This window comes from Tamandua tetradactyla, chromosome 7, assembly GCF_023851605.1.
Source record: "Tamandua tetradactyla isolate mTamTet1 chromosome 7, mTamTet1.pri, whole genome shotgun sequence".
Taxonomy (NCBI): Eukaryota; Metazoa; Chordata; class Mammalia; order Pilosa; family Myrmecophagidae; genus Tamandua; species Tamandua tetradactyla.
Window position 1 is genome coordinate 72196438 of NC_135333.1, and position 72089 is coordinate 72268526.

General features: G+C 36.9%; 2 protein-coding genes across 5 annotated transcripts; one reads left to right on the top strand and one right to left on the bottom strand.

Moving 5' to 3' along the window:
* Positions 1-718: 718 nt before the first annotated feature.
* LOC143689779 (C-type lectin domain family 2 member F-like) lies at positions 719-12986 on the bottom strand. 3 transcript variants are annotated; one of them, XM_077167916.1, is made up of 5 exons: positions 12613-12986; positions 11933-12025; positions 3590-3777; positions 2704-2810; positions 719-886 (listed from the first exon to the last, which is right to left on the bottom strand). In XM_077167916.1, the coding sequence occupies exons 1-5, from the start codon at positions 12677-12679 to the stop codon at positions 772-774; spliced, it is 570 nt and encodes a 189-aa protein (XP_077024031.1). In that variant the 5' UTR covers positions 12680-12986; the 3' UTR covers positions 719-771. The 3 variants fall into 3 exon arrangements, with proteins under 3 accessions (XP_077024031.1, XP_077024032.1, XP_077024033.1); XM_077167917.1 differs by lacking the exon at positions 11933-12025; XM_077167918.1 differs by lacking the exon at positions 2704-2810.
* A 14352-nt stretch (positions 12987-27338) lies between these two features.
* CLEC12A (C-type lectin domain family 12 member A) lies at positions 27339-44761 on the top strand. Of its 2 annotated transcripts, XM_077169995.1 has the most exons (6): positions 27345-27648; positions 33591-33689; positions 33958-34146; positions 35899-36050; positions 37722-37828; positions 43152-44575. In XM_077169995.1, exons 1-6 carry the CDS (start codon positions 27558-27560, stop codon positions 43324-43326), a joined length of 813 nt encoding a protein of 270 aa, XP_077026110.1. In that variant the 5' UTR covers positions 27345-27557; the 3' UTR covers positions 43327-44575. The 2 variants fall into 2 exon arrangements, with proteins under 2 accessions (XP_077026111.1, XP_077026110.1); XM_077169996.1 differs by lacking the exon at positions 33591-33689 and having other exon boundaries at positions 27339-27648; positions 43152-44761.
* The last annotated feature ends 27328 nt before the right edge of the window (positions 44762-72089 follow it).

The following is a 72089-nucleotide window of genomic DNA, read 5'->3' on the forward strand; positions in this document are numbered from 1 at the left end:
CCATGGCTAAAAGCAGAAAGTCTGGGGCCGTGCGATGGTGGCTCAGTGGTAGAATTCTCACTTGCCATGCCGGAGACCTGGGTTTGATTCCTGGTGCCTGCCCACAGCAGGGAAAAAAAAAAAAAAAAAAGTCTGCATTGCTGGTTTCAACAGTAACCACAAAGCCATTTAGCATACGTAATTCTTCAGTTCAGTAACTTTACAAAAGATCTAGGAAGTCATGGAAAGTTACACACAGCTCAGAACAAGCTTTATTTTCAGGGAGTTCGATCTCTGATGGAGATCAGAGATGGCAATGCCAGGTAGGAGACTCAAATCTACCTCTATATATTCTCCTTCCTTTCAAATTCTAAATGATTACATACTACTCAAGGTTCAGTGAAACACATATAATACTCACCTACTGCTACATCTCTTTTATCTCTTGTAGAAAGTTTGACTGAATTTCATATACATAGAGCTACCTTTACTGATCCATTCCATTGAGGAACTGATGAGGCATGAGGTCTCACCAAGGCCACTAGTTTGCTCATAGGCTTAGATACACCAATTTATATGGTCTAGCACCACCGTGTAAAACCTCAGTTCAGTTTCTAGGATCCTTAGATAATTATTTAAATGAAGATAAAAATCACTTAAAATTTCATCAGTCAATTGAAAACATATATTTGATGAGAAGAAAATGTATCTAGATGAATTTGCAATGTATAAAAAAGGATAGGTTTTCTTTAATTATTTTTATTTTTTTTTTTGCATGGGGCAACTCTTTATTTAAGAACAAATGCCTTTACTGCCACAAATATATTTTCTTGCATCATCACAATTGGCACTACTGATGCCTTTCTTATATATAAAAGCACAATCTCCTCCTTCTTCAATATAGAACCTAGAACAAAACACAGAGATTAATTCTTTGTTGACTGGACCTCATGAAAAATAGCTGAGCACAGTCGCAATTTCATCGTGTAAATTTTGGTCACCATGTTTCCAAATGTACAATGTGGGAGGAGTCGGGGAAGGGAAATAAAGCTGCTCCTATACTTTAATCGGTCTCCAAACTTTATCTCAGGACCATGTTGGGGAGAAAGGGTCAGTAGGGGATGCCTGTGCCTTAACACCAAAGAGGTCCTGGAACTTTACTGACAATGTGGTGAGCACTGAAGATCATTTTTATAGGGTTTGAATATTTCTTTCTATACCTCAGCATAAAACTAGCACATAAACTCCTTTAGGCATTTAGAGATTTTTATGTAGGGGGAGTATAACTGAAATTTCATTGAATATTTGTCACACATTATAGAATGAGTCTATCTTGATGCTGAAATGGGTGTTCACTAGGCCACTCTTTGCAATCATCACCAGAGTGAACTGAGCATTCTTTACTGCTGACCATGATAGACCATGATACAGGTAAGTAATCACAAACACTATATCTGGAAAGGATTTCCTATATTCCTATTTTAGGTCCTTTATAAATATCATGAATTTAAAATTCAAAATGAGGAAAAGAGAATTATGAGTCATGACAAAACCTTGTTCTGTGATTATTAAAATGCTTTCAACACTTCAGGGAATTTTGCAACAGTGATGTGCACTTTTCTAACTTCTAGGTTACCTTGAATGTTTTAATCCTGCCCTTTTCCAAAATAAATGTGTGTTTCCATGGTTTTTCATTCCTTACTGCAACTCAGGGCTTATCAAGTATAACCCAACTTATAACTCTATTCATTGTCCTTTATATTTTTCCATTTTTAAAAGAAACAGAACTATCTATAATCTATAATATCATGTTAAGCTGGTTAAGTACATAATGTTTTACAAAAATTACTGTCAAAGTATCAGGGTTTGTATTCAAAAAGCTTAGTCCGTCATACTTTTTCTTTTATTTCTCAAAATTCAGGCCCTGTTATTGCTCTCAAATCATCGTGTCAGTATTGTCACTCCAAACTGATTGTAAATGTAATGTTGGTATGAGAACTTTCTCTAAATTGAGAAACTCCTGCTAGTCACTTTACAGCATCATATACTTCGTACAATACCTGGCACAGAATGTCACAAAACAGTAGCGTATCTACCGCATAATTGGTGCTCAATAAATGGTAGCTAGTGGCACTTCTATAGGGAACTCAGTGTTCCTCCTAATTCTATATTTCCCCCCACAATTTGGAGAAAATCTCAAATGTTTCAAGAACTAAAATGGAGTCTTAGGGCACATTTAGTTCTTCAAGCTAAGGAACATAGTGAAGTCACAGAATTTTAAACAAACGTTAACCGGGACAAACACTTTCATTTTCTCAATCTCTTCCACTTCGAGTCACCAATGTGGTAAGTGTAAGTTCAAGGATACTTTCTAAGACTTTCCTGAAACAATGAAAGAACAAAATAACAACAATAAACAACAACAACAAAAAGTTGTTGCCCCAAGTTAAAGAGGCAAGGATCAAACTCCTTACTCTTACATCTCGTGTAGGATAAAAGAACACTTGTAGCTTACAACCGGTACAGTCTAATTCAAATATTGGTATTTGATGTCAAAGTCTCACTAAAGAGCATGATTTTGTCTGACAGTTCCCTTTGGCATCTATTTCTTGAGGGTTTTTTGAGGGGTGATGTGGAGGAAACTATACAAGTAGCTGATTATGGACTCAGAATCCTGATGATCCTTAACACATTTAATGGTAAATAAATATCATTAAGGCTCACCAATTGATGAATAAAGCTCCATCTGCCCATGTCCAGATTTTTTTTTCATTATGTTTGCTCAGTCCAAACCAATATGAAAAAGGCTCAATATACTCCATCAAAGGCTCCTTTTACAAAATAAAGATTGCATGATATATCTCTCTGTTTCTCTTCTTACTATCATCTTTTACTAAGCCCATCAGTCTCTTGCCAGTTACTGCAACAGCTTTGTAACATGACTCCATGCTTTTATACTTGCTTCTCACTAGCCATTATCACCAAAGCAAAAAAAGAAAAAAGATTCTTTTAAAACTGACAGCATATCATGTCAGCTTTGCTCATAATTCTTTAATATATCCCCATTTTAATAGGAGCAAAAACCAGTGTCTTCACAATAGCCTCTAAGACCTTAATAACCCATATTTCTTACTAACTCCCGCATTCTACACACATTGTCTGATAGCCTCTTGTTATTCCTTGACTATTCCAGGCATGCAGCAACCTCTACTCCTATGGTGTTCTACCTGTTTCCTCTTCTTGGAAAGCTCAATCCTCAATACCCCTTTGACTAACTCCCTCACAAGCTTCACAACATCGTTCAAATGTCATTATCTCAGTGAAGTTTATTTGACTAATTTACTTGAAACCTACTTAATTTTATCATCCATGATCCTCTTTATTTGCACCTTTTCAAAACAGAACTTACTATCTTCTTATATACTATATAATTTATCTATTTATTAAGATTCTCCATTGCCTGTCTTTTCCACCAGGATGTAAGCTTCACTAGGGCAGGGGTATTTGGCAGTTTTGTTGACTAATGTTTCACACCCCAGAAGTATAACTGCTATATAGTAGGCTACTCAATAAATTAAATGGGATTTATATTACAAAGGAGAAACCTAACCAAATCAGTCTTGACGTTGACTATGGCCAGAGTTCCATGTTGGTTCATGCAGTCTGCCTGGCCATTGGCCCAAGTCGCTTCATGTTCAGAAAGAAAGAAGCAATTTTCATTGATTCTCTTCCAGCCTTGTGGACATATAGTTGCATCCTCTGAGCATTTCTGGTCGTTTTGGACCTTTGGTTTTTCAGCTAAAATTAACATAATGATGGAGAAAAATGGGGAAAAATGACAAAAATTTAAGAGAAAGGAAGAGTTTGAATATCAGGGTAAAAGATTCTTATATATTTCTGACTGAGAAAATGTCTTTTACTTCCATAGTCACTTCAAATGTTTTAACTTTAAACATCAACTCAAAAAAATTGAGGATTAGGAACAAAGGGTGAAAAAAATCAAAGAAAAATAAAGATCTATACATAATTTTAAAGAGCAATAACAAACTAATAAATAAACTTGCAGAAAAGCAATCAATCTCCTCTGGCCATATTCCCTCCCATTATTTTATACTGCTGGTATTTTCTTTATGCATCTATATCCTTTTCTATAAATTTACTATGCCATCTGGGACAAGTTTCACTGTGAAGAAGTAAACTTGCCCATATCCCCTTAACCTTAGAGAGCAGTCTCCCTACTACTGACAGTTGAAACCATATTGTCTTTCAAAGACAGAATTTCTACAGAAATTGAAGTTATTAATTTTGCCCTTTGTCTTTAAACACAAAACGATGGAAAGAAAAATGTTGAAATTTTACTAATTTTTCACTACTTATACTCCACAACTTCAAGTAGATAGATAGATGAAATTACTTGTTAAGGTATAACTCTGAGAAAAACAAATTTACCAAAAGGACACCACTAACTCACACATAAAATAAATGACTAGTTCACAGGTTTGAGGTAGGATAATGGGTCAGAATAAATGACTGGTGTGAAAACCAAGTGGAAAAATCAGACCACAAACTTATTTGAAAGTGTCAAGTTCAAAATTATTTAAAGGTGCCAAGTTCAAAAAAGAAACTAGAACAAATATTGAAGAGTTCAGAAGCTGGATCACAGAAAATTTAAATTTTAAAATTCAAGTACTAATTCACTCATTTAAGGTCTACCGATTGAACACCTACCATACCACATGCCAGGTATTATTATAAGCTCTAGAATACACTAATGTACACAGTGTACAAAAACCCTTGCTCTCATGGGACTTACATCCTAGTAAATCATATAATTTGTCATAAAATAGAACTTAGCAACCAGGATCAGCATTGTTGCTGAAGACAGTTCAGCAGAGAATTAAAGTAGATGGAGAGAGTTCAATGAGAAGTTGATATTTCATTAAAGGCATGAAGGTATGAGCTAGTGAGGCACATGTAAATATATGGGGAGAACTTCCCATGCAAATTGAAAAAAACAGTGCAAAGGCTCTTAGGTAAATTGTTTGGCTTGTTCACAAAACAGTGAAAGTGCTTGTGTGGCTGGAGAAGACCAAGTGTGGCAGGGAGTAATAAAAAGATTAGAGAGGTAATGGGGTGACTAGATAGATAGGACCTTTCAAGCCATTGGAAAGATTTTGGCTTTCATCTAAGTAAATGAAAAATCTCTTGGAGCAGATTGTATTTAAGTTTTTAAAAAGTTGTTAAAAATAGACCCTGGGACAGGGGGAAAGTGTGGAAAGATAATGGAGTAGGAAGCTCCAGAACTCAATCTCTCCACCAGAACAACTATTAAATCAATAGGAATTGTTGGAATCAGCTATTTTGAAATTCTGGAGACCAGTAGAACACTGCACAGCATACAGGGAAGAAAGGGAGGAAGAGGCTGGTAAATTATGTCAAAGACTAGGCAAGTGTGTTCTGTGTGGCAGTTACCAGTGCTTATTCTCTACTCTTGTGGCAAGCAGAAGCGGGGTCCAGGCCCTGAATTAGCCTGCTGGTGTCAGGAAGAGACACGAATATCCACTTCTCCAAAACCTGGAGTGACCATGGGCTGACCATGGATCATGGCTTCTGATTGGTGACTTTGGATTGCTGAGGGCCTAGTTCTCAGGGTGACCACTGTTTTATACCATGCCATACAAAAGCGACAGGGGAGACTTAAAGACAGTATGCTTCCTTACAGCTGCAGTAGACAGTGGAAGTGCTGAATCTACTAGGCAGGTCAAGGAAGCAGAGCTCTGGCGAGCCATAGGAAAAGCTCCTGGCGCCCTTCCTGACCTCTCCAACATCACCCTTCCTGGGCAGTGTCGAGATCTGGTGCTTTCTCTGTGGGTCAGTGGCCTTGTTCTGGCTGGGAAAGACTGACTTGGCAAACTCCTTTCTGGCATGTCCCCTGTCCCAGAATTTGCCCTCCTGGCAAAAGCAGCTTGAGATAGCCAAAGCAGTATGAGAAATAGCTGAGGCAGATGGCCTGGGGCAAAGGTTTACCTGCTTTTAGTCCAGCACTGGAACAATGGAAGAGGGAGAAGTCTCTGGGAAATAGAGGGTGCATTCAAACTTCTGTAAACAGAGGAACTCCTACACTACCAGCTAGCAAAAGCCCAAGACAATACACAGGCCCAGAAAGACAGGGAAAACCCTGAACACTGCACTCACCTTGAGCAGACCTTCCTGATAAGAGAGCTGACATTCAAATAACTATTGGTCGTATCACCAACTAATTAAAAGTTCAAGAAGCAGACATCTCAGGGAATAAATCTGAGTTAGTATTTAATAAAATGTACAGTGTGTAACAAAAGATTACAAGATAAAGGAACAAGAAACAATGGCCCATCCAAAGGAAGAAGATAAAAACCCAGAAAACATCAATGAGGAAGACCAGGTTGTAGACATATTGGGTAACGACTTAAAAAAAAAAAAAGAACTTAAAAATGCTCAAGGAGATGAATACAGAGGAAGAACTATAGGATATCAGGAAAACAATGAATAATATGAGAATCTCAATAAAGACAAAGAAATTTTTAAAAAGAATCAAACAGAACTTCTAGAGTTAAAGACCATCATTACTGAAATGAAAAATTCCCAAAAGAGTTTCAAAAGCAGATTCGAGCTGGCAGAAGAATCAGTGAACTTGAAAACAAGACATTTAAAACCAGTTAAGTTGAGGAGCAAAAAACCAAAAAAAAAAAAAAAAAAAAATGGTAAAAAGTTAAAATAGTTTAAGGGACCTCTGAAACACCATCAAGTATCAATATATGCATTATAGGAGCCCCAGAAGAAGAAAAAAGGGCAGAAGGAATTTTCAAAGAAATAATAATAGAAAATTTCTCAAATGTAGCAAAAATATGTACATCCAAGAAACCCACCAAACACCAAAAAGGATGAAAGTGAAGAAAATACACCCTGTCATATACTGAGCATAATGTCAAATGCAAAAGACAAAGGGAGAATTCTGAAAACTGCAAGAAAAAAGCACATGTTATATGAAAGGGAGTCTCGATTAGATTAAGTGCTGATTTCGCATCAGAAACAATGGAAGTAAAAAGTCAGTGGGTTGAAATACTTCAAGTCCTGAAAAAACACAATTGCCAACCAAGAATCTTATATCCAGTAAGACTTTCTGTCAGAAATGAGGGAGAGATTAAGACATTCCCAGATAAATAAAATCTGAGGAAGTTTATCACCACTAGACCTACCTTACAAGCAATGTTAAAGGAAAATCTTCAGACTGAAAGGTAGGAACACTAAAAAGTGGTTCAAAGGAGCATAAAGAAATAAGGACTTTTATCATAGGCAATGATTCATAAATACCACTACTATTGTTTTGCATTTGTTGGTATGTAACCCCACATCTTACTTCTCATAGGTGTTAAAATACAGATACATAAAAAGTTTTGACAAATCTAAGGTTTTGGACATTTGATGTACAAACATATAACTTGTGACAAGTACAAAAAAAGTTGGGGGACAAGGAGTATAGGAGTAGTGTATGTGTGACTGAAGTCAAGTTGGTATCAAATCCAATATCATTATTATATGTTTAGGATGTTGAATTTTAATACCATGGTAACCAAAAAGAACACATATGAAAAATGTATCCATATGTAAATGAGAAGGGACTCAATATGATACAAAACAAAAATGAAATAGATATATGAAAGTAGGTATTGATGGAAGTGAGAAGCAATAAATGTGTAAGACTTAACAAAGGTTAAATAGCAAAATAATAATAAAAAAAAGTCCTGCATTATCAGCAGTGACTTTAAATGTAAATGGATTAAGTTCTTCATTCAAAAGTAAAAAACTGGCAGAATGAATAAAAAATTATGACCCAACCACATGCTGTCTGCAAGAGACCAACCTTAAATTCAAAGACTCAAACAGGGTGAAAGTGAAAGGGTGGAAAATATATACCCTGCAAGAGGAAGACAGAAGAGAGTTGGGTGGCTATACTAATATCAGATAACATAGACAAGTAAAAAAAGTTGTGAGGGACAAATATGATCATTATACTGACTGCTAAAGGGGTCAATTTAACAAGAAGATAAAACAACTATGAATGCATATTCACCTAACAGCAAAGCCCCCAAATATATGAAACAAATACTTCTCTAAAAAAGAAAGTAGACTCTAGAACTGCACTGTCTGACACTGTAGCCACTAGCCATATATGGCTATTTAACACTTGAATGTGATTAGTCCAAATTGATTTGCCCTGTACATGTAAGTACACACTAAATTTCAAATGCTAAAATCTCATTAATCATTCATTTATCGTTTATGTGTTGAAATGGCAATACATTGGTTATACTGGGCTAAATAAAAATATAATCACAAATATTTTCATCTGTTTCTTTTCACTTTATTAATGCACCTTCTAAAAATAATGCATATGCAAAATGTTAAGGATTAGGAAAGTAAGATGAAGACTGAGATTGGCTTTGACAATGTAGAAGTTAATGGTGAACTTAAAAGATCAGTTCGGTGGAGAATGGTAACTGATAACCTAATCAAAGTAGGTTTCATAAAAATTGGAAAAGAGAAATTAGAAACAACTAACATAGAAAATGTTGGCTTATATCATATTTCCATTGGACAGTGCTACTTTAGGAAGTCAAGGATGGAGGAGAGAACATTTAGAAGAGAGAGGATGATGATTGAGAGCAGGATGGCAGCAGTAGAGATGGTGAAAAATTGTCAGATTCTGAGTACATTTTGAAAGACCAGGCAGAATTTTATGGTTATATTCAGGGTATGAGAGAAAAAACAAGAGTAAAAAATGACCATAAGATCTTTGGTCTAAAAACTGGAAGAATAAAGTTGTTGTGAATTAAGGATAGGAGGATCACAAAGAGAACACTTATGAAAAAAGAGACATTAAGATTTCATCTTGGCTTCACAATGGGAGACAATGTTTGGAAATGATATATCAGATAAAGGTCTAGTATCCAGAATTTATAAAGAGATTGTTCATCTCAACAACAGAAAGACAGCCAACCCAATTACAAAATGGGAAAAAGACTTGAACAGACACCTCTCAGAAGAGGAAATACGGATGGCCAAGAGGCACATGAAGAGATGCTCAATGTCCCTGGCCATTAGAGAAATGCAAATCAAAACCACAGTGAGATATCATCTCACACCCACCAGAATGGCCATTATCAACAAAACAGAAAATGACAAGTGCTGGAGAGGATGCGGAGAAAGAGGCACACTTATTCACTGTTGGTGGGAATGTCAAAGGGTGCAGCCACTGTGGAGGGCAGTTTGGCGGTTCCTCAAAAAGCTGAATGTGGAGTTGCCATACGACCCAGCAATACCATTGCTAGGTATCTACTCAAAGGACTTAAGGGCAAAGACACAAACAGACATTTGCACACCAATGTTTATAGCAGCATTATTTACAGTTGCAAAGAGATGGAAACAGTCAAAATCTCCATCAACAGAAGAGTGGCTAAACAAACTGTGGTATATACATACGATGGAATATTATGCAGCTTTAAGACAAGATAAACTTATGAACCATGTAATAACATGGATGGACCTAGAGAATATTATGCTGAGTGAATCCAGCCAAAAACTAAAGGACAAATACTGTATGGTCCCACTGATGTGAACGGACATTCGAGAATAAACTTGAAATATGTCATTGGTAACAGAGTTCAGCAGGAGTTAGAAACAGGGTAAGACAATGGGTAATTGAAGCTGAAGGGATACAGACTGTGCAACAGGACTAGATACAAAAACTCAAAAATGGACAGCACAATAATACCTAATTGTAAAGTAATCATGTTAAAACACTGAATGAAGCTGCATCTGAGCTATAGGTTTTTGTTTTGTTTTGTTTTGTTTTGTTTTGATTTTACTATTATTACTTTTATTTTTTTCTCTATATTAACATTCTATATCTTTTTCGGTTATGTTGCTAGTTCTTCTAAACCAATGCAAATGTACTAAGAAATGATGATCATGCATCTATGTGATGATGTTAAGAATTAATGATTGCATGTGTAGAATGGTATGATCTCTAAATGTTGGGTTAATTTCTTTTTTTCCGTTAATTAAAAAAAAAAAAAAAGAGAAGGGATAATTGGAGATGAAGGGATACAGACTGTACAACGGGACTGGATATAAAAACTCAGAAATGGACAGCACAATACTACCCAATTGTAATGCAATTATGTTAAAACACTGAATGAAGCTGCATGTGAGGTATAGGTTTTTGTTTTTGTTTTTTTTGTTTTTTTTTCTTTCTATTATTGTTTTAATTCTTATTCTGTTGTCTTTTTATTTCTTTTTCTAAATCGATGCAAATGTACTAAGAAATGATGAATATGCAACTATGTGATGTTATTAAGAATTACTGATTGTACATGTAGATTGGAATGATTTCTAATTGTTTTGTTAATTCTTTTTTTAATTAATAAAAAAAAAAAAAGATTTCATCTTGGGCAGTTTTAAGTTTGGGTAGTCAAATAGGCAGTTGGATTTAAAATTTTGGAATTAAGGTAGGGACCCAGACTAAAGATATATATTTGAAGGGATCAGTATTTATGTTACCTTTAAAGATCTAAGTGTGTTTGAGATCATTAAGGAAACAAAGGTAAATAAAAAAGGACCAGGTCAAGGACTGGGAATATGCAAATTAAGAGGTGAAGGGGAAAAGAAATAACAAGCAAAGGATACATAAAAAAGGAACAAGTCAGGCATCAAAATCATTAAAGTATGGCATCTTGGAAGCCAAATGAAGAAATTATTTTCAGAAAGAATGAAGGTCAAATGCTAAGATGAGGTAAGTAAGATGAAGACTGAGAATGGATTTAACAAAGTGGAAGTTAATGGTGAACTTAAAAGGTCAGTTCAGTGGAGAATGGCAAGTGATAATCTGGTCCAAGTAGTAAAAAAATGGGACAAATTTTCAAATTTTCAAGGAAGACGCTGTACAGGAGAATAAAATAAGTTAGTTACCAAAGGAGGAGTGGCATGCAATGATTTTAAAAAAAAAAAATAGGAGCATACCACCATATTTTATTGCTGGTGGGAATGTTTTGATTAAGTGTAAAAACTGATGGTATAGGAAAGAGAAGGGAGGATTACTAAAGTAATATTATGGATCAGGTCAGAAGCGATAGGCTCTAACGTAGAACATGATGAATACTTAAGGTGTCAGATGGCAGAGATGAAGGCAAGTAGGTGCAGTGATGGAAGCTTGGGGAAGCTCTCATAAAATTTCTGAAGTAAAGTTGGAAGCAAGGATATAGATTTCAGGGAGAGGATGAGGGAAGAGGCGCTGAAGGTTTGAAGATGAAGAATGTATAAAATACTTCCCTATTGGAGTGAGAGAGCTAATGAACTAAGTAAATGTAACGCATTTGCCAACCTCTCTCCTCCAACCCTTCTAACTCCAGCATTACTCAACCTGGTGTGATTCTCTGACACCCATGTCCTTCCTCTCACTTGAGGTGCCTTCTGATAAATGCTTTCTTGCCCTTAATATTCAGCACAAATACTTCCTTTACAAAGTCTACTATCAGAGGCAGACAAACTCACCTTCTCTTCTACTTCAATTGAACATACTTCTAATTATCAATTATTTTATTGTGTTACAACTGTTTGCTTGTATGCTTGTTTCTTCAGTTAAAGATAATTTCCTCTCAAGACAGAAGTCCCTTTTCTTTTTTCATTTTTTATCAGCACCTAGCATTTTGCCTGAAACTCAATAGATATTTTTGAAAACATGATCATTCTAGGAGGCAAAGCATATGGTGGAGTCTGAACAGAAGTTAGGTGCTTTGGCTGGGAGAATACTTTCTGATTCTGACTGTTCAATGTTAGGGAAGAAAAGGCTAGTCACTGATATTTATCTGGATCAATAATAATGCAATTAATTTTTTTGAGGAAATGGTTCACTTACATTTTCTAGGAAATCCTAGAATTCCCCAAAGAAGCACAATGATGCCTCCACATATCAGACTTAGGTTGACCATCAGTTTCTTTGTTTTTAAACCTGAAGAAAACCCATATTAATGTTTATCTTCTAGAGAAAACAAAAAACAAACAAAAAACCTGAATCATTTTCATCTATTTTATCGATCTTCTGTTAGGTTCTGCTATTCATGCCCAAATAATAAATATATTAGGAAAATAAGAAAGGATAAGTAAAGTCTGACTTTCAACTAGGAGCAACCTCAAAAACAGTTTGGCTCCACTTTTAAGTGCCATTTTTAGGAATTGTATTATTTATTCATCTTTAGCCATCTTCCCTACTTCCCTAACAGTAAACCAATATTTTCCTCCTGGAGATGCTGCCTTTTTCAGGGGTGGGGGATGAAAGGAAGTAAAGAACTATCTTCTTCATTTTGGAACTTCTTATGGAAATCCGGTGTAGTGTAGTGGATTCACAATTTCGTTGAAATTCGTATTTTATTAATGAAGAATGCTTTCACTTAAGAGTCACATTATGGAAGATCCATCACTACCACCATCTCACCACAAAAAAAAAGCTGAAGGCGCAAGCTGAGATGAGGAAGAAAAGCTAGGATGATCACAGAAGGCCAGTTTCTGCCCTGGCAAAGCCTCTGTCATCTCCCTTACCTGTCCTTTCTGCCTGCTGCTCCACAGTCTGCATCCCATCCCTTGTCTCAATCCCTTCTCCCTCCATTTCTGACCCTCACGGAGAAGGCTCTTTCCGGGTCACAGAGGCTGGGATAATCCTGAAGGATTATTTATTATATTTTGTGTTAAACGCTTAACTGGAGGACCATTTTTCTTGGAGGGCAGCACGGCAGCAAGACTGAACTGAAAACAGCAAGATCTGAGTCTCAGCAGCAATCTAGCATACTCTGCTCAGTCCGCAGACTGGATTTAGGGCCCCAGGGCATTTCCTTTGCTTGGCGCTCTGGCCTTTGGTGTAGCCAGGAAGGCAACGGCAGCCAGGCCAGCACCATTCGGTACCCAACCCAGCGGGATGGCTCTGCGGCCTGGGATTGGCTGGAGCACAGTAGCGACTGAAAATCCAGTCTCTGATTGGCTCCTCATCCCCCACCTGTTAAGGAGTGAAAGCAGCCAGTGGCGCGTTTCACACCCTCCACTTTTGGCTCCTTCCTATACTCTCCCTGGAGTTTCAAATCAGGGACAGATTTACCACACATGGGATGTCTGTCCGGTAAACTGCCTGCTTCTCCAGAATCGCAAGGTGGCTTTAGCCACACACCACCCCCTTTTTAAAAAAAGTTATTTTGGTTCTTTCTTTTTAATCTCTGAGTTTTAAATTTAAAGAAATTTAGGAGAAACAAGCCTTTTTTTTTTCTCATAGTAGGAATGAAAGTTGGTTTCACATACAGGCAGCCCTCACTTTGCACAGTTAATGCAAAACAGTAAAAATGACCAAGCAAACTGAAATGTACCAAGCTATTTAATAATCAGTGGAGGAAATTATGATTGTTCCTTGACTTTTCCACATTTTTTCCAAAAACGTTAAAAACTCTTACTCTCACTAATAAATGTGTAAGGAAATTAAAAAAAAAAGTAAACCTAGTATTCGTTTAGTACATGGCAATTTAAAATGTTAAACATTGAAAATTCAGGTATTTTATTTCTTAATTTAAAAATTATGAGTTGTTTGAACAGTGCTTGTCTTCCTCTGGTCTATTTTACAATGTGGCACCTGCATCTTTTCTATGCCTTATTAAATTTTCATATTTCCGCCTAAGTTTGGCGAGGCTTCCCATAATCAGCAATCGCTTCTGCAACTCCCTGTGGTAGACTGAATCATGGACCCCACAAAGATATGTTCCAAACTTACCCTCCATTTGTGAACTCATTTGTGAATAAGATCTTCAAATATCCTATTTAGATAAAGCCTAAATGAATCTAGTTGGGCCTTAATCTATATGACTGGAGTCCTTATAAATTGAGGAAATTTGGACACAGTCATCAGTCAGTCAGTAGGAACCAGGAAAAGAGAAAGAATTCACCGCGAGAAAGAAGATTGTTTATTCTGGGATGCCTCCGACTTCCCCAGTGTTAGTACTCAAATTCCCCCATTCCAGAGGGTGCAAGCTTAGTTCAGTGGGAGAATTCTTGCCTGCCATGCAGAAGACCCAGGTTTGATTCTCGGTCCATGCACTTTCCAAAAAATAAACAAACAAGCAAAACAAACAAACAAATAAATAAAAATTCAGAAAATAGTGCTGCAATAACAGGGTACTCACTTGGAAAAATAATGAAATGTGACCTGCCGTGCAGCATTAAAAAAAAAATAAAATTCCCACATTCCAGGAAATCCCTCAGACCCAGCCAAACAGAGGTGGTTGATCATCTTAAGTAAAAGTCAGAGTTAAAGCCAGATGCAAAAATAAAAGTAAATAATATTTCTTCCAAAGATATGCTGCTGCTGTAAGTTATCATTACAGTTCTCTGTTTTACATGCCTACTGCTTTCTTAGTCACAGATAATTTTGTTTTTACAATCACAGACTATCAGAAGCTTTTCAGTTAGAAATTGTATCAGTAAGAATGAACACCACACTCCTGTTTGGAGGATGTAAATTTGACTCAGAGAAGCAATCTTAATTTATAACCTTTGAGCAGAACTACAGATAAAGTATTTCTAGATACAACTCTACATCTATCCTAACTTTGTTGTTTCCAAGGAAACAGGACACTTGGTACACTTTGCAGTCCAGACCTGATGTTGAACCTTTTCTTTTCTTTGAGATTATGCTTTATTTAAAACTCAAACTTCCCACAAATTCAAGAATAATTTCATCATTCCCTGTTTTCTGAAATGCCCCTGGTTTCTCTGCTGTATTATCTCTTCCATCACCTTGGGTCAAGAAACCTGATTTTATTGTACTGTAGGTTTATTCCTGGTGGTCTTAGTTTGATTGATCTAGGATAATAGTCTTCTTTTAAAAAAAGAAATCCCAAACTCTGGCTTGATAACATAGCAGCTAAATCATACACATCATCAAGACAAGTTTTGCTTCTGTTGTTGGGTTGGTTTGTTTATGCTTTTTTGCTCTGCAACCTTCTGTATGTTAGTTTAGCTCCCCTTCGTGTCTCAGAATGTTTGCTGCAGTTCCTAGCATCACATGCAGATGCAACTATTTTCTTCTATGAGTCTATGTTAATCAGTGCAACGCAATTCCTAGACTCTCACCAGCAGAATTCCCCTATGTTTACTTTATCTTGCTCGAGTTATAAATTCATTCCTAGATAATAAGTTGTAAAGAGAGTAGAAATACTATAAATAGCTTAGACTAACTCCAATCCAATCCTCTGAGATCATCTCTAACAGATGGGAGTGTATAACACTACCTATCCCCTGTCTCACCCATGCTGGTTTGAAAGGATTTATGTACTCTAAAAAAGCTATGTTTTAACCCTAATCAATCTTGTGTGAACAACCGTTTCTTTTAATCCCTATTAGATACTGTATGTTGGAAACCTGATTAGGTTATCTCCACGGAGATGTGACTCACCCAATTGTGGGTATTAACCTTGGATTAGAGGGAGATATAACTCTACCCATACCAGGTGGGTCTTGATTAGTTTACTGGAATTCTTTAAAAGAGGAAACATTTTGGAGAAATCTTCAGAATGAAGGGAGAGCAACAGAGCAGAGTCAGGAGAACCACAGAGCCCACTAGCCAGAGACCTTTGGAGATGAAGAAGGAAAATTCCCCCAGGAGAACTTCTGAAGCAAGAGGCCTGGAGAGGAAGCTGGAAGACATCACCATGTTCACCATGTGCCTTTCTAGTTGAGAGAGAAATCCTGAACTTCATTGGCTTTCCTTGAGTGAAGATAACCTCTTGTTGGTGCCTTAATTTGGACATTTTTATAAACCTGCTTTAATTGAGACATTTTCTCAACCTTCGTCCTGTAAACTAGCAACTTATTAAATTCCCCTTTTTAAAAGCCATTCTGTTTCTGGCATATTTCATTCTGGCAGCTAGCAAACTAGAATATCCCCCTTCCCTGCTAAAATTTGGACTTACTTGAAATGAAGAAGAGAGTGGATTTGGATATGTAACTAATAGTGCCTACTATAGAGCTTAACACCAAAAACAAGAAAACAAAAGTTGGGGAGAGGGCTAGAACTGGTTACAAGACACAAAAATGGAGATGGCAGCAATTCTCCTCACTCACTATAAACACAATATCATAAAGTGAAAACCAATCTGCTCTGTTTCAGCTGAGGTCTCAAAGTTCCAGAATAATTCAAGGGTATTAAGTAATTCTTATATCCTCAAGCCCCGCACTATGGTACTTATGCAGGAAAAACTAGTAAAGTGTCAATTCAATTTGATCAACATTAAACAATGATTCTCCTTGAGAGTACAAACAAACTGAGGTAAAAAAGAGGTTTGCGAAAGAGTTGTTGTTATGTTGTACTTCACCTCAGTGATCCCAAGTGAGGTAGGGAAGGTGTTTCCCACTCATCTCTAATCAAGTAAGAGGAACATCCAAGAGACCACTCAGGACATAAATGTGTTTTGTGCACTTTGAATGGGGTAGTGACCTTTATCTGACCCTGACTAGGAAAGTCTAAAGATTTGACACTATCGATGGAGAAGCTTGAAGCTGGCAGAGAAAACCAAAAGGAATGCAGAAGAATGAATCTACTCCCACCAATAACAGAGCAAAAGTGCCAGTTTTCAGGAACAGATGTGTATCCCATCTAGAGATTCTGAATTAGGTGGTGATAGAAAGCAATCTGTCCAGTAGGGCAGTTTGACAATGAAACCCCAATAGTAAAAGCCAATAGAACCTGAAATGCTGAAGAGGAGATAGCACAAGAGAAATATCTGACAAGAAAGACCTGCTGTCAGGTAAGGTGATTTCTGAAAATCCACAAAAGCATTCTCTGAGAGAAAGAGACATCAAGAGGACACATCTGTGCTCCTTTTCCTCCAGTTTCCTCTCTCCAAAAGCAGTCAGAAATAGTAGCTAATGAACAGAAGATGTAATGAAGCTAGGGAAAAATGAGGAGCCAACAACACACCTCCTCCATAGGCTTCTAGGTCTGAAATGGTACAGGCTGGAAGAAGGTAGATGTTTTAACGTTTAAATTTGAATCTAAGATTTGGAGTTATGGTATTATGCTAGTCTGGATATCATTGTTTCAGGAATGAGACTGTTCTTGTTACTAAAACCACAAAAGCTATGAGATGACCCAAAACTATCCAAAGTTGGGGAAACATAAGTCTCTGAGCGAGAATGTGCCAATTTGAAAATACCATGTACCCCAGAAAAGCCATGTTTTAATCCTGATTCAATATTGTATGTAGAAGCTTTTGATTAGATTATCTTCACAGAGGTGTGATGTGCCCAATTATGAGTATGACCTTTTCATTAGATGGAGATGTGATGGGTTTTGAGTAGTCAAAAACTAAGTAATGGCTGCATGATTCATTCTTGTCAGGTCAGCAATGATGTTGGATCTTTGTGAAGAAGGCATGGGCAAATTTCTCAATCCAGCATTATCTCAAGCACTTCTTCTTGTTCCAACTTTCAGTGGTTAGATTTAAATATTGATGTGCAAATTTCTACATGCAGAGTCTTCATGACTCTTTTCTTAGAATGCCACACTTTTGTCTTTTCAGGAAGGAGTCACTGACCCGCTGGGCTACAGGGTATTCTTGATGCCATTCTGTTATCTTATTCCTGTAAGAAGAACTGAAAAGATATGGTTAATGTCCTTCTAGAACTAAACACAAAGAGTACATTACCAAACATCTCTGGTAACCAATTGTCCATTTATCATTTGCAGGCACTGCTGCACTGAGCTTGTAGCTTGCTTGTCCTGCACCAGAACTCCAGTTGCCTTAAGAAACAAGGGATAATAGAGATATTCTCTGCTGGACCCAAGTATCCTGGCTTATAAGGACAAATGTTTCAGTTTTATACTATTTTATTCCACTTGTTCTGGTAACCTGGGTTTAGATGTTTAAGCTATAAAGTTTCTTTCTCTGGAGACTTTCTCAGAGCCTGCTATAGCCATGCTCTTGCTTCATTCAGTGACTTTTTGTAACTTGTGAAGGCCAGGGCCTAATGCAGCAGGCATTCCATAGAAGAAAACACAACGGATTTCCTAATGCCTTTCAGCAATCTGTAAAATATTAATTAGGCACCTAAATAAGTGATAAATGTCATAAAAAACTTGGAATTGGGTAATGTGTAACTTTACTGTATGTGTTTGAAGGACAGGGAGGATAACACTTTAGGGTGGATATTTAGGACAAATTTCCCCTTTAATGAAATAATTGTTGCAGCCTATATAAATTTGTCTTCATTTTTCTCACCATTTTTCCAGTCAGTTCTCTGCAATTGGGTTTATGTATAGGATTGTTAGATTTAGCAAATTAAAATACAGGATGCCCAGTTAAATTTGAGTTTCAGATCAAAAGAAAGAAATTACTGCCCCTTCTAAGGTGAAGACAGGGAAAGAAAGGGGTAGTTGAGAAAGGCAACTGTGCAGGTTTGAAAGGATGTATATCCCCTAGAAAAGCCATGTTTTCATCTAAATCCCATTTCAAAAAGGCAGAATAATCCCTATGCAATACTGTATGTTTGAAACTGTAATTAGAGCATTTGCCTGGAGATGTGATTTAAGCAAGAGTGGTTGTTAAACTGGATTGAGTGACAACATAGGGTCCACCAGCCAGCAACCTTTGGAGATAAAGAAGTAAAATGCCTCCCGGGGAGCTTCATGAAACAGGAAGCCAGGAGAAGAAGCTAGCAGATGATGCCGTGTTCACCATGTGCCTTTCCAGATGAGAGAAAACTCTATGTTCACTATGTGCCCTTCCACTTGAGAGAGAAACCCTGAACTTCATCAGCCTTATTAAACCAAGGTATCTTTCCCTGCATACCTTAGATTGGGCATTTCTATAGACTTGTTTTAATTGGGACACTTTCTCAGCCTTAGAACTATAAACTAGCAACTTATAAATTCCCCTTTTTAAAAGCCATTCTGTTTCTGGTATATTGCATTCCAGCAGCTAGCAAACTAGAACAGCAACATAAGTGTAGGGAGGCAGGGCCTGAGGATGCTAGAACACGCAATTTATTTGGTGTGAAAGAATCACTGAAGGAAAGTGAAGAATTGAGACAGGGCGCATTATCAATGAACTTACCACTGTAAGTAACCAAAGCATAATTTAGTAGGGGACTCCCAAAAGCCAGTGTAAACACTACCCAGGATATTTTCGTATCCATCCCATAAAAGTAGATATTTTTCTGTTTCCTTTCCCCAACTGTGATGGGTCTTTGCCTGTGGCCTGAGGGGACAGAGTTTACAGTCTCTCAAGGAATGGCTTAAGGCCTTTGGTCCAAGAGAAATTTCCAGGTGGGGCTCTGTGCTCTTTGTATAATGGCTGCTGTTCATCAATCCTAGGTCTGCAACATATGAGAGACTTTTCAAAGTCTCCTAACATGTTCTCAACCTTTCAGCATCAGATGAGGTCTGTGAAGTGCATGCAAGTTACCTTTTTTTCTATAGCTATCAGAGGTTTTTCACTCTCCTGCAAACACATACTCTGCCATTAGCAAATCATTTAAAAAATAGCTGAATTCTTGTTATCAGCTTGTATTGGTTAGATATTTGTCCATATAAGTGAGATCTCATACCCTGGCTGTCCTTTCAGATGGCTGTCTTTCCTTAGAGTTCAGCTCAGGTGATTGTGCTGTGATCTCAAATCTCTGAGAGACTTACTTATAATAAATGTGGGAGTGACATGCTTTTCAGATTTCTATAGCCTAGGTTGAACTGAGTCTTCCCTCGTGGCTGTCTGCCTCAGTAATTTAGCCTTGAAGCACTTAGAGGTTGAAATGTTTGCCCATAGATTAAGATAAATGTTAGCCACCATTACAAGTCAAGATTTGGGTCAAGGCTAGAATGAAAAGTTAGGGTTAAGTCATCTGATACTGATTTACTTCAAGCTTGACTCCTATAAGTCTCCAAAGTCACTGGCTGCTTAAGGCAGTCAATTTTGATAGAGCACTTCAATAAGGACTCAGGAGACAGATCTGCCACATGCTACAGCAGCAGACATAAGGGGTGGGGCTGATGGTTTCTGATATGAAGATGCTGAAGTGACAGAATAGGTGAGAGGCAAGATATTTCCATGTTATATGTCTTCACCAAAATGCTTGAAATCCAATCTTAATTATGCCAGTGGAGGCACTGCTGTACCTAAACACCTAAAACACCCATGTGCAAGCATCAGGAGCTCTTCTCTGGAGTCCAGAGTGTGACAGGTAAGGGGGGAGCTCAGCAATAGTATTACTTCTGTTTATGCAACATTTTGCCCCAATAAATGTTATTTCAGAAAAACACTATATGTGTGTTGTGTGATCATCTGCTCCTATGTGCTGAGTAGGTTTCAAACAAAGGGAAATAGGGAGATTTCCAGTTCTGGCATAGACTCAAGTTAAATCTCCTACGAAAAGACAATTATAAAATTTGGGCAAAATGCATTAAAAAATTGACAGTTCAGTACTTGAGGGATCCTAATTAGCTGAGGTTTATTGCTTATATTTTATGTTTTGTTCCAAAAATATATCTTTCTCTTTGTAGAAAGATTACATCATTCAGAAACTCTATTCTTTTTCATACATGACCTTTTTTAGTTTGTTAATGCTGCTGGAAATGCAATGTACCAGAAATGGATTGGTTTTCGTAAAGGGAATTTATTAGGTTAAGAGTTTAGTTCTAAGTATATAAAAATGTCCAAATTAAAGCATTCAGAGAAAGATACTTTGACTCGAGAAATGGCTGATGATGTTTTGGGTTTCTCTGTCAGCTGGGAAGACACAAAATGACATCTGTTAGTTTTCTCTCCCAGTTTCTCATTTCAAATGGTTTCCCTGGAGGCATTTTCTTTCTGCATCTCCAAACATCTCTGCCTCTGTTGGCTGTGAAGTTTTTCCAAAATCATTCCTTCTTAGGGAGTCCCAGTAAGCAGATTAAGACCCACTTTGAATGGGCAGAGATACATCTCCATGGAAAACATCTAATCAAAAGATCCCACCCTAAACCCCACAAGATTGGACCAGGACCAAAAGAGCATAGCTTTTCTGGGTACATGACAACCTCAAATCAGCACAACAATGTATGGTATTTAATTAAAAAGTATGATGCATCTTAACACAAAGGGGTCAACTAAAGGAAAAAACACCAGTAGACAAATAAAATAATAAAATCTGATTTACAGAGACTTCAGATATTGAGTATATCAGATAGAGCATTTGAAATAAAAATGATGACTGTCTTCAAAATAAATAGAGAAGAGGATGACAAATTTCAACAGCATGGAAGCAATTCAAGAGTCAAATGGAACTTCTAGAACTGAAATAAATAATAAGTGAAGATAAAGTAATTTAATTAAGGACTAAAGTGATAGGAGAAAAGCCAGGAGAGACAAATGTGATGAGAGCAAAGAGAAAGTCTCCCACTGGCATCATATGCTCCTAACATGTCAAGTAAGTTGAGATGAAAAAAAAATAATAGCCAAAGAAGAGACAGTCTTTGCTGAGTTTGGTTAAATATATTTTGTTAGGTGAAGGAGAATTCAAATTGGATCAGATTGATAAGACCTTACCTAGATGGTGGCATGTGTGTGTGTGTGTGTGTGTGTGTGAGAGAGAGAGAGAGAGAGAGAGAGAGAGAGAGAGAGATGCCCCCTAATTCACTAGTTTCTATGGCATTCTTTACCACATCCTATCTGACAAAGCAGCTTATTTTAAAGTAAAGGAAGTGGGCAATGTATTTAACACAAACTCTATCTCACAAAAGCTGTTAGTTTTTTAGAGCTGTAGAATCGCTTGAATGACCTACATAAGATATTTTTTACATGTAATCTTGGAGACAGTATTTGAGAAAATTAGAATGCTACCTTGCAACTGACTGTATATGACTTAAAATAGGTGCCAAATAAAGTGTCAACTCCCCTATATCCAGAAAGCAGTTGTCTAGGAACTGACAGATGAAACTAGGAATAACTGCTCAGTATATTACCTGTGAAAACCCACATAATGAAATTCTGTTTCTTATTTACCAAACTAAGTCTTGGTGTTTCTTGAGGTCCCAGTGTTATATAATAATGCTTCTACCAGAGAACAGAGTTCTGTAAACTGGAAATTGAGACAGGCCCCTAGAAACTATGTGTGCCTCAGGCCTCTAAAACAACAGGTAGTACTTTTCAAAGTGACTAATTCAAATCCACGTGGGATTCGCATTGGGATTTCACAAACAGCAAGCAGGATTGAATCTGAAACCCATAAAATAACGAAAGTACTCCTTGTGCTCCCTGCATAAGAGTATAGGTCAGTTTAAAGCTGCGGTTGCTCCAAGTAAACAGGGTTACTGAGGACTCAGATCCTATGACAATGAAAGAATGAAAGGGGCAGTCAGATTATGGTAAGGAACATGCTAGAAGAGGGTAAGGGGACATGAAAATAAGTAGCAGGGAAAGAAAGCTATGACTCCATTTCAGGCCTCAAGAACAACTTGCATGGGGAGATTATAATAGAAATGTTTGTTGGTAATTCAAACTTCTTTCCTCCTACTGAACCCTGCTACCTTTGAATTGTAGTGGCACTACCTAATATTTTGTTTCATGTAGAAATAGAACTGAGTTTATATTAACCCATACTAATATGCAGCTGATAGGATGTCGTGTACCTCTTGTGCTTGTTTTTCATGTGGACCAGAACAAGAGTGAATGCTGAAGGCAAAGAGATGAGCTATATTGTGTATTCTGTTTGACCTGCCAGATCCACTCCCCACCCTTCTACCTCCTACTCAGTGCCCTAGAATACTGACTTCTGTGTAAAATATTCTGGGCACACTTGTTCTAAAGCTCTAGGAAATGGGCTAATGGGGAGAATGGACAGAGATCACAGGTGAAGAATCCTTTCCTATAGGGCTAGGATATGGCAGTGCTTTTTTCTGCCTGAGGCTGCATCTCTGGGATGGCCTCCTTCTACAGCTACAGTTTTCTCCAGTTGACTGTTCCCAGCCTTGCGTCTTCAGGGCTAGAGGCGGTAATCCACAGTAGCTAACTCCAGGATGTAGCACCATCCCTTGTTGATTACCTGTGATCCCATCCACATCTTACAAATTGTCCCTTTATTTCATTATTTTCTTCTCTTCAAACTCCCCTTTTAATGTGTCCACCTGTTTCTCTTTTTGGGGCATTGAATGATGCACTCTTTTTTACCTGAGTGTGTCATCATCACTGTCGTCTCTGGACCATTTGGCTGTGTGACTGAAGGTATATGCGTATCACTCTTGTCACTGTGTATTTCTCTTCACCTGTCTCTGCTTTTCCTTATTTCCACAAAAATATAAGTAATTCCAGTATTGGGTGATTTAGCTATCCTTTATGTTGATATTGGAAGACATTTGTTAGTCATATTTGATTATTATGCTTCAATATTGGACTGAAATCAAACTGATATTGATTATGGAGAATAAGCCATTAAATCATCCCAGATCTAAGCTTACTTGTGTGGAAATGAATGTTTAGCTGTATTTCAAAGGTTCTACCCTGTTCTAAACCAAAGGCTTCTTATGGATATTTGGTTACTTTTATCAAATAAGACAACACTGTAAAAAGCACTCTTTAATTTCTTCATTCTTTACCCTTGACAATTTACTGTGTATACCTTATTACACACTGATAAAATAATATTCAGTAAAGAATGAAAAGACCAATATAACACAGAGCAAAAATATGCCCATATTACCCTTCCTAAAGCAAAGGGATATTTAATCCTTCCCTTATTTATTCTTTCAGCATATATTTAGTCAGGTACTATATTAGATGTTGGGGCACTAAGATGGATTATTTATATTTCTATTTAACTTTTAAATGTATTCTTAAATGGGTTGCTATTTTTCTTAAAAAGATAGGGATTGACCAGGTGTGTTGATTTGAAACTCTTTTATGCCCCAGAAAAGCCAGGTCTGAATCCTAATCCCCAATCTTGTGGGGCCAGACCTACTGCTTAGGGTGGGAAACTTTGACTGGATTGTTTCCATGGAGATGTGATACCCCAGCTGTGGGTGTGACTTTTTGGTTAGATTACTTCCATGGAGATATGACACACTCAGTTGTGGGTGTAAACTTTAGATTAGATGGAGATGTGACTCCACCCACTCAAAGTGGGTCTTGATAAGTTTTCTAGAGTCCTTTCAAAGGGAAACATTTTGGAGAAATCTCAGGTGCTGATGCTCAGAGAACAGTTACTTCAGAGCTGATGGAGACATGGGTGTTTGGAGATGCTTGGAGGGCTGACAGGAAGCCAGGAGATATTGCCATATGCCTTCCCACAGAGATGCTAAGCAAGACCGAAACTGGAGAGAACCAAGGGAAGCCAACAGATGAAAGTCAGCCTGGAAAAGACAAGTGAGGACCCCCCCCCCCCCACACACACACACAGGAAAAGAGGCTGAAAACAATGGTGCCAAGGAGTAAGGGATCAGCAGAAGCCAGACACATGCCTTCCTAGCTGACACAATTGTTCTGGACGGCAGCAGTCTTTCAGGAGTGAAGGTAACCTTTTATTGGTGCCTTAACTGGACATTTTCACAACCTTAGGACTTGCAACTTAATAAATTCCCCTTTTTGAAAGGTTTTTGAATGGAAAACCAATTTCTATTTCTGGTATTGTAAAGAAGGATTTTATAAAGCTTAACAGTAGCTAATTTTTCTTGCTTAATTTAGCTATTTACATATATTTTAGCTTCTGAATGATAGAAATATCCAGCAAAAGCATTTGTGTCATTTTATATTCACTGCTATGCATTTGGTGTGAGTTAAGAATTGTCAAGAAAAGAGTTATGGGCCCCATCAGGCTAAGAAAAACAACCCGGAACTTCCCAGGGGCGGTTATCTGCTGCCTTGGTTATGCAAGGTTATCTGCTGCCTTGGTTATGCAAGGTTGTAACTGCCAGAGGAAGTTTATCTAAGAATGCAACTGAGAAGGTTGAGTAAGGGAGTTTTGCACAACGAGACAGCTGCTTCTTGCATGAAGCAGCTCCCATGACTCATACGCGAAAAATGTTATCTGCTTCTTGCAAAATGTTTGTTATCTGCTTCTTGCAAAATGTTTGTTATCTGATTCTTGCAAAATGTTTGTTATCTGCTTCTTGCATGAAGCAGCACCTGTGACCCATGCTCGACCCTCACCCCCCTCCTCCTACTCCTTAAAAGCTTCCCCAAACCCAGGCTTGGGGCTCTCTGTTCCTGCGCATTCAGTGAGCCCCACGCATGTGTGGTAAATAAACTCCTTTGTGTGTTGCATGAGAGAACATCTCTTGGAGTCCTCCTTTGCATGGCAAAACTCTCGAATTCTTACAGTATGTTTCATTCCAGCAGCTTTAGCAAACCAAAACACCAGGTAAAGGGAAGGAGGAAGGAAGGAAGGGAGCAACCTACATGCACAACAGGACTGTAAGATATAAAATGAAAAATAAAAACCTCCAACCCTTATCTTTCTTTGTTCTTTCACTAAAAATGAAATATTATTTTGAAAAATAATTCCTTCCCAAAAAAGAAAACTGATTTAAAACCCTGCTATTGATCACTGACAATTTTCTTATTAATATTGTCTTTTTTCTGTTGATTTTCATAAAATCTGCATAAATTTCTAAAATTAGCCCTTTATTCTTTATTACAATATATATTTTTCATTTTGCTGTGGGTATTTCGACTATATTTTTCCATATAAACATATTTACCAATTTTTATATTGTCAAGTGTATCCATTTTTTAGCGACTTATTCTATCTTAATTAGAAAGCTTTCCCACTCAAAGATAATAAATAAATTCATCCATGTGTTTTCCTCTACAATATTAATATTTTCATACTTTATATACACAATTTGATTATGAGAGGCAGTAGAGCCTGGTGGTCATGTATTGAACAAGGCAGCCGGCATGCTGAGCCCAAGTCTCAACTTTATCATTTATCATTGCCCCTCAATTCCCCATCTGTAAAAAGAGGATTTTATTTATTTTATAGTAGCTTAGAGTTGAGAAGATAAAATCAGCATTGTTAAAATGCTTAGCACAAAATCAATATGTGTATTCAGTTACTTTCATTTAAATTTTTCTGGCCAGGTCTTCATGATTATATATTCAGATAATTTTAATACCCTTTTGTCAAGTACCAGAAAAAGAAAATCTATTAGTGTTTTAATTATGTTGGAATTGAATTTTTAGGTAAATTTGGGGTAGTTTTACAATGTTGACGCTACTTATCCAAAAGCACATTTTTTTTTATTTTCAAAAACTTTTCTTCAAAAAAAAGGAAAAACAAAAATTCAAAGAAAAATTTAGAGTTTTCTTTATTTTTGATTGTGCATATTTCTAGTTAATTTGCATCTGTGTTTTTTAAGCTACTTTCTTTTTCTTTGGTAGTACTTATAAAGGAAACTGTTCTTTTAATTTTAATTTTAATATGTGACATTATATTTCTAATTTACAATAAAGCAGTTAAATTTTATTGAATTCTCTTTATAAACCTTTATAATTCTCTTTTTCCTTTACAGTAAAAAAAAAGAATACCACTTATTTCTTTTAAATATTATTTGCAGTGGGATATCAGTAACAATTTTGTAGTAAGATTTATGAATGAAAATTAATTAGGAAATGACTTACTTAAAAAGTATTTCCTCACGTACCTTGCAAACCCTCGCCTTCCAAATTTGGTCAAGAAATGGGTTAATCACTTTGGCCTAAGGATGCTGTCTATATGATGGCCTATATCTGAATGACCCTGGAAGCTCATTTCTTTCTCCATTTTGGTAGTTTATCTGAGAAATGGCTCAAATGGACAGAGTCAGTCATCAGAAAGAAAACTTTTCCGGCATGCCAGTCCTTGGTTTCATGGTAGGTAGGCTTTGGCTTCAGTATGCATGTCCCCTGGCATAGCACCTGGGATCAAAGATCCGTTACTTTATTTCTTAGAAAAACAAGGTATTCTTTGTTCCTCTAACCTATACTTAAGTAATAGGGTGAAGGGTGGGGCTTGCCTTCTCCATTTCCAGCCTCCTGACTGAAGCAGACCTTTCTCTGTTGGAAGCTTGGCCAAAATACATATGGAACATCTATGCCAGGCTGCTGCTGAGGAGTAATGAGTGCTGAGGACTGTGTTCCCCTGCCACTTCTCTGCTTGAAGGATTTTCTCCAATAAATCCTATTTTACATGTGTACCTTGTGACACTGGTGATCTGCATCCATGACCCCCTTGCACAGTGCTGATACTATTGTTATACAAACACAATTTTAAAAAGTACTTTCTGTGGTTTGTAGATACTTTGAAATGAGGAAGAGGAAGACACAGTAGAAAGAAACATGTTGCCTTTTGCAACAGTTCTGTTCTTGTCTGTGATTGCAGATGACCTGATTGGTATAGCAATTTAAAAACAAGCTTCAGTGTGTGGACAAAGTAACTGTGTATTAGCTCACCCTCATCTTTAGTTTATTACCTTTTTTTGTCAAGCTCTCTTTGCCTATCCATCAATGTCTGAAGACGTTACTTATGCTGATCTAAAATTCCAGGACTCCAGTCAGACAAAAAACATTCAGACGTTTGACAATTTGGAGGAAAAAGGTAAGACTGAAACCGGAGAGAACTATCTAGGAATGTCAGAATTGTGTGTGATTTTCTTTTTCATAGGCGAATAGCCAAGGCATGTCTGTTTATGGGAGAGAGAGAAACAGAGTAAGGAAAAGAAAGTGAAGGAGAAAGAGATCAGGGGACTCTTACAGGATTTTTTATTAACTACCAAATTAACTACCGACATATTACTCTCAAAATTATCCTACTTCTTTTGGAGATATTTTCCAAACTTAGTAAAAAATAAAAGGTTAAGTTAAATAAAAAGATACATCAAGGGATAAAGGGGAGAAAAAAGGCAAAGAAATATTTAAAGAGATAACATTCAAAACCACGCTGTATCATGATGATGAATATGCAACTACGTGATGATATTGTGAATTGCTGATTATATATGTAGAACGGAATGATCAAAATCAAAATGGGAATGTTTGAGTTTATTTGGTGTTTTTTGGGTATTTTTTAAAAAATAAAATAAAGTAATTATTTTAAAAAACCCACACTGTACCCAGAAGCTTTGCATTTTTCAACCCAATTTTTTTTTAGTTAGAGAAGTTGTGGGTTTACAAAATAGTCATGCATAAAATACAAGATCCTATGTATCACTCTATTATCGACACCTTACATTGGTGTGGTATATTTTTTACATTTGCTGATGCGACATAGGTTTACTTAGGGTTCACTGGTTGTACAGTTTCATGATTTTTTTTTAAATATTTTATCCTAGTACTATATACAGAACCTAAAATTTCCCTTAACCACAATAAAATATATAATTCAGTGTTGTTAATTATGTTCACAATGTGATATTATCATCCCCACCATCCATTTCCAAAACTTTTTCTGCATCCCAAATAGAAACTCTATATATTTTAAGCCTTAACTCCCTATTTCCTACCCCCACCCTGATTCCTTGTAACCAATAGTTTAGATTCTGATTCTTTGAGTTTGCTTATTCTAATTATATCATATCAGAGAGAATATACAATATTTGTTCTTTTTATCTGTGTATTTCACTCAATCTGATGTCTTCAAGGGTTCATTCTTTTTAATGGCTGAATAATAATCCATTGTGTATATATAAAACATTTTATGTATCCATTCATTAGTTGATGGGCACTTGAGTTGCTTCCATCTTTTGACAATTATAAATAATACCACTATGAACATCAGCGTGCAAATATGTTAGAGTCCCTGCCTTCACTTTTTTTGTGTGTATACCTAGAAGTGGGATTGCAGGTCATATGGTAAGTCTATACTTAACTTTCTGTGGAAATGCCAAACTGTCTTCCACAGCAGCTACCACCATGAGTGAATGAGTGCTCCTGTTTCTCTACATCCTCTTCAACACAAATTAGTTCAAATTTAAATTGTAATTTAAATAACCATTCCAATCAATGTGAAATCAATTCAAATTTAGATTGTAATATAAATAAATGGATTATGTTGATTTATGGTCTATATTTAAATAAAACCTTAATATCCTTCCTGCTCATAATACCATATCTCTCTTATGACATATAGTGTCTACCTCTTGGCTTCTGGACTTTTGCAGTGTAAGGTGCACTAACATGTACTTATTTGAAATCAGTATGTTTGATTACAATGTAACTTAAAGAGTAATGTGGAGAAAACGAGGGATTGATAGAAACAATGAAAAAGAAAGCAAGAGAAGACTTCTCAAGGGTTAAGTCATTTTCCCCCCATGAAATGTAACATCAATAAAATTCTTACTATAGACAGAAATTTCTTTTCATAACTTGGTGCACCTTACATCCATTTATCATCAGCTTTCTAAATTTTGGGAAAGATAACAGATTAATTCTGTGCTTTTCCTTTTAAATGTATTTTTTTGTTGTTGAAAAGAGGAGGAACATAAAGCTTTTGCAATATTTTCTGACTTAAGTTCCTTGTTTGCATTTCTTCCTTTTTATAATGTATGAGAACGGACATACCCCGAACTGAATATTGCCAACAATTATAGCATAGCTGAAATTATGACTTTAAGAGTCCCATAATTATGACCACCCCCTCCCGTCTCTTTTTCTACTAATCCACTTTATTCTAAATTTCCACCTCAAAAATTATTTGACTCTATGGAAATGAAAATTATTCATTTTCTCATTTTTGTCAAATTATCTCATTATCCACCTCAGAGTCTGCAGCATACAATAAAAAGTTTACATTCCATAACACTTACCCTTCCTCCCTTGCCCATTCCACTGTGATGTACTTTATTTTTCCCTTGAAAAACTCCAGTTCTGATTAAAACCAAATATCCACCCACTCTGAGCTCCATCCAAGCAGCTGGTATAGTTGAAAATATGAAAACTTTCAAGCTTAATTTACTCTCATTTGATAAACTTGCTTCCTACCTCATTCTAAATCTTTACTTTCTACTACCAAAATTGCCGCCCTAATATATCGCTCCTCACATTCTCTGTTTTCCTACTAGATAATGTTTACAAAGTACTTCTGTCAAAAGATGGTCCTCTTCACATTTTTTTTTCTGAATTTCAACCATCTGTTTCCCCAGTGAAATTTCTTCTACTATGTTCTCCTTTCTTTCCCACTTCCTTAATCTTGCCTCCTTCTCTACTTGATTTTTCCTTCTGAATGCACTGCCATGCTCTACAACTCCCAGCTTAACAAAACCCAATCCCCCTTGAACATTTAAACCTCTCTATTGCTACATTTTTTGAACCCTTTCATAACCCAACTTCTTGAAAGCATTAACTGTAGCCACTGCTCTCAGTTCCTCACCTCTCATTCTTTTCTCAACTGACTGAACAAATTTTTGCCCTGCTAATTCCATGGGAACTGCTCTTGTGGGGTCACCATCAATCACCTCTGTCCTTTTATTACCTGACTTCCCTGCAGGGTTAACAAATCTGAACTGTCCCTCTTTTAGGTAATTTTAATTGCACATTCTCCAAGACACACAATCTGCTTTTCTACTATGGCAATGCCAGTTCCCTCTCAGGCTTCTTTTTAAACTTTTCCCCGTGGGTCAAACTCACTTTGTTGGAACACCTGAGGGCTCTGTTCTGGATCCCTTTTTCTGGTGTCACTCACTATATGTCCTCTTCTAAATTACCTCATTCAGTCTTTTGAAAAAATATAGATATATTAATTTTTCTCTTAACCCTTCTCTCTCTCCCTGTTCATCCTCGTGTCCTTATGTATCATTAAATATCTAATTATCACCAAGTGTTTGCTATGTGCCAGCACTGTACTAAGTGCATTAAAAATATTAAATAATTTAGTCTTCATTATTTTATGGGCTTTCTTTTTCTTAACCAATGTAGACCCTGAGACACAGAGAAGTTAGATAACTTGCCCCAAGGTCCCACAAGTGAGAAGCAGCTGAACCAGGTTCAATCTCAGGTTTTCTAGTCCTAAGAGACTGTGCTGTGTTTTTTTGTTTGTTTTGTTTTGTTTTTATCAACATGCTATATTGTCTATAAATGTGTATATCTTCATTCTCCATTATTTTTCTCAAGTCAAAAATCCCTCATAATCAATACATAAAATTTATGCTATAGACTCTAACTTTAAAATGTATTCTTAATCCATCCACATCTCATGAGATTTGCTCACACTAATAAGCCAAACTACCATCTCTCTCACGTGGTATATTTCCTACTCTTTTCTCAGCTTCCAATACTGACACCCTATAATTTATTCTTCTATGCAATCGTAATTATCTTTCTAAAATAACAAAACAATTATTTTTCTTTCCTGATGAAGCATTTCTAGCGGCTTTCACAAAAGCCAGTGCCCTTACCCTGACTAATACAGCCTTCACTAATCCGTGTCCTGTCTTTTTCTTTGATCTTTTTTCTTGAATCTTATCTCATCTCAGATATAATTCCTTAGCCCTCTGGATTTCTTATGTTTTTGCTTTTTTTTTTTCCAAAAGGCAAAACTTCTCCCAGAATTAGGATCTTTGAGTTGGTTGTTCTTACTGCCTATGATGTATCTCCCACTGACTTTGCCTGCTGGCCCCATTAGCTATCACATCCAAAGCAGCCACTCTCTGTGTCACTCAGCTTATCATCTCTGCACGGCATAGTGCTACTTGAGCCTTTTAAATCTATTTTTAATCATTTTATTTAGTTGTTTCATCATTTATTTTGTCTCACAATTAAAATTTAACTCCCAGGAGAAAAGGGACTCATGTGTTTTACTCAATTCTGTATTGTCAGCACCCAGAATATTGTCTAGTGTACAGAAGGTACTCAAGAGATAACTTTTGAATAACTGAATGTATGCATAAATGAGACAATAATTCCTAAGAAATACAGCACTCGAAATCATAATTCTAACCTAGATGTAGTCTCAATCCTGTATCTTACACTATTAACTCTTTCTTCAAAGTCTAGAGAAGTTAAGTTTCACATTTACTTTCAATCCTCTCCATACATCACAATATATTGCATCACCCAGTGAGTTGCAGGATATATATCAGAGTATGGTAAAAGTAGTCTATTATTCCTGAATTATATTTTCTTAAAATATCTAGTCTTCACAAATACACATGATGAGAATTTTAAACATACAGTGATTTAATAATAATTCATTCATAATATAAAATTCACAATTCCTATTTTTTAATAAAGAAATTGTCTGCTTGGGGCTTTACTGTTTGTTCAGTAAAAGTTTGTAGTTCAAAAAAGTTTTTTGAGAAATTCTAATGAGGAAATATCTTAGGACTGGCCTAACTAATCAAGAGTTGATTGAAGGGCATCCATAGACATAACACAGTGATAGCTTATCATGTATTCTCCACAGCCCAAATGTTTTGTTTTGGGGAATCCATAAAATACTGAAGTGGTTTTCTTTGACACTGTACATTGGCTTACTCAAGGAAAGAAAACCCAGGTTGACTGATCATTCCATTAGCCTCCAGCTACTCAGTCTGTCCAGTTTGTACAGACCAGTCTCAGTGTACATAGATTGATTGGTTTTCTCCTCCTCTCTTTTCTAACTCCTGTTTTTACTTCTTTATTTCTTGAATCGACTTACCAATTCGATTGGTTCCTTTCTATAAGAACCAATTTGCATGCAAAATAACTAACTATAAGCTTTTTACTTATTCTGCAAAAAAAAAAATGTTTTAATGTCATTGCATTCCTAGAAAATCACATTCTTGTACAAGGGAAATGTTAACAAAGAAAGAAAGGTCAAGTCAATTGTTCTAGTTTGCTAGCTTCTGGAATGCAATATACCAGAAATGGAATGGCTTTTAAAAAGAGGAATTTAATAAGTTGCTAGTTTATAGTTCTAAGGCCAAGAAAATGTCCCAATTAAAACAAGTCTATAGAAGTGTCCAATCAAAGGCATCCAGGGAAAGATGCCTTGGTCAAAATGAAGTTCAGGGTTTCTCTCTCAAGTGAAAAGGCATGTGGTGAACACAGTCAGGGTTTCTTTTTCTGCTGGAAGGGCACATGGCAAACACAGTGTCATCTGCTAGCTTTCTCTCCTGGCTTCCTATTTCATAAAGCTCCCTGGAAGGCATTTTCCTTCTTCATCTCCAAAGGTTGCTGGCTGGTAGACTTTTTGCTTCTTGTGGCTATTTCATCTTCTCTGCTCTCTCTGAATCTCCCCATTCTCCAAAATGTTTTCCATTTCATAGGATTCCAGTAAACTAATCAAGGCCCATCCAAATGGGTGGAGTCACATCTCTATTTAATCAGGTTTAACACCCACATTGATTGAGTGACATCTCCATGGAGATAACTCAACCAAGTTTCCAACCTATAGTACTGAATAGGAATTAAGAGAAACGGTTGCTCTCACAAGATTGCTTAGGATAAATCATGGCTATTTTAGGGTACCAAATCTTTCAAACCAGCACATCAATCAATTAATGAATCAATTACATTATAATGTATACCATTTCCAGACCTCTGTGTTAATTTTGCTTTCCACAGCAAGCCCTGCTCCTTCCCATGTGTGGCACCAAATAGCCTTGGCTCTGACTCTTCTCTGCCTTCTACTGCTGATTGGATTGGGAGTCTTAGGAAGCATGTGTATGTATTCCCTCCAATTTTATTGAAAGGGAAAGCATTTAGATTGAGTCTTGCAACCAAAGCATTCTCTTTGAATTCAAGTTTTTGAATGATGATAGTTGTTATGCCTACAATGGGGCTTAAAATATGCACTGGTCTCCTTCCTTCATTCCTGTAGAGTAACTGCTTAATTGTCCCCTTTAATATACTTACTAATATTTCTGCAAAGAGGAGATGGTTGAACTACTGAGGAATTAAATTTTTGATCATCTCTTTTTCTGATCTGGAGTTTACATAACCTCAAAGACAGAAATGGGAAAATTGAATAAACTGCAAGATATAAAAGAAGAACTTGAGAGAAATGTTTCTCTGCAACTGGTGAGCAACACAAACATCTCCAAGAAGATCGTGAATCTCTCCATCACAATGCAAGAATTAGCAACCAAATTATGCTATGAGCTATACAGAAGACAAACAGGTAGTCCTATATTCCTCTCTCAGGGTATTCATTAGAAAAGGAATAAAATCTTTCAGCCACTTGAGAATCATTTCCTTCATAGCTAGGAGCCTTTATGTGGGTGAGACAATTAAATATGGTTGACAGAGGACTCCCTGGTGTTTATATGCAGTTAGAAGAAAAACAGAAAAAGGACTAATAACTATAGATCCCCAAATTCTCAGAGGCTAACAGCTATTCCATGAGATACTAGACATTATAGGTGAGACCAGTCCCATTCCTTCAATGGAATATGGCTTCTCTAATCTGACATTTACTACTGTTCTTCTGAGATGCTAAAGTCAATAGACGATATGAAGGAAAGGATATCACCTTATAGGTGGCCTCGTTACTTTAGTCAATGACTGATGAGAAAGATAGTTAATAGAAAGGAAATAAAGTCTGGCATTAACTATGGAATTGGGAGAATTTCGTCTTACAATATCTCTGAGAATTTCTATAGCTTCTGAAACTAAAACATGCTCCTTGTGCTCTTGAGATGTTCTTGAAAAATCCAGCAAGTTAGAGAGTTAGAGTGCTCTGGTTGGAGAAGTCAGGGCCGATGGAGTTTTATGGGGTCAATTTTCCCAGTTTCTGGTGATTAGATTTTATTTCTATTGAGAGATAGAAAATACAATAAAGAGAGAAAGAATAAGTAATGACTCATTCAGGGTTCTGAAGTAGAAAGATGCATTGGAATCCAAATACTCAATTTGAGATAACTGGACCTTAACTGTGAGGTTTTTTTTGTTTGTCTGGCTAGGAGTAAGAGTTGTTTAATGTTTGCTGTATTTAGATTTTCCTGGGCACTTTCTAAAATAGGGTCTGAACCTTGAAGTTCTTTCAACTGTAATCCCCCATTTTTCACAGGATCCCTATTATGCTGGTAAAGTCTGGGGTCAGGAGGGACATTCTGTAGTCCTATGATTAGACCTCACTCTTCCAGCGGGTTAGCATCTCTGGACTTCACAGGTGCATCTCAGCCTTCACATCCTCTTAAGTGGTAGGGGAAGGCTAGAAGGATCTGGAGTTAGGTAGTTCCCTTCCTTCAGGTTTTAGGCACTAGTAAAACAGTGTTTCCCTGAGAAAACACACTTGTTAAGGAAAACAGAACACTCTGGACTTATTTCAAAATGGTTTCTTTTCCCCTCTCCCGGCCGGAAGCATGAGATTTCCCCCCCCAGTCTTCTCCCAGGGAATCTGGTGGAGCTCCTGGAAGTAAAATTCATGAAAGCAATTTTCCACCACCTGAAATGGGCATCAATAGTTTGTAACTCTCAAGCTAGCTCCAGGTTTTAACAGCGGCTATCTGCTCTCAGCAAGCTCTGTATTCACCTGTCTCTCCAGTTTTCAGGGTAGTGATTTGCCCAGTGATTATGATTCTGTAATGGATTTTAAAAAAAGTTTTTAATTTTCAGGTTGTTCAGATTTTTACTTTTGTGAGGACAAGGGTGTTGACTTCAAACTTTACAAGTGGGACTAGAAACCAGGAGACAAAAGTGCTTAATTTGAAAAGTGTTGTTCAAGTTATGTGTTGGAGACATTATGGTGGTAAAGAAGGGTCTAGAAAGAGGATTCATTTTCTTCCCCTTTGATGTAAAAAGAAGAGGCACATGTACATTTGGTTTATTTAATACGGAGGGCAAAGGAATAATAAGTACAATGGAGATCAACATATGCAGACAGACTAACAAAAAACAACCTCTACAACAAAAACCTATGTTCTTCTTCCAGAGCACAAATGTAAACCTTGCCCAGAGAGATGGATATGGCATGAGGACAATTGTTATGGCCTATTTGATAACTTGCAGACATGGCAAAAAGGTGAAGAGTTGTGTTCTGCTAAAAAAGCCAGCCTGTTGAAGATTAAGAACAAAAGGATTTTGGTGAGACTCCCTGGCTCTCTGATTGTAAGGGAGGGATTCCCTTTTCTTATCATAGAAAGGAGAGGAATGGGTTATCTAGCTTAGGTAAGGAAATGACTGTATTATTCGACATGATTTTGGTCTCAGAGTATGCTTTCTGAGCATTTATCTAAAAATATATTCTTAAGGGTTATCAATTCCATACAATCTACATAAAAGGAGATTCTGAGTTTTGCTATGTCAGATTTTTTTAAACTAACAGAAGGAGCCAAGATATACTAGTATAGCAGGATAGTTGGATAAAACATGTATAAATAAATTGAACTAGGATGTGTTGGCAATGGCAAGTGCCAAGCAGATAGATTTCACTTTTCCCCTCTCCCAGTTGGAAGCATGAGGTATTTCCCCAGTTTCTCCCAAAGAATCTGGTGGGGCTCCTGGAAGTAAAACTCATGAAAGTGATTTTCCACCACCTGAAGCTGGGCATCAGTTTTAACTCTCAAGCTAGCTCCAGACCCAGGAAAAGTGTGTTCTCTGGTAGATTTACTTATTTTTATTTTCCTCTTTTCTCATACCTAAATAATAGCTCCATATTTTCCTTATTACTCAGTGTTTCTGGTCTCTCAGATAGTAATCATATATTTATTATTTATGCAAAAGTACGTTTCCTAAGAGTCTTTGCTTCTCTATTCTGAGAATCTTTGCCATCCTTTATGGAGGAGGAGAAAATCAATTCAGTCTCTTCCTCTACTGATCATTCCCAAATGACTCTTTCATAGTTACTTATTTAAAAAATGAAAAAAGTCTGGACTGATTCTGAGTTCTATTCTTCTAACCAGGCTTACATGACTTTGCTGCATTTTACTTCTGCTCTTTTTATGTTTCTATTAACTTATGTTTATAGTCATTAACTGCAGTCCCTGGACTGAATGTGTGCTGCTCGCATATTTGAATCCTGAAGCTTGTGAACTTTCATTGACCCGAAGTTATATATGGATTGGAAGATCCTTTCTCCATATGAGACAGTAATTGAAGCTGTGCAAAAGCTTGAGACAATCTTACAGCAAAGAACACTGGAATGTAAGGTCTAAAATTAGAGCGCAATATTATGTGCTACCTTGACATCTGAAAAAGGAGGAGGGAGACCTTCAATATCACAAATTTTCCTCCCTACTTTGCTCACACAGATAAGGTCTCCTAGCCAAATACCTCCTTATCCAATGTACCAAATACAGTTTTGGCTTATCCCTGAGTATCGGGATTCAGTTTTTTGTCAGAATGCAGAATTATTCAACCCAGCCAATCACATTCTCCCATGGAAACAGGGGTCCACCTCATCCTTTTACTACTACAAAGCCCGCCTCCTACAGCCCTTGCCTGTTCACTCTGTTCAAATGCCGTCCCTGTGGCACGTGGTCCTCTAACTCCCTGAGCTGTGAGTGTTTGTGACTAACAAACTGCTGTTGAACCCATCTGTCATGCGTCTAGCCAATCCCATAACCCGAGACAGGAATCCTTCTCTCATCAATAGATGAAGAGGAGACCATCAAACTAGTGACTTCTTTCCATTTATTTTAATGGCATTGAAGGTAGTAGCAATGTGTCAAAAATGTTACCTTAGGCAGTAATTTGTAAGAAATTATGTTATGAAATAATGTATAGAAAGTTTTAACACATATCTATTTCCTGTAGGAATTTGTAAAATCCCAGAATTTACGTAACTATTGGCTGGGATTATCTCCCAGAAAAGATTACAGATCCTATGATAGTATGGATGAGAAAATTATCTCTTCTAACTGGTAAGTCTCATTTTCACTTTGAGTTTTCAAAGTTGGGTTTCAGTAGAGGTGATTTCTACTGGAGCATTGCAGATTCCATGTAAAACCAGCTTCAACTGAAATTGCATTCTTAAATTTGACAAGGCACCAACTAAGTTTTTATAGACACATCTGGGATAATCTCAGTGAGTGATGTTTTTATCTAAGAAGATTATCAAAACCAACAAAAGGTATTGGGTTCTAACATGCACTATAAATTGTGTTAAATGATGGAGATATAAAGATAAATAAAAAATTGATTTTTCCCTTAAGTTACTTAGCCATTAATTGTATGTACAGACTGATTAAACACAATCTATTAGATGAACTAGAAATAAGCAGAATATAATGTAAGTCCTTTAGAATAATGAAAAATAAATTTTAGTTTTGGAATTTGTGCTAAACTGACATATAAAGTGGGTATTTTTGAATGAAGGAAATTAGACTAGAAGACATTCAGGTCAAGAGAATAAGATGAATTTAGGTATGGTTGATTACATATATAGTATATATAAAATATTTTGTTGTGTACTATATTGAATTTGGTCATATATATATATATATATATATATATATATATATATACATACACACACACACACGTTTATAAATGGATTTACATATTGTATTTATCCTGCTTGTAATGGGAAAAAACATCAAGACTTTACATAAAAATAGTGCCCAAATTCCATTTGTGTTTCATAATCCATGAAATTTTGGAGGCAGGCAGATAGGATCAAACTGAGGAAAGACTCAGGAGCCTCAAACTGCCGGATAATTTTGGAAACCCAAAAGTCAGCACACATCTGCTAGTTGAGAAGATATCCAACTTGAGGGAATTCATGGACAGCTGTTTCGGAGTGCAAACACACTGGATCTAAGCAGTGAGATTCCTGTATACTCACCTCATTGCGCAAGGCTGCAACTTGCGATTTTAGTTGCTGTTTGTTTTTGCTTTCTTTATTCCTTCAGACAAATAGTGGTTGCAGGAGTGTGGGTCTGAAGACAAGGTGGGCCTATCTTTGTTGGGGGAATAGGATAACAAAAATGATAGGGGAAAGATATATCTTAAGGATCTCATTTGGAGTGAAAAACCTAGACACAAAGATAGTATTGTGTGTATTTGGGGAGTGTTTAGATGGAATATTGTTTTGAAGAAAGTGTTTAGATGGAATACATGTATTTATTTGTAATTATGGGAAGGTAATCTGTATTGGAATAGAAAACACAGTAAATGTTTCAGATTGTCCAGTAATTTTACTGAGAGAAAAAGTTGAATAACACACTCGAAATAAGAAAAATAAAATGAATAAAATGCAAAGAAATTAAAGGAAAAATGAAGTAGGGTGAAAAAATAAATGTCAGTGTAACTGAAGGTGATGAGCTAAATCCTTTAGAAAAAAATATTAAGGCTGTCAAATCCTCTTACAAATAACTTCAGTTGTAGGTTGTTTCTTATACTGCTATAAAATAACATTTTGTACCTCTCGATTTTTTGGTCCATATGTTCTGGCTGACATTCTGGGAGGCAGCACTATATAGCAGTCAACACATAACAGTCTCTGATTCTGAGTATTTATTGCATGATATTGGATAGAACATCATCCTTTTAGGGCATTGCTTCCTGTTTGAGTATCCAGTAAGCCATTTCACCTTTAAAGTAAACCAGCCTATTCCAAGTGATGGGGGATATAAGACAAGTTAATTTCATAGGCAAGAGCCCATCATTACACTTTATTTTCTAATAAATTATTTTCCTGGTCAGGAGCAAAGGTGTAAAGAATACAGTGGTGGTGAGTAAAATATTCTGTGAAATCTCCAATAGTGATGCAAGCAAAAGCATTATGCACAGGGAAAATGAATCCATATTTAGATATTGTCCATTCAATTGAGGCTAAATCTCTGCCCACTCAATTATAAGTCAACCTGCCACCATCTCCCTTGGGACTGGTGATATATCAGGAACTCAATGTTGGTTTCTGCTTTTGATGATTTGGCCCTCAACCATAGCAGTTGCCAAGTTAATATTTTAAAGAAAAGTCCATGCTATTGAGCTTGTACATACATATATCCTACTACCATGGAAACTTGTTCATAGGCAAGTGCCAGAATGACAGTGAAATAGACTGACTAACATCACTGAGAGTGTCATTTGGTCTACCTGATCATTAAGAAACTTTTTTGCTGTGGGTTTCCTTTTGTGAACATTCACATCCTTAATAAATATCTGTGTCAATTCTAAGAAGTCCATCAACATACCTCTTTTCCAAATATTCACAAATTTTCCAATACTCTTCCTTAAACATTACAAACTATTCAGCAACAAACCATTTGTAACTTCCCATGAATCAAGGTAGATCCATATTTCTAGCTATCTATCACTCCAGGCAAAGTGAGCAAACAAAATATTCTACTTGGCATGCTGCCCACTCAGAAGATTTACTTCATGACTATTCTTCAGATTCAAGCTGGAGTGGGCCTGAAATACTGTAGCTGTCCAATTTCAGGTGATAACAACATCATCGTCAGATCCGTCTATAAATCATGCTTGAGTTTGTCCTTATTAGGCTTTTGATCATAAGGAACCCTCTGAGGCTATGAGAACAGACTGATGGAGAGAAGGCAATGAAACAGAAGCCAGTATTGAAGGCATCTGTTACCTTTTCATGCAACTTATTCATCTTTCAGACCTGGCTAATCTAATCTATTATAGACAATTTCCACTTGAAGACAGAGCATTGATAGATGAACACAACCAACCTTATTGCTGGGTGGGTAAGCTACCTCATCAGTTGATGATGGAAAGCTCAAGCCACCTAATCACCTGATATTCCATGTAATCAAGATCCTCTTGATTACTTGCAAGAGGATATTGTATGGAACCTCTGGCAAGCAATGATAGGAGAATCACACAGTATAGAACATATTTTAGAAAAAAAGTACTTATACGAAAATAAACAGTGTGCCTATTTCACCTGTGTCCAGTTCCAAGTTTCATAATCACATTATTTCCAAGCGAATGTTCTATCACATGAGAAACCCAGACAATGAATTCAACTGACATAATTCAGCAATACACAGTGCTAAATCTTGCATTTGATTATCATAAATAACAGCAGTATGGCTATAATCTTTTTAGGTCTACATGGAAGCTCTTTACCATGTCATGTCGTGAGTTGACACATAAAAATCCTAAACTTGTCATTTCTACTCTGTAAGTGTTCCTGTGCACACGGAAAAATGTATTCCACATCACAGTCCTTCAAGTCAACATTACAACCATTAGAAATGCAGCAGTTGCTTGGGCTCACAAGGCACTTGCTTCCCTTGGCATTTCGTCATAACTAACTACAGGTGATAACTTGATTAATGGCGACGTCTCTATATGCCCTGGGTTACCAGCATTCCATTTCCCATTGGTAAGGAGCTCAGTATTGCTTAAGCCCAAGGATGTGAAAAAATTCATCCCAAATCATCTTGGAGGATCTATTTCCTGAGGCCACACCTGAAGCAATTCTTTATCACTCATGGCCATTCAGGAAACAGAAACAACATCAGCAATTAAAACAGGGCAAATTTAATATAAAGAATTATTAACTGGAAAAGAAGATTAATAACTAAGAGAGGTAAAGAAAGAGAAGATGTAGGGAGCAGCTGCTGTGGCTCAGGACTGGGGGAGAGTACCAGTGAAGGCATTTACAACATGGAGGAGGGTCCCCACCCTCACTGGAGAAGGTGTATTTGTGGCCTCTGGGTGGTAAGAATCTTTAGGAATTGCCACAGCCAAGGATGGCAAGAAAAACTCCTATATGTTGGTGAAACTTTCCATGAACCCATTCTCTGTAATGTTGGCAGAATTCATTGGAAAGACACCACTAGGGTGGTGGTGAAACTCCCTGTGCTTTCCTACTGGAATGCTGGAAAAATTCATTAGGAAGCCCTGCTAGGGTTCTGATGAGAAGCCCTGGAAAACAGCTCACTGGAGAGCCAGAAAAACTTGTTGGATCTCCTTCTACTGAGAAGTTGTCTCTGGTGTTTTGGCAAAACTCTCAGGGCAGGTGCTTGAGGATGTGCCAACAAAATTACAGTAGGGTGTGTACTGCTGTATGTCCCACATATCACTGCCAAGAGATCCACTCAAGAAAGAAGATAAGTATCAAAAACAAGAGGTCTCTTTTGAAGTATCCCCATGGCTCCCTTTACTAACAATGGCTAAGGAGAAATGTCTATATAGTAATGCTCCAGTATAATAAAGCATGGAAAAATAAAAAGATGAATTTGCAGCTGAGATGCAATAAATTGATAGCTAGCATATGGCATACTTAATTATAAACTTTTCTAAGTATATTTACATTTTATTTATGATTTTTTTCACAAGAGTAACTTAGAAGTCTATGTGCTTTAATTTCTCAAAGTATGGGGAATTTTCACTTACACTTATGTCATTTCTCACAAAATTATTTAGGCTTTTGTCCTAAAATGTTATTTTATTAACTACAGGTGATAACTGGATTAATGGTGATGATTCTGCATACTGTGAATTACTAACATCTCATGGTACAATATATGATCAGTTTTTTTCAATATGTTGTTTGCTTGAGAAAATAAATACTCTTTAATCAGTGAACATGGGACATATATATTGATCCAATTATTAAATTATGTGGTTTAAATTTCCTACATTTCTATATTCTTGCATTTTTTTGCTGCTTTATTATAACAGAATTATACTAAAATCTCTCACCATGATGGTTTTAGTTCTCATTCGCTCTATAGTTTTATCATATAAATGTATACTATATGATATTATATTTTTAAACATTTTTTAATTTTATTTTATGTAATATAGAGATAGATAGATACAGGACACCATCAGGTATATGAATATACTCATCATAGGAGTCTCAGGAGAAGAAGAAAGAGAGAAAGACATGGAAGGAAAATTTAAAGAAATAATGGCAAGGACTTACGACTGGGCTGGTTAGAGCTGAGAATCTAATGGAGTGGCATTAGTGTAAATGTATTAGATAAACGTTGTAGGGGGGTTGGTGGATAGGTCTAGAAGTATAGGACAGCAAGTATTCCAGATGTGAGAAAAGGGAGACAGCAGAGAGAAATAAGGTAGGGTTCCACATTGTATATTTGTCAAAAAAAAAAAAAAAGTAACATGGACACTCTCGATACCCTGAAAAGTCATTCAAGTTTACTTTAGATAATGCAGACCTTAGGAGCAATTATGTCATATATGAAAAATACTTTTTCTGTGAATATGTTTCAAATATCTGATCACAAATTTCTCTTTCAGGTATATAAGAGACACACACTACCTAACCAATGACATGTCTTGTGGATATATAGAAAAAATGTACATTTATTATGATTTATGTACTGAAAGGAGAAAAACTATATGTGAGAAATTGGCCAATCCAGTGAAGATTGAAAGTATGCTAACGATTAAAGATCCAGATGGAAGATTGTAGTTATTTTTGCCTCAGCCAATATCCTACAATTGAAGGTAACTTTAAAGAGCGCGCATCTCCTAGACACACAAAAGTAATAAAGACGCTATGAGACTAAATTTTTGCCTCTTTCTGAAGGGAACCCACAGTCATATCTTATCATGTAGATAGAGTCCAGATAACTTTGAGCATAAATACAATATTTTCTGTTGAGAAGATAGGAACTTGAAGCTAATATTTTCTCTACTTTTCCAGAAATAAAGAAAAATACCAACCTTTTAGAAAATCAGAGAAAATTTAAAACAGGTTATATAAAAAGTATAAAACAACATAACCAATTGAGGTTTATTCCAGTAATACAAAATTGATTTGATGTTTTGGAGAAAGAGAGGGACTGAGACAGAGAGAAACAGAAAGAAAACAGGATCATTTTAATAGCTGCATTAAAAGCATTTCTTTCATTTGATGAAATTCAATATCCAATCATAATTAAACCTTTCATAAAACTGGAATAAATTTTCCCTAATATGGTAAAATGTCTTTACATAAAACAGACACAAAAAACAACATTAAGTTACCATCACACTTCTGGTAAAATAGTAAATGTTTTCTTTTAAGTTATGGAACAATATAAATATGGTATTTAGCAATCCTTTTATTCAACAACCTTCATATCTAGTTGAGGTCCTACTCAGTGGATTAAAGCAAAAAATATATATATATATGGTAAGGGAGAAATAAAACATACTTTCTAACAAATGTAACTGTGTACGTAAATCTAATAAAATATATAAACTGTCAGAACAAATAAACCAGTAACTGGATAAGATCAGTAACTGGATAAAATCTCCATATGCAAAAATCAATCGTATTTCTATATACTGACAATAAACAACTGGAAATAAAATTTAAATAGTTGTATCATTTATAATGTTATATAAGAACATAATATAGTAACAAATCTAATTAAAATATGAAAACTCTATATGGGAAATGTGCCTACCATTGCCTCATCCATATTATGCAACCTTCCTAGGGATCTCCATACACAATGATTGGTAAATATGAGGATACAAAGCCCAGCCCCTTTTCCGCAATTTGAAGGAACTATGAAGGGGCCATCCTAGCTTCAGAAATCCCCATGGAAACAGTCAAAGCCTTTATACAGAATAATATCACCAATCAATCTCTCCTAATACCCAAACATGCTTCTTCCCTTCTTATCCAATAGTATAAGCCTAGGAGCACTCCATAATAACCCCAGTGCGAGTTCATTTATACTAAGAGACTGGCTTCTCCGGAAACTAAACCCCAACAGTGAGTAGTAAGAAAGGTCCATAACGTAGATGCCAAGAATCGATTTGGAGCCTACATCACCCACTGCGCAACTAGCAATGAGGATTCCATCACTGATGGTAGTGGAGAAAGGATTGCTCAGACGTAGTTATACTGCGATTGTCAAAATTTTTATAAGTAGTGAACTGGAATGGTGAAGGGCAATGCACTAGGTAGTGAGATGTATCAGGTATTTGGGAAATAGAAGGGACAGTATAGAAACTGAAAAGACAGCAGATTAGGTGGTGGTTGTTAAGCTCAATTGACACTATGGAAAAGCATAAGGGAAGACTGAAAGTGCATAACCAGAGGGATAAAAAAGCTAAGTATGAATGCTGCCAAGGTTCTATAAAAAGGAACCGAATTTCATGCAGTTAGCATGCAGAGAAAACTGAGAACCAGGCTAAGAATTTAATGAAAAATGAAGAAGAGTAGCAGAGATCAAAAGAATATTAAAAATTTAATGTCGCCTAGCTGCTTTGCCAACATCAGGGCCATACTTGGAAAAGCATAAAATGGAATAAATTTGGTTGATGCCCCACAATTTCTTTGCATTTATTTTTTCATTAGAGAAGATGTGAATGTACAGAAATCATGGATTAAATACAAGATCCCCATATACCACCCTATTATTAACACCTCCCACTGATGTGGAATATTTGTTACAATTATAACAGCACATTTTAATACTGTACTATTAATCATAGTCCATGCTTAACTTAGGATTCACTGTTTGTATAGTGCACATCCATGGATTTTACAAAATTTATTCTTTTATAATGTATTCAACCTAACATTTTCCCATTAAACCACATTCAAATATATATTTCAGTGTTGTTAATTGTGTACACAATGTTGTGCCCTACAATCACCACTGTCAATTACCAAAATATTCCCATCATTCTGAATAAAACCCTATAATTTTTAAGCCCAACTTCCCTTTCCTTATACCCACCTGATGCTCTAGTAACCTATATTCTATATTTTCACTCTGAGTTTACTTATTTTAATTATTTCATGTCCATATAATCACACAATGTTAGCCCTATCATGTCTGTCTTATTTCACTCAAAGCAATGTCTTCAAAATTCATACATTTTGCATACATCAGAAATTCATTCCCTTTTACAGTTGAATAATATTTCATTGTATGTATGTACCACATTTTGTTTATCCAATCATCAGTTGATGGACGCTTGGGTTACTTCCATCTCTTGGCAATGGTGAATAATGCTGCTATGAGTACTGATGTGAAAATATCTGTTCAAGACCTGTTTTCAATTCTATTGAATATATATCTAGCAGTGGGATTGCTGCTTCATATGGCAATTCTATACTTAACTTTCTAAGGAACCACCAAACTGCCTGCCATGGCAGCTACACCATTTTGCATTCTCACCAACAATGAATGAGTGTTCCTATTTCTCTGCATCCTCTCTTATACATGTAATTTTCTGTTGTTTTAATAGTGAAATGGTATCTCATGTTTTAATTTCCATTTCCCTGATGGCTAATGATGTTCACAATCTTTTTATGGCCATTTGTATTTCTTAGGAGCGATGTTTACTCAAATCCTATGCCCATTTCTTTAATTGAGTTGCTTGCCTTTTTGTTGTTGAGTTATAGGATCTCTTTATATATTCTGAATATTAAACACTTTTCAGATATGTGCGAAGTGTTTCCAAATAGTTTCTCCAAATTGTTTCCAAATAGTTTCTCCCATTTCCTAGATTGTCGTTTTATTTTCATGATAAAGTCCTTTGAGGAATGAAAGTTTTAAATTTTTATGAAGTCCCACTTATCTGTTTTTTCTTTTATTGATTGTATTTTGGGTATAGAGTCTAAGAAACCATTGTCTAACACAAGTTCCTGAAGATACGTTCCTACATTTTCTCCCAGGAATTTGATAATTCTGGCTCTTATATTTAGGTTTTTCATAAATATATGAAATTTTTGAGTTGAGTTTTGGATGTGGTATGAGGGAAGGTCCTCCTCCTCCTCCTCCTTTTTCTTTCTTTTTTTTTTTTTTACAAATTGAGATCCAGTTTTCTCAGATTCATTTGTTTAGGAGAGACTATTCTTTCTCAATAGAGTGGTTTTTGACACCTTGTTAAAAATCAGTTGGCCATAAATGTGTGGGTTGATTTCTGAGGTCTCAATTGTATACCATTGATCTATATGTCTGTCCTTGTGCCAGTACTATGCTCTTTTGATTACTGTGGCGTTGTTATAAAGTTTTAAGATTGGGAAGTGTAAGTACTCCAACTTCATTCTTTTTCAAGTTGGCTTTAGTTATTCAGTGTCCCTACCGTTTCATATAAATTTCATGATTGGCTTTTCCATTTCTGCAAAGAAGGTTTTTGGAATTTGATTAGAATTGCATTGAATCTATAAAGTGCTCTGGATAGCCTTGACATCTTAGTTTACAAATCAATGAACATGGAATGTCCTTCCATTTATTAAGACCTTTTATTTCTTTGGGTAACCACTTGTGGTTTTCTGTGTAGAAATCCTTTATGTCCTTGTTTAGATTTATTTCTAGGTATTTGATCCTGTTAGTTGCTATTGTGAATGGAATTTTTTCTTGCTTTCTTCTTCCAATTGTTCATTGCTTGTGTAGAGAAACACTATTGATTTTTGGGTGTTGATCAGGTCCCACTAGCTTGCTGAACTCATGTATTAGCTCTAAGGGCTTCATTGTAGATATTTCAGGATTTTGTGCATATAGGATCATATCATCTTTTATTTTCCTAATTGGTCTGGCAAGAACTTCCAGTTTAATGTAGAATAACAGTGTGACCATGGGCAATCTTGTCTTGTTTAGGATCTGAGAGGAAACTTTCAGTCTTTCACCATTAAGTAAGATGTCTGCTGTGGGCTTTTCACATATGCCTTCTACTGTATTGAGGAAATTTCCTTCCATTCCTAGTTTTCTAAGTGTTTTTATTAAGAAGTGGTGCTGGATTTTGTTAAATACCTTTTCTGCATCAATTGAGATTATCACGTGGGGTTTCCTTTCATTATGTTAATATGGTGTATTACATTAATTGATTTTCTTATTTGTACCACTCTTGCATAACAAGGATAGCTTTCACTTGATTACAGTGTATAAATCGCTCACTGTGTTGTTGGATGTGCCTTACTCTTCAGTTTTTTTTAAGAGCTTGAACAGAATTAAAGTTAAGTCTTCTTGGGCTGTTTTGTAAAATTCTGCTGTACAGTGATCTGAACCTAACCTTCTCTACTTGGGGAGGTTTTGACTACTGATTCAATCTCTTTACTAGTATGTGGTTTGTGGCGATCTTCTATTTCTTCTTGAGTCAGTGTAGGTAATTCTTGTGCTTCTAATAAATTTCCCATCTCATCAAGGTAATGTAATTTATTGCTGCACAATTGTTCACAGAATTCTCTTATACTCCTTTATATTTCAGCAGGATCAGTAGTAATGTCCCCCTTTTCATTTCTGATTTTCATTACTTGTATTCTCTTTTCATCTTTACTAGTCTACATAGCGGTTTGTCAATTTTGTTGATTCTTTCAAAGAACCAACTTTTTATTTTGTTGATTCTCTCCATTGTTTAAGTCTCAATTTCTTTTTCTCTACTCTAATCTTTGTTTTTTCCTTCTTTTTGCTTGCTTTGGGTTTAGTTTGCTTTTCTTTTTAATGCATCCATTTAGAGCTATAAATTTCCTTCTCAGCACTGCCTTCACTGCATCCTGTAAGTTTTGGTATGTTGTATTTTCATTCATCTCATAATATTTCCTAGTTCTCCTTGTGGTTTCCTCTTTAACTCACTGGTTGCTTAAGAATATGTTGTTTGATTTCCACATATTTGTGAGTTTTCCATTTCTCCCTCTGTTATTGACTTCTAGCTTCATTCCAATGTGATCAGGGAAGGAACATTCTACGATTTCAATATTTTTAAGTTTATTGAGACTCGTTTTATGATCTAAGGTATGGTCTATCTGAAGAATGATCCATGGGAACTTGAGAAGAATGTGTATTCAGCTGTTGTTCTGTGAAATGATCTACATATTCCTGTTAGATCTCGTTGATTTAGAATATTATGCAAGCTCTTTATTTCCCCATGATCTTCCAACTAGATGTTCTATTCATGATTGAAAGTGATATATTAAAGTCTCCTACTATTAATGTAAAACTGTCAATTTCTTCCTTCAAATCTGTCAGCATGTGCTTCGTATATTTTGGGATTCTCTTATTAGGTACAAGTATATTTATAACTGTTACATCTTCTTGTGAATTGACCCCTTATCAGCATATAATGATCATCTATGTACTTCATGATTGTTATTGACTTAAAGTCTATTTTATCTGATATTATTATAATTATCACAGCTTTTGTATGGTTACTACCTGCACGGTATATATATCTCCTGCCCTCCCCGCCCCCCCCCCCCCCCCCCCCGAGGAAGCTCGCTGACATTAAGTCTCCTCCGCCACTACTTCTGTCTGGGGCAAACTGGAACAATGGCCATCACTAGAGCTAGGCCCCCAAAATCTGAAGTCACTAATCAAAAATGATTGATGATCAGCCATGCCTACCCTGGTCTTGGGGAAGAGAATTTTCGCATCCATTTCTGTCACCAGTGAACTAGCCAGGAGATTGATCCCATGGCAGCCTACAGTGGTTGTGGGGAAAGAATGGGCACCAGTAATCAATGCAAGAGAGAGCAATTCACTGGTTTTTACTGTAATTTACCAACCTCTTTCTCCCACTCTTCCCTGAATGCTGTACAGTGTTCTACTAGCTTCCAGAGTTTTAAAATAGTGTTTTCAGACAATTCCTCTTTATTTAATGGATGTTCTGATTAAAGTAGCAGATCCTGGAACTATCTACTCTGCCATCTTCTCACAATCCACCCCCAAATCTTGATCCATAGATTTTTCTGAGGGCTCTAAGACTGTCGAACTGACCTGCTTTTACTTTTTAATGGCTAGCAGTTTCCCCTTGCTTGAAAACAGTATGGAAGCGTCTCATTACAAATCAAGATGCAGCTCCCTCAATCTCTTCCCCTATGTCTCCTGGCCATAACAAAAAAGTAGATAAACTTTCCAGGGAAATGCTAGACCAGACAAGGAAGGAAAGTAATTGTTGCAGGAGTGAGTACAAATTCCCAGCAGAGGTTGAAAGAATACACATGGGACCAAATGCTCAGGGTGCTGGGTCATGAATAGCAGGAACATATAAAATTGGATAAGAAAGAGTGTATTGATTTTGTAGCACTCTTCTGGGATAGGATATTTATCTCAATTTGAGGCAAGGAATCTGAGATATGGTTCAAACCCACTGGTAGTATTACTTCTAGAAGCATGAAAAAAAATGAAAACATGAATGGTCCATACTAAATGAGGAAGAAATACCATAATTATTGGGCAGAAATAGGAAGAGGTAAATAAGGAGAAAGTGTGGAAGTATTGGAGTGGTCTTATTCTTTAAATGAAAGGTTTTCTAAACCCATCTGAGGACCATATTTCATGGGAATTTTAGTAGAATGCAATAGATTTCAAAGCAAGAATGCTCATGATGGTCAGATGGTCACCTCCTTTGGAGTGATACCAGAAGCAATTACAGAATGGAGTTAACTGATAACAAAGCTGATGATAGTGCACTGAACCTATAGAATTTAAGTCACAATAACCATCCATCTGTTCTCATAGTGACCCATGGCTATGACATGTAATGATATACTGGGTAAAGGGCACTAACTAAACTGTTTGACAATTGTTGGACATACACTTCAGATTAAATTGGATAATAGAGTCCTAATGTATCATCATAGCCTTTCTGTTAGAGTTGGGGACATATGAGGTAGGTACTAAATAGAATCCTGGAGCAAGTACAGCTTAGAGTATGCCCCTGGACTTGTTTCCTCAATCTTGGGATGTGTAATTGAAATATGTATGTTCTGCAGCTGGCATAAAAATTTATGTTCATTCCTCAGCCTATATAGTAAGAGCCATCACAGTAAGGAAGACAATATCGAAGTCTCTGACCCCAACCCACTTCCCACACTCCCTCACCTCACCCTGTAGCCAGGATAGGAAATCAAAAGTCATTTTATGTTTATGAAAGGATAGCCCTCATTCTCCATTTAATTAATTTTCTCCATTCATTGTTAAAAAAACAAAACAAAACAACAGAAGTATCTTGGAGGATGTCATTGGATTAACAAAAACTCAACCAACTAATAGTTCTAAGTGACAGCTCTAATTCCAGCACATTATCTTTGTTAGAGCAGATTATCATGACCTCAGCTATATGTGGGACCATTGAGCTGACATTTCTTTCCAACTTTATCAGAGAGGAAAAGAGATCAAAACAGTTCACATTCGCTTGAAATGAGCAATGGTAAACATTTGCCATCTTGCCCCAAGGCTATATGAGCTCTCAAACCTCTGTCATAATACAGTTACAGAGACCTGGACTAACTTGACATCCTACAGAAGCCACACTGTGCCACTTCAATAACACTTACTAATAAGACCATCTGAGCAAAAAGTGACAGGCAAATTGGAGGTCTTGGTTAGATGCTTGAGTTCCAGGAAGCAATATATAAACTCTGAAGAATTTTGGGATCCTGTTATACAAGTAAATTTTTTAGAGATCCAGCGGTTTGGGATGTGTACAGATACTCCTTCCAAAGTAAAGGAAAAGTTATTGCATCTTCCACATCCCACCAAGAAAAAGGAAACCAAGACCCAGATGGTCACTGCAGGTTATATATTCCATATCTGGGAATTTTAGTAAAATGTTCATGCCTGGCCATACCTTAACTAAAATAACAACTGCAAAAAAATCATATTTATAGTGGGTTTACATACATTATAAGATTAAGGTAAAGAACACATAAATGTATAAATTGAGATACATATGTCAATCTACCACATCAATCATCAGATTATTTCTCAATTTTATATTTTATTTTTATTTGCTCTACCACCACCTAATATCATGATAGTGCAAATAGAAAATCTACATGAAGTGACAGCTGCTTAAAAATGCCAGTGTCATATCGACACTTTAGGTGTTCTGTCCTACATAAATAACTGCCAAAAACTTCAGTGAAATATATTTCTCAAAGTCACCTTCAATTATGTCAAATGAAAATGAAACTGATTTCATATGTTTTCTTCAATTATCTTAATCATAAAACTCTCTCTTCTCTCCTACTTTTCCTAATCACTCTTATGATCCCAAAATGATTTAGTACATGAAGATTTGTTCAGATACTAGCTACTATGGAGACTTAAGCAAGTTGTTTTATTTTTTTGAAACTCAATTTCCTCATGTGTAAATTATACCTAGGATACTTCTAGATTGAGCAACTGTGTGTGTGTGTGTGTGTGTGTGTGTGTGTGTGTGATTTGTACACACTACAACAGCATTTAGGTCATTGAGAAAATAAAATCTTATTGTTTTGTAGACTTCTGGGAAGATGGCTGAATAGAGTAGTTCATGTTTAGCTCTGCTTCACAGAAAAATTAGAGAAGGGACAGGAAGGTGACTGAGACAGTGATTCAAGAGTGCAACTGACCTAGGAGAGCCTTCTGCACCACATAGGGCAGCCCTGGCTGCAGAGGCCAAGGAACTAAGAAGCAGAAAGCTAGAGCCAGACATGAATGTGCGTAGCCCATGAGAGTGCACAGACAGGAGCCGGGGACTAGGAAGTAAACCAGGCCACATTCCTTGAATAAACTTCCCTCCCTAGTGCAGCCCTGTGACCAGCTACTCACCCCAACTCACCTCTCCTGAACCCCTCCTGAGCACTACTTCCGCCTCCCTCTTCCCTGCAGGCTTTGCCAGTGTATAAAGGTTACAGGCCCTAACATCCATACACAGGCTACCCCTGCCCCTGGCCCATAGTGTCATACAGCCTCACCCCCCTCCCAAGCTCTGTACATCAGTTTACAGCACTCCTAGACCTGTGCATGTTCATGGGCTCCCAATCATGTCCTTTAGCTCTGGGAATTTTAGTTTACAACACTCCTAGACCTATGCATGTGCATGGGCTCCCAGTCACATCATTCAGTTCTGAGAATGTCAGTTCATGGCAGTCCTAGAACTGCACATTTGCATGGTCCTCAGTCACACTTTCCAGCTCTGAGAAAGTGCTGACATGTGCAGCTGGGTCACATCTGCCCCACAAATGAAGGCATAACACCATCCTGTTGCCACCAGTTCTATGTATGCACATAAAATGTCCCATACCCTAGACCAGCACACACCAGGGTTATGTTGCCCAGCCTGTGCACCTGCACAGTTACATCCTCCATGGTTGCTGGGTACCGATGTTCACAAGCATCAGTATAACATTCCCAATTTGTGCCAATACCTGCCCTGAAATGAATCACTGCACTGTTGTGCCCCATCCCATACCCTGCTCCCTGCTGGACATCATTTCTGCAAACACAAAGTCTTAACTACTGAAAGAAATCAACTGCCAAAGTAAATCAATCTAAATATGTACATGCAACAAAAACAACAAAAGATCACTAAGCATATCACAATGCAGACAGAAATAGCCCTGCCTAATTACCAAATTAAAACAACAGAGGAGACACAGACATTGGAACAACTAATCAAATGTATTCATACAACTCTACTAAATAAAATAAGTGGGATGGAAAATGACACAAAGGAGATCAGGAAGATAGTAGAAGAGCATAAAGAGGAATTTGAAGGAATAAATAGAAAAATAGCAGAAATCACAGAGATTAGACTCTGTTGACCAAATAAAAAATATACAAGAGGCACACAAGAGCAGATTTGAAAAGACAGAAGAAAGAATAAGTGATATAGAGGAGAGGATAACTGACTTCGAAGACTCAAAACAACAAATGGCAAAGAAGATGGAAAAATTTGAACTGGATCTCAGGGAAATGATAGACAAAACAAAGTGCACAAATATAAGAATCATTGGTGTCCCACAAGGAGAAGAGAGGAGTAAAAGGCTAGGAAGAGTAGTTGAGAATATGATGGGGGAAAACTTCCTAACCCTTATAAAGGACATAAATATACAAGTCAAAGAAGCCCAATGAACACCCAACAGAATAAATCCAAATAGGCCTCCCCCAAGACACATACTAATCAGTCTGTCAAATGTTGAAGAGGAGCAGAAAATCCTGAAAGCAGCAACAGAAAAACAATCTACTACGTACAAGGGAAACCACATAAGACTGAGTTTGGACTACTCAACTAGCACCATGGAGGCAAGAAGGCAGTGGCATGATATATTTGAGATCATGAGAGAGAAAGACTTCCAGCCAAGAATTCTGTACCCAGACAAACTGTCCATCAAAACTTAGGGAGAGGTTAATGTTTTCACAGACAAACAAGTCCTAAAAGAATTTGTCAACAAGAGACCAGCTCTACAAGAAATACTAAAAAGGAGAGGAGGGTCCAAGATGGTGGCTTACCAAGGTGTGGAATTCAGTTCATCCTCCAGAGCAGCTAGTAAATAGCCAGGAACAGTAGAAAACAACTGCTGGGGCCACATCAGTGACTGGACACACAGCGTACACCTGTCTGGATGAGCTGGACTAGCTACGATTCCACCCAGAACTGTGAGTCCCTCAAGTCTTTGAGGCTGGTGCCCCTCCCCCACAGGCTGCTTCCCAGAGGGGAAAGGAAAGAAACTTTACCAAGAACAAGGGGCTGAGCTCAACAAAGCTCCAATTGTGGAATTAATTAATAAATTCTAACTGCTAAAAATAGACCCCCAGCTCAGATGAACCTCAAGTAAAAACTGAGGTTGCTGGTTTTTGCCCCAGCACAGAAAGGGTAAGGCTGATAGAAAAAGGAAAAATAAAAGAGAGGTTTTTTTTAGGATTGGACAGCAGAAAATACTTAAAAAGGTTTGGGCACTGAAGGAAAGGAGGGGGCACATAGGACCTGGAAATACATAGAGCAACATACCAATGTAAGCTCTTGATTAGCAATCCCAATGAAAGGGAATCCTGCTTTGAAAAGGATTTTTTTCTTTTATTTTTTTGTGGCTATGTTTCCATGGCTTGACTACTTTTTGCATACAACTGCAAGGCTTTTCAGATTCCCACCACCCCACGCAAAGGGAGAATTAAGCTTGTCTGAGAGGCAAAGAGGCTAATCAGGTGATAGGAAGCAATTCTCTAGAGGCTGTGCCTCCCCCAGGAGAGGGGTGGGACCCAGCTCAGGTAGAATCCCTCCCTTAAGGAATTCAGATCTCAGGGTCTGGAAACTAAAGTGAATAAAGCCAGCCTACAACCTCTCCTCTGTCTCAACCATGCCCCCAGCAAGGAGAGTCTGCTGAAGTAAAAGGCACAGCATCACTTTATGCCGGTGGGCCTGTGGGCAGACAAAGCCACATTCAGGGCAAGTTAGGAAAAGCACAGAATCTAGAGGCTTCATAGGAAAGTCTTTCGACCAGCTGGGTCTCATCCTCAAGAGAAACTGATGCAGGAGACTCTTTCCTCCTGAGAGAAGGACAGTCTGCTTTGGAAAAATCTGATTGGGGTCTAAAATATTTTAGTAGACCTTCCTAAGGGAAAAGAAGGCACCAAATAGGCAGGGCAAGAAACAAGAAAAGAAGAATTGAAAAATTCTGATCTGTCAAACAAAACCTAAGCTGGAGGTCTAGAATAAGCTGAACTGAATGTCAAAAAAAACAGATAGACAACAAAATCATACAGCAAGAAAATCCTAGGTAAAAAAATGAAAACAATCTCCAGAAAAAACTAATTAAGGAAATTAAATGTCTAGTGGCCAGCAAAAAATAACAAAACATACTAGGAAAATCAAAGATAGGGCCCAGTCAAAGGAACAAACCAACAATTCAAATGAGACACAAGAGTTGAAACAATTAATTCAGGATGTTCGAACAGACATGGAAAATCTCATGAAAATCTAATCAATGAATTGAGAGAGGATATAAAGAAAGCAAGGAATGAACAAAAAGAAGAAATTGAAAGTCTGAAAAAACAAATCAGATGGAAAAAAAAACAATGGAAACCTGCAATGTTAGATTTCAAGAGGCAGAAGATAGGATTAGTGGATTACTGGAGGATGAGACATCTGAAATTTGACAAGCAAAAGAAAATATAGGGAAAAGAATGGGAAAATATGAGCAGGGACTCAGGAGACTGAATGACAACATGAAGTTCATGATATATGTGTTGTGGGTGTCCAAAATGGAGAAGAAAAGGGAAAAGGAGGAGAAAAACCAATGGAGGAAATTATCACTGAAAACTTCCCAACTCTTATGAAAGACTTAAAGTTGCAGATCCAAGAAGTGCAGCATAACCCAAACAGAATAGATCCAAATAGACATACTCAAAGACACTTACTAGTCAAAATATCAGATGTCAAAGAGAAAGAGAGAATCTTGAAAGGAGCAAGAGAAAAGCAATCCATCACATATAAGGGATGCCTAATAAGACTATGCATAGTCTTCTCAGCAGAAACCATGGAGGCGAGGAGACAATGCTACGATATATTTAAGGTACTAAAAGAGAAAAACTATCAACTAAGAATTCTATATCCAGCAAAATTGTCCTCAAAAATGGGGGGGGGGGGGAATTAAAACACTTTCAGACAAAAAAATCACCGAGAGAATTTGTGACCAAGAGACCTGCTCTGCAAGAAATACTAAAGGAATGACTAGAGACAGATAGGAAAAGACAGGAGAGAAAGGTGTGGAGAAGAGGGTAGAAATGAAGACTATCAGTAAAGGTAAAAAGAAGAAAAGTTAAATATGACAAATGAAATCCAAAAGGCAAAATGGTAGTAGAAAGTACTGCCTTTACAGTAATAGCACTACATGTTAATGGATTAACTCTCCACTCAAAAGACATAGACTGGTAGAATGGATTAAAAAACAGGACCCACCAATATGCTGTCTAAAGGGGATGCAGTTTAGTTCCAAGGATAAACATAGGTTGAAATTGAAAGGTTCGAAAAGATATTTCATGCAAACAACAAACAGAAAAGAACAGGAGTAGTCTAAAATACAACAAATTAGACTTCAAATGTAAAACAATTAAAAAAGACAAAGAAGGACACTATATATTAATAAGTGAACAAGAAGACATAACAATCATAAATATTTATGCGCTGAGCCAGAGTGCTCCAAAATACATGAAACAAACACTAAAAGCACTGAAAAGAGAAATAGACACATCTACCATAATAGTTGGAGACTTAAATTTCACACTATCATCAATGGACAGAACATTTAGACAGAGGAACAATAAAGAAACAGAGAGTTTAAATAATGCAATAAACGAACTAGACTTAACAGACATTTATAGAACATTACACCCCACAACAGAAGGATACACCTTTTCCCAAGTGCTCATGGATCATTCTTAAGAACAGACCATATGCTGGGTCACAAAGCAAGTCTCAATAAATTTAAAAAGATTGAAATCATGGAAAATGCCTACACAAATGATAAAGGAATGAACTTGGAAATCAATAATAGACAGAGTGCCAGAAAATTCACAAATATATGGAGGCTCACAACACATCCTTAAACAACCAGTGAGTCAAGGAAGGAATTACAAGAGAAATCTGTAACTATCTCAAAGCGAATGAAAATTAAAACACATTTAAAAATTTATGGGATGCAGCAAAAGACAGTACTAAGAGGGAAATTAATTGCCCTAAATGCCTCTATCAAAAAAGAAGAAAGAGCAAAAATCGAGGAATTAATTTTCACTTGGAAGAATTAGAGAAAGAACAGCAAACTAACCCCAGAGCAAGCAAAAGGAAGGAAATAATAAAGATTAGAGCAGAAATAAATGAAATTGAAAACATGAAAAAATCACAAAAATCAAAAAAACTAGAAGTTGGTTCTATGAGAAAATCAATAAGATTAATGGACCCTTTTCAAGGCTGACAAAAAAGGAGAAGAGTGAGGATGCAAATAAATAAAATCAGAAATGGGAGAGAAGACATAACCGCTGACCCCACAGAAATAAAGGAGGTAATGAGAGGATACTATGAACTGCTCTATGCTAATAAACTAGACAATATAGACGGAATGGACAACTTCCTAGAAAGGCAGGAACAACCAACATCAACTCGAGAAGAAATAGACAACCTCAACAAAACAATCTCAAGAAGAGAAATTGAATTAGTCATTAAGAGGCTCCCAAAAAAGAAAAGTCCAGGACTGGATGGCTTCATAGGTGAATTCTAGCAAATATTCAAGAAAGAATTAGCACCAATCCTGTTCAAACTCTTCAAAAAAAACTGAAAAGGAGGGAAGGTTACATAACTCATTCTAAAAAACCAACATCACCCTCATACTAAAGCCAGACAAAGATACTACAGGAAAGGAAAATTACAGATCAATCTCTCTAAATGAATATAGATGCTAAAATTCTCAACAAACTTCTTGCAAATCGAATCCAGCAGAACGTCAAAAGAATTACACACCATGATGAAGTAGGATTCATCCCAGGTTTGCAAGGGTGGTTCAACATAAGAAAATCAATTAATACAATACACCATATCAACAAATCAAAGCAGAAAAAAACACATGATCATCTTCATGGATGCAGAAAAGACATTTGACAAAATTCAACAACCTTTTTTGTTGAAAATACTTCAAAAGATAGCAATAGAAGGAAAATTCCTCAAGATGATAAAGGGAATATATGAAAAACCCACAGCTAACATTATCCTCAGTGGGGAAAAACTGAAAACTTTCCCCCTAATATCAGGAACAAGACAAGGATGTCCACTGTCACCATTGTTATTCAATATTGTGTTGGAATTTCTAGCCAGAGCAATTAGACAAGAAAAAGAAATGCAAGGAATCAAAATTAGAAAGTAAGAAGTAAAACTCTCACTGTTCGCAGATGATATGATACTGTCTGTCAAAACTCTGAAAAATCCACAGCAAAGCTACTAGAGCTAATAAATGAGTACAGCAAAGTGGCAGGTTACAAGGTCAATACTCAAAAATCTGTAGCATTTCTATACACTAGTAATGAGCAATCTGAGGGGGAAGCCAAGAAAATATTCCATTTACAATTGCAACCAAAAGAATAAAATAAGATAAAAATCACATAAAAATTTAAGAAGAAAATATAGGTAAATATCTTATAATAAGCAGCAGTTTCCTAGCTCTCACACCCAAAGCAGGAGCAATGAAGAAATAAATAGATAAATGGGAACTCCTCAAAGTTAAACACTTTGTGCATCAAAGAACTATGTCAAGAAAGTAAAAAGACAGACTACACAATGGGAGACAATATTTGGAAATGATATTTCCAGATAAGGGTCTAGAATCCAGAATATATAGAGATTGTCTAATGTAACAACAAAAAAGATAAACCAATTACAAGATGGGCAAAAGACATGGACAGATACTTTTCAGAAGAGGAAATACAAGTGGCTAAAAGGCACATGAAAAGATGCTCAACTTCCCTGGCTATTAGGGAAATGAAAATCAAAGCCACAATGAGATATCATCTCACACTCACCAGAATGGCCATTATCAATAAAACAGAAAACTACAACTGCTGGAGAGGATGTGGAGAAAGAGGCACACTTAGCCACTGTTGGTGGGAATGTAAAATGGTACAACCACTGTGGAAGGCAGTTTGGTGGTTCCTCAGGAAGTTTAGCATAAGAATTGCCCTATGATCCAGCAATACCATTGTTAGGTTTCTATTCAGAGGACATGAGGGCAAGAACACAAACAGACATTTGCACACCAATGTTTATAACAGCATTATTTACAATTGTCAAGAGATAGAAACAACCCAAATGTCCATCAACAGATGAATAACTAAACAAGCTATATCTTGTTTGATATATAAAAACAAGCTATATTACATCATATATATATATGATGTAATATTACACAGATATAAAACAGAATACAGTCACGAGGCATGCAACAACATGTATGGACCTTGAGGACATTATCCTGAATGAGATTAGCTAGGAACAAAACGACAAATACTGTATGGTCTCACTGATATGAACTAACATTAATGAATGAACTTGAGGAATTTCAGTTAAGAACAGAGGCCATCAAGAGACAGAAATAAGGAAGATTTGGGGTAATTGGAAGGGATACAGATTGTGAAATAGGAATGATTGTAAAAATTCATAAATGGATAGCACAATACTCCCTAATTGTAGCACAATAATGGTGATACACTGAATGAAGCTGAATATGAGATTGATAGAGGGAGGAGGGCTGGGGGCACAAATGAAACCAGAAGGAATGATAGACAATAAAGACTGAGATGGTATAATTTAGGAATACCAAGATTGTACAATGATAGTGATTAAATATACAAATTAAAAAGATAGTTTTGCATGAGGAAGAACAAAGGAATGTCAATATTGCAGGGTGTTGAAAATAGATGGTAATTCATATTTTAAAACTTTAATATATGTGTGAAACTAAAGCAAAAAAAATGTTTATTTGGTACAAAATTCATATTTTGACTAGTGCATTTCTTAATATAACTTATATAGACAGTTTCATTAAGCATCATAACTACTTGGAACCTTGAATAGGGCATGAGATTTTGTAGGTTTGTCCAGAGTGATGCCCCAATAAATTCCAGAGTGATTCGAACAGTGAATAAAAAAGTATTTGCAAAATCCCCTTGGGGAGAATGGTGAGAAAAGGGGAAAATCCAACTTCCTGATTTGGAGAATCCCTGATATTCTCACAAAAAAAAATCAATAGATCAAGCACTCAATCTTGTGATTTGTTCATATGAAACTTATCCCCACAAAGGATAGACTAAGCCTACTTATAACTAGGCCTAAGAGTCATTGCCAGAGAACCTCTTTTGTTACTCAGATGTGGCTTATCTCTCTCTCAGCCACCAAGGCAAGGCAACTCACTGCCCTCCCCCTCTCTATGTAGGACATGACTCCCAGAGGTGTAAACCTTCCTGGCAACATGGGACAGAAATCCTAGAATGAGCTGGGACTAAGCATCAAGGGATTGAGAAAACCTTTTCCACCAAAATGGGGAAGAGAGAAAAGAGGCAAAATAAAGTGTTAGTGGCTGAGACATTTCAGAGTCTAGAGGTTACCCTGGAGGTTGTTCTTATGTATTTTATAGATATCTCCTTTTTAGTTTAATGTATATTAGAGAGGTTAGAAGGAATTGCCTGAGACTGTAGAGCTGTGTTCTACTAGCTATGTTTCCTGATGTTGAATGTATAATGATATAGCTTTCCAATGTGACAATGTGATTGTGAAAACCTTGTGCCTGATGCTCCTTTTATCTACGATATTGACAGATGAGTAAAAAATATGGATTAGAAATAAATATTTAATACGGGGAACAAATGTTAAAATAAATTGACTAGATTGAAATACTACTGAACAATGAAAGGGAGTGGTAAGGGGTATAGAAAAAAATAGGGGGGACAAAGGTTAAAATCTATTGAGTATTTGGAAATACTAGTGGTCAATGAGAGGGAAGGGTAAGGGGTATGGTATGTGTGAGTTTTTTCTTTTTTCTTTTCATTTGTTTTTCTGGAGTGATGCTAATGTTCTAAAAAATGATCATGGTGATGAATATACTACCATGTGATGATATTGTGAGCCATTAAATGTACACCATACACAGAATGCTTGTATGTTAACAATGTTCATGTTTGTATGTTGTTTTTGTTTTGAGAATACAAAATAAATTGAATAAAAAAAGACAGGAGAGAGAGGTCTGGAGGAGGGCACAAAACTGAAGAATCCCAGTAAGGGTAATTTAAAGGATAAAAAGAGAAAGAAGGAAAATAATACATAGACCTCACAAATAAAATAAAAATATATAAGATGATGCATTCAAAAAATGCCTTTTCAGTAATAACTTTAAATGTTAATGGACTAAACTTACCAATTAAAAGATATAGATTGGAAGAATAGATTAAGAAGTATAATTCAGCTGTATGCTGCTTACAAGAGACTCATCTTAGACTCAAGGATACAAATAGAATGAAAGCGAAAGTATAGAAAAGTATGAGACAGGCATTGGCAAAACTGAAGGGGAAGATAGATATTTCAACATAATAGTCTACAATAATAGTAGACTTCAATATAGCACTATCCTCTATAGATAGAACAACCAGACAGAAGATCAACAAAGAAATAGAGAAATTAAATAACTTCATAAATTAATTAGATCTAACAGACATACATAGGTCATCACACCCCAAAAGGATATACATTCTTCTCTAGGGCTCACGGAACATTCTCCAAGATAGAACATAAACTGGGGAACAAGACAGGTCTTTATAAATTTAAAATCATTGAAATTATTCAAAGCACTTTCTCTGATCACAATGGGATGAAGCTGGATCTCAATAACCACCAAAGAAAAGCAACATTTACGAATTTATGGAGATTAAATAACACACTCTTAAACAATCAATGAGTCAAGGAAAAAATTGCTAGAGAAATTAGTAGTTATCTGGAGACGAATGAAAATGAAAATACAACTTATCAGAACTCATGGGATGCAGCAGAGGCTTTGCTGAGAAGGAAATTTATTGCCTTAAACACCTATATTAAAAAACAATAAAGAGAAAAATCAAAGACTTAACAATACATCTAGAGGAACTTGAGAAAGAATAGCAAACTAACCCCCAAAGCAAATAGAAGAAGAGAAACAACAAATACTAAAGCAGAGATAAATGAATGGGAGAACAATAAAAGGAATCAATAAAACCAAAAGTTTGTTCTAGCAAGACTGACAAAGTAAAAGAGAGAGAGGACGCAAATAAGCAAAATCAGAAATGAGAAGAGGTGCATGACCACAGACCCTGAAGAAATAAAAGAAATCATAAGAGGATACTATGAACAACTATATGCCAACAAACTAGACAACATAGATGAAATGGACAAATTCCTGGAAACATGCAAGCAAGCTATGCTCACTGAGGTAGAAATAGAAGATATCAGCAAACTAATCACAAATAAAGAGAGTCAATCAGTCATCAAAAATCTTTCTGCAAAGAAAATCCCAGGACCACATGGGTTCACAGGGGAATTTTATCAAACATTCCAAAAAGAACTAACACCATGCCTGCTCAAACTTTTCCAAAAAATTAAGGAAAAAGGAACTCTACCTGATCCATTTTATGAAGTGAATATAATTTTTATACCCAAACCAGGTAAAGATGCTATAAGAAGGAAAAGTACATGCCAATCTCCCTAATGAGCATAGGTACCAAAATTCTCAACAAAATTTTAGCAAATCGAATCCGACAACACATTAAAGAATTATACACCACGACAGCATGGAGTTTATACCAGAAATGCAAGGACGGTTCAGCACAAGAAAATCAATTAATGTAAAACAGCACATTAACAAATCAAAAGGGAAAAACCACATGATGATCTCAATTGATGCTGAAAAACATTTGACAAAATTTAGCATCTGTTTCTAATAAAATCACACCAAAAGATAGGAATCAAAGGTAATCACCTCACTATGATAAAGGGAAGATGTGAAAAACCAATAGGCAGCATCATACTCAATAGAGAGAGACTGAAATCTTTCCCCCTAAGATCAGGAATGAGACAAGCATACCCACTGTTTCCACTATTATTCAACACTGTGCTAGAAGTTCTAGCTAGAGCAGTCAGTCAAGACAAAGAAATAAAAGTCATTCAAATTGGAAAGGAAGAAGTAAAACATTATTTGCAGATGACATGATACTATACTTGGAAGATCCTGAGAAATCTACAGCAAAGTTACTTGAGCTAATAAACACATTCAGCCATGTGGTAGGATATAAAATTAATGTGCAAAACTCAGTAACATTTCTATACACAAGCAATGACCTAGCTAAGGAGAGAGTTAAGGGAAAAAATCCATTTCAAAATAGCAACGAACTATAAGGAATGAACTTAACTAGGGACATATGGGGCTTGTATACAGAGAGCTACATAACATTGTTAAAAGAAATCAAAGGAGATCTAAATAGGTAGAAAGACATTTCCAGCTCATGGATAAGAAGGCTAAATATGGTGAAGATGTCAATTCAGCCCAAACTGATCTACAGATTCAACACAGTATCAATCAAAATTCCAACAACTTTGAAGACTTGGAAAAGCTAATTACCAAATTCATCTGGAAGGGAAAGAGACACTGAATAGCTAAAAGCATTCTAAAAAAGAAGAATGATGTGGAAGGAATAAGACTCCCTGGCTTTAATACCTATTATAAAGCCACAGTGGTCAAAACAGCACGGTTCTGGCATAGAGATAGAAGCACTGACCAATGGAATCAAAGTGAGAGTGCAGAAATAGACCACCAAATCTATGGTCAGCTGATTTTTGCTAAGGTCCCCAAATACCCTGAGATTGGACAAAATAGTCTTTTTAATAATTGGGCATGGAAGAACTGGATATCAATAGTTAAAAGAATGAAAGAAGACCCCTATCTTACACCCTTCACAAAAATTAGCTGAAAGTGGATCAAACACCTAAATATGAGTACCAGCACCATAAAACTTCTAAAAGAAAATGTAGGGAAACCTCTTCAAGACCTAGTAATAAGAGGTAGCTTCTTAAACTTTATACCCAAAGCACAAGCAACAACAGAAAAAACAAAAAAACAGATAAATGGGAGCTCCTCAAAATCCAATGTTTCTGCAACTTAAAAGATTTTGTCAAATAAGTGAAGAGGGAGTCAACTCAATGGGAGAAAATATTTGAAAATCCCATATTGGACAAAAGTTTGCTTTCCTGTATATACAAACAAATCATATAACTCAACAACAAAAGAACAAATAACCCAATTTTAAAATGGACTAAAAACATGAATAAGTATTTTTCTGCAGAGCAAATACAGATGGCTCAAAAGCACATGAAGAGATGCTTGCTTTCATTGGCTATGAAAGGGAAATGCAGAACAAGACTACATGAGATACCACCTCACACCCATAAGAATGACTGCTGTTAAACCAACAGGAAACTATAAATGTTAGAGAGAATGTGGAGAAACTGAGGCACTTAGCCACTGTTGGTGGGAATGTATAATGGTGCAGCCACTATGGAAGACTGGCAGTTCCTTAGGAAACTAAATATCAAGTTGCCTTATGATCCAACAATAGCACTATTTGGTATACACCCAGAAGAGCTGAAAGCAGTGACACAAACAGACATTTGCACACCAATGTTCATGACAGCATTATTCACAATCACCAAAAGATGGAAACAAACCAAACGTCCATCAACAGACAAGTGGATCAACAAAATGTGGTATATACATATGATAGAATATTATACAACAGTAAGATGAAATGACATCCTGAAGTACATGACAAGATGGATGAGCCTTGAGGATGTAATGTTGAGTGAAATAAGGCAGACACAAAAGGATAGACACTGCATGATTCCACTTTGATGACCAATATAGAATATAGGGAACTTAGATACACCTAGAAACTAGACATGGGTGAACCGTTACCTACTGAGGTTGAACTCCGATTTCAGGGAATAGAGAAAAGTGAAGGTGGTTCTCTAGTGGGTCTGTAAGTAATATTACCATATTTAAGATGAACAAGATTGAAAGGGGTTGTATAGACCTATGTGTTCCACTGATTAACACTATAAATATGAATTATTCTTGCAAGAATTACTTCAAAGATATGATTTGTGTACAGAGAATGTTTAAGTCCAGGGTACAGGGGGAAAACTGCTATTGCATGCTATGGGCTATGCTCAAAAGGAAAATATCAGCACTACCACAGCAGCAGCAGAGCTAAATAATTGGGGAAGGACAAGATTTAAGAGGAGGTTTAGATTTCCCACTTGACAAGGGTATGTTTATTGGTTTTCTTTCTCTTGGGAATAATGAAATTATCTAAAATTCAGAACATTGATGGACTGTGGACTTTGGGCACTACACATGATGCCCGATGAATGCAGGTGACTGAAGGATTTACTGACTGAGAAGCAGATTAGTGAACAGTGGTGTATACTTATGAACGAATGTTGTTTTGCTACAAAAAGAAGAAAGTTGTGAGGCATGCAACAATCTGAATGAACATTTGGGACATTTGGTGAGGAAAAATCAGCCAAAAATAAAAGAACCAGAATGGTATAGTCACCTTTAGAAAATGTTTATAAGAAAACAGGAGCCAGATTATAGGCTTTTAGAGCAGACACATTAAGTTCAAAGTGATTGCTATTTCTGGATTTTGAGAGGCAGTTTCATATATATATGCATGACCTGATGTATATATAAACCTGATATTTAGACATAAGAATGAAGTCAATCATGTTGAGGTTAGAGAAATTCAGAACACAGGGGTAAGGAAGACAGTGTCTTTATTTTAGAACCATACATACTCTTTGAGACCAAAGGAAAAAAGGTTTATTTGGTCTGAAACTGAAAGTTTCTGTAACACATAATCTAACTCAACCTATCTGCACAGCTCATTTGAACAATTGAAACACAGGGAGCCTAGAATAAGAAAGAGGTCCTTTAATGCTGTATAGATTATTGTAATGCCTGGATACATGCTAAAGTATATTAAGCAGATAAACAAAAAGTATTGGCAAAGTCCCTTGAGGTATGGGAGAAAGAATATGTAACTATTAAACCTTACCCTGAGGGAATCACCTGACATTGTGTCAATCTTTAGGGACACCCAAATCAATAGGCCATACCTTTAATCATGAGGCTTACTCATATGAAGCTTATGTAGCTAGTGGAGAAACTTAGACTACTTCTAAGTTACTTCTAGAGGATCTTTTTTGTTGCCCAGATGTGACCTCACTCTCTAAGCCCAACCCTGCAAGTGAAATCATTGCCTTCCCTCCTACATGGGACATGACATCCAGGGGTGTAAGTATCTCTGGTGATGTGGGAGATGACTCCCAGGGATAAATCCAGCCCTGGCATAATGGGATCAACAATTCCATCCTGACCTAAAGGGGGAAAAGAAGCTTAACTAATAAAGTAGCAGTGGCAGAGAGAATTCAAATAGAGTCGAGAGGTTACTCTGGAAGTTGCTCTTATGCAAGCTGCAGTTAGACCTTGCTACCTATCATAACCTGCCAACTCCCAATCAGGACCATTCCAGCCAATCCTAAATAACATCTAGGGCAATATATAAGATTCCACAAGAGTTCCATGTACTAGAGTAACTTTCCAGAGACCTGCAACCTTCAGATGAGTCCCTGGTTCAGATAAGTCCTGAAACCTAGAATGCCCAACCTCTCCAGAACATCAGATGTTTCCATATCCCTACCCCATATTAGGGACAGTCTCATCTAATATGAAAAATTTAGAATAGCTATAGCCCAAACACCCTGTTCTAGATTGCTAGCTGCTGGAATGCTATATACCATAAACGGAGCAGCTTTTAAAAAGGGAAATTTAATAGTTTGCAAGGTAACAGTTTTAAGGCCATGGAAATGTCCCAATTAAAGCAAGTCTATAGAAATGTACAATCTAAGCCATCCGGGGAAAGATATCTTGGTTCAAGAAGGTCGATGAAGGTTAGCTTTCTCTCCTGTCTTCCTGTTTCATGAAGCTCCCCAGGAGGCATTTTCTTTCTTCATCTCCAAAGGTCACTGGCTTGCGGACTCTGCTTCTCATTGCTACCTCATTCCGCTCTCTCAGAATATCTCCTACTCTCCAAAATATCTCCCTTTTATAGGATTCCAGTAAATGAATCAAGATCCACCCAAATGGGTGGAGACATGTCATTACCTAATCTTGCTTCACAACCAATCTTGATAACATCACATCTCCACAGAGATGATATAATTACAGTTTCAAACATACAATGCTGAATAAGGATTCGAAGAAATGGTTGCCTTTACAAAATGAGATTAGGATTAAAACATGGCTTTTCTAGGGTACATACATCCTTTCAAATGGCACAACATTAAAGAGAGGGAAGGAAAGATCAAAGGTGATGGTGGAGTTATACAGTGGAGGTAGTTATACAAATGAATATGAATGCTGAATCATTAAATTGATATCTCTTTAAGTATTCAGTACCTTAGAGCAGCTAGAGGTAAAAACCTAAAATTATGGAATTGCAACCCATGTCAAACTCTGAAATATGTTATACAACTAATTGTGGTGCTGTGCTTTGATATGTGTTGCTTTTTGTATATATGTTATTTTTCACAAAAAAAGAAGGAAAAGTAGTCAATTGTGATGATAAAAAATTTTTTTTAATTAAAAAGAGTAATGTATCATTGAGAAGAAGTATTTAGAAAATTTGGCTAGTGCCCAGGTGCATCAAAACTCACTTATTTTGATGTACTGTCATTAACATGGTGACATGAACAGCTACTGAAAGTCTCTCCTGATTTAGTTTATAAACTACTGGAATGTGATATACCAGAACTGGAATAGCTTTTAAAATGGGAATTTAATAAATTGCAAGATTAAAAACATCCTATTGTTTTGAGTAAATAAAGAAGAAAATAGAAGATGATACAGATTAGTTAAATAAATGCCTGATGAATTAAGTTAGAATATAGCAGTTTTCATAACTTTTGCAACTGCCAATATTGAAACTAAAAATTATCAAAAGAAAATACTGTCTCTTAAATTTCAGCTCCTGAATTACATAATGGATCATCTATTTTCCAAAAAATAATTGAAAAGAAAAAGAAAACTTGACTAACTTATGTTATCAGAGAAAACATAATTTTGAATAATTAAAATTTCTAATTTTGGGAGACATATTTTTAACAAAAATCATAAGGACATTCCTGTTTAAGTATAGAAAGTTCATCTCCATTTCCTCAATCTTTGCACAATCTATTTTATTTTACATATATACTCATATGTATGTGACATATATAATATATAAAATATAAAATAATCACTGTATATGATTCTAAATTTGTATTACAATATGATAGAGTATAAATGCATATATTATAATTTTATTATATATATACAGCACATATTATTCACAAACATATATATATATGTTTGGAAAATCACCTATTTCCAAACCATTAACAGCTCTGTTAATATACATTTTAAAATATCACATAAAAATTTGTATAATAGTACTAGTAAATAAAAGAAGCTAACAACTATTGAGGGCTGACTCTGTTTCAATCACTAAATGAAGTTATTTACCTGAACCATCCCATGTAATCCCCACAACTATCTGGTAAAGCAAGGAACATCATCACTCCCCATCTGTCTGAAACAGAGGTGCACAGTGAGTAAGTGACTTGCCTGACACCACAAGACCCTTAAGGGTGGATGTATGATTTCAACCTAAGCAGAGGAATGACAGAGTCTGCACTCATAGATTCTGCCATTCATGGCAGAGACCAAACAGCAGAGTCTGCACTCTGAAGTGCCTACCTTCACTTAACTAACCTAGTGAAGGCTGAAGGAAAAGGGAAAAGTGATGTTTTATACTGTAGTATAATACAGTTTTAATAGGGTTAAAAACAACTCCTTTATGTGCTTCAATTCTATTTGATTTTTGCAACTTGATAAATCAGGTAGGCATATTATTATTTCCCTTTAAAATCAGATAAACACGGAGTTCTGGGAAGATGGCAGAATAGGATAGGTTGAGTTCACCCCTGCTCCCAGGAACAACCAGAGAAAGGGAAAGGCAACTAGGATCGTGATTCCAGGGTGTAAATGACCTGGGAGTGTCTTCTACACCACATAGGGAGGCCCTGGTCGCAAAAGCTGAAGAATTGAGACACAGAGAACTGGAGACCATCCAGCTAATGCAGACAGCTTAATGTACCCCTTCTGAAACTGAAGCCTGGGGCCCTCAGGAGTGCATGGTCAAGGAGACAGGGACTAGGAAGTAAGCCAAGCCACATTCCTTCAACACGCTACCCTCAAACGAGCCATGGACCCTGTGACTCCCCCAGCTTCCATGCCCTGAAATCCATCACCCACACCCACACCACTCTCCAAGCGCTCCCCACCCCAATCCCCCCACTTGTCCCCGCCCCACAACCCAGTCCCGCATGTGTGGACGCCTGTCCCAACCTGACCAACCTCTCCTGTGCAAATGTACACTCTCGCCCCTTCCCTCCTGAGATGTTCGCACCTAAATCCAGTCCCTCGAACCCCATCTCCCCCTACCTGCCCTCTGCAGGTGAGTAAGTTTGTAGTCACTCACCTTCATACCAGGGCCACACCTGCCACCAGCCCATACAGTTGTGCAAACCCACCTTGCCCCCCTGAGCTCTGCGCACGTGTACATCAGTGTAAGGCCTCCCCAGATCCACATACACTTGCACTTCCGCCACACACCCTAGCTCTGGGCAAGTGCTGACTTGAGCATCTGGGTCACACCCGCACCCAGCCCAAGCAGGCACAACCCAGGCCCACTGCCCCTGAGTCCTGCGAACGCACACAACCACACTCTCCCCTCCTGGTACCCACACATCTGAGTACTGACCTCTGGAACCCTGCACCCCAACACCCTTCTCTGCACACATGTACACCCTTGTCCCACACCCTGGCACAAGCTGCCCTGCTCCCACACCCAGCAGGTGCTCACGTGCGCATCTGTGCTACATAACCCCAGCCCTGCATATGTGTGCATCCAGCCCCAACCCCCCCATACCTGTGTACTCATGCCAGGGCCTCACCCATGATACCACCTGCTCCTGACCCCAGTCCCACAAGCCCTGCCCCTACACACTTGCACATATGCATCCCAGGCCTCCTGGACCCCTCCCCCTGCACAAGGACACACCTCCACCCTGCCTTCCATGTACCTTGACATTTGGGCCACCTACCCTACACCCTGATACCCACAACCCCCAGGCTCCACATGCCCACCCACATCTTGCCGGCACAACACCCCCCGTGTATCTGCTCAGCCACCCCCATCCACATCCTGCTGCACCCTATCTCTGTGTCTCCCACACTGTACCCTGCCCCTGTGTTCCAAGGCCTGCCTGAGCTGCACCCCAACCCCATCACCACCTCCACAATCTGGTGCCCTGCATCCCAGCCTCACAGGCACTAGTGTAGCATCCCCTGACCCATGGTTATACTTGCGCTGCAACCCATTACCATATTCTTGTGCCCCACATCCCACTCACATCCATCCAGCAAACACAGAACTTTATACTGAAGGAAATCAACATCCAAAGTAACCCTATGAAGATCTTTATATGCCTCAAAGGCAACAGAAAACCACTAAGCATATCAAAATGTACCAAGTTATAGACATCCTAATGACAAAATTAAAACACCAGAGGAGACACAGACTTTGGAACAACTAATCAAAGACGTTCATATAACTCTACTAAATAAAATCAATGGGATGGCTAATGAAAGGGGATCAAGAAGATACAGAAGAGCATAAAGAGGAATTTGAAAGAATAAATAGAAAAAAGCAGATATCACAGAGATTAAAGAAGCTGTAGATCAATTAAAAAACATACTAGAGACACACAACACCAAATTTGAAGAGGCATTTGAAGAATGAATAAGCTAATTCAAAACAGCAAATGGCAAAAAAAGACAGAAAATTTTGACTTGGATCTCAGGGAAATGATGGAAAAAACAAAGCACACAAATATAAGAACATCTGTGTCCCAGAAGGACAACAGAAGAGTAAAGGGCTAGGAAGATTAATTGAGGATCTAGTGGGGGAAAACTCCCCAACCCTTATAAAGGAAATAAATATGTAAATCAAAGAAGCCCCATGAACTCCAACTTGAATAAATCCAAATAAGACTTTCCCTAGGCACATACTAATCAGTCTGTACAATGTTGAAGAGAAGCAGAAAATCCTGAAAGTGGCAAGAGAAAAATATCTACTACATACAAGGGAAACCACATAAGCCTGAGTTTGGACTACTGAACTGGCACCACGGTGGTGAGAAGACAGTGGTAAGATATATTTAAGATCCTGAAAGACTTCCAGCCAAGAATTCTGTACCCAGCCAAATCATACTTCAAAACTGAGAGGGAGATTAAAATTTTAACAGAAAAACAAATACTGAAAGAATTTGTCAACAAGAGACCAACCGAAATATTAAAAGGAGTTCTGCTGACTGAAAATAAAGACAGGAGAGGGAGGACTGGAGGAGGCCACAGAATTGAAGAGTACCAGTAAGGGTAACTGAGAGGGTAAAAAAGAGAGAGGGAAAAGAATATATAGATCTGACAAATAAAATCCAAAGGATGAGATGGTGGATTCAATAAACATCTTTAAGGTAATAATTTTGAATGTTAATGGGTTAAATTTACCAATTAAAAGATAAAGATTGGCAGAATGGATTAAGAAATATAATCCAGCTATATGCTTCTTACCAGAGACTCTTCTTAGACACAAAGATACAAATAGATTGAAAGTGAAAGGATGGAAAAATTTGTTCCATGCCAGCTGTAGCCAAAAGAAAGCAGGAGTACCTATACTAACATCAGACAAAATCAAATTTAAATGTAAAGACATCATGAGACAAAGAAGGGCACTGTATATT

What these genes read in the sequence shown, in the direction of transcription:
- LOC143689779 (XM_077167916.1), bottom strand. Translation starts at nt 12,679, where the DNA reads ATGGAGGGAGAAGGGATTGAGACAAGGGATGGGATGCAGACTGTGGAG. An exon ending in TCTAGGATTTCCTAGAAAAT is followed by an intron (nt 3,778 to 11,932) that starts GTAAGTGAACCA and finishes TGTTAATTTTAG; the next exon opens with CTGAAAAACCAAAGGTCCAA. An exon ending in GGAGCTTTATTCATCAATTG is followed by an intron (nt 887 to 2,703) that starts GTGAGCCTTAAT and finishes GTTTTGTTCTAG; the next exon opens with GTTCTATATTGAAGAAGGAG.
- CLEC12A (XM_077169995.1), top strand. Translation starts at nt 27,558, where the DNA reads ATGTCTGAAGACGTTACTTATGCTGATCTAAAATTCCAGGACTCCAGT. An exon ending in TGACAATTTGGAGGAAAAAG is followed by an intron (nt 27,649 to 33,590) that starts GTAAGACTGAAA and finishes TGCTTTCCACAG; the next exon opens with CAAGCCCTGCTCCTTCCCAT. An exon ending in GGGAGTCTTAGGAAGCATGT is followed by an intron (nt 33,690 to 33,957) that starts GTATGTATTCCC and finishes TCTGATCTGGAG; the next exon opens with TTTACATAACCTCAAAGACA.